Source organism: Microcebus murinus, chromosome 10 (assembly GCF_040939455.1).
Source record: "Microcebus murinus isolate Inina chromosome 10, M.murinus_Inina_mat1.0, whole genome shotgun sequence".
NCBI lineage: Eukaryota > Metazoa > Chordata > Mammalia > Primates > Cheirogaleidae > Microcebus > Microcebus murinus.
The window spans coordinates 27318030-27387923 of record NC_134113.1 but is presented as its reverse complement, the minus strand read 5'-3'; the positions used below and the strand labels follow the sequence as shown (position 1 = coordinate 27387923).

General features: G+C 38.6%; 1 long non-coding RNA gene across 2 annotated transcripts; it reads right to left on the bottom strand.

The window, feature by feature from the left end:
* Positions 1-17640: 17640 nt before the first annotated feature.
* Positions 17641-68967, bottom strand: LOC105877055 (uncharacterized). Of its 2 annotated transcripts, none has more exons than XR_012921415.1 (2): positions 59860-68967; positions 17641-42013 (listed from the first exon to the last, which is right to left on the bottom strand). It is a non-coding gene; the product is annotated as an uncharacterized LOC105877055 (long non-coding RNA). The 2 variants fall into 2 exon arrangements; XR_012921416.1 differs by having other exon boundaries at positions 17641-37803.
* Between the last annotated feature and the right edge of the window lie 927 nt (positions 68968-69894).

Here is a 69894-nt window from a genome sequence, read left to right as displayed (position 1 = left end):
ACAATGGAGAGAACCTGGGAAAACCGTATGCGAGCCACAGCTGTTCTTTATGGAAATTTTCTTGGATGACTCCAAGATGATATATGGCGTCAGATGTAGAACCACCCCGGTCAGCCTATTCAACCCAATTTAATTGTTCATTGAAAACACACCAGGTGCCAGGCACTGTGCTACACTCTAGGGTTAAATTGCAAACTAAACAGAAATGGTCCCTACCTCATAGAACTGATGCGAAGAGGGATAATCAAATAGTGACAGAAATATGTGATTGAGTATAAACTATGATATCCCTTTCAGAGAAAATAATCAATTAAAAAATCTTTATTGCATAATGTACTGATCTTGGTAAAGAGGTCTAAATGTAATTTTGGCTATGATAATCAAAAAGTTACCAATAATTCAAAAAATAAATAAATAAAGCTTGCTGGGTTGATGAAGAAAAAAATTATTTCTGAATGTAGGCTGTGTTCTGTAAGACAGAGCACTTCCTCATGCACTTGATGTATGAGAAGAAAAGGACAACAAATAAGAAAGGGACAACAAATCATCCTGACACTTATGGCCACTAAACAATATCTATTTATTTTGTGAGGATCAGTGAAGTAAGAATACTCATTTTCTTGCAGAGAATTATGAAACTTTAGAGTTGGAAAGGGGGTTTCAAATGCAATCTTATTCTCTCTCATCCTACAGATAAGGAAACCAAGACCCAGGGAAGGCAAATGACTTGCTTCACATCACACAAGTAGAAAGGTAAGAGCTGAAAGTAGAACTCAAGTTTCCGGATTCAGTGCTCTTTCTTCCAAATCAAGTTGCAATGAGCCCTTAATTTTTTAAGCATGCTAATTTACAAAAAAAGTCACCATTTGCTTTTAAACTAACACTCTCTCTCTCTCTCTCTCTTTCTGACACACACATACACACAAACATACACATACAAAAGCAATAAAAGAAAATAGGGCAAAAGTATCAACTATATAGTAATCTAGCTTTCCACTATAAATATTATATGGCAAACAGGAAAAAAATATCTGTTCTTTGTTAATTGAACCTCAAAGTCTTTTAAACAAAGCAAGATACTTTGCCATGCACTTGTGGGGTTGTTTGATTTTATCCAGAAAACAGTTTAATGTTTATACATAAAAGCCCAAGTTGAGCAGACTAGAACTCTTTCAAGGACTCAAAATGAATATTATATTATTATACCTAGTCTTTGGCAATAAACACTTTTTTCCAAGATGACATTCACATACGTACATTCCATACTGTGGTTATTCAAGGTTTACTTTAGCAACTTAATGCATTTTATATACTTAAATATCATAAGTTCAGCTTATAGTTGATTAAGAAAAAAAAAACAACGTGAAAAAAATGAAATTTAAGTGTAATTTTCTTCAAAAGTAAAGCAGAAATTTGATATATACTATCCATGTTTTAGAGCTAAGAATATTTTTAGATCTCCTGAAATTTGATATCATCTTAACTTGAATCATCTGCCATGAAGCAGAGACAAGCATGACAGATGCTGGAAAACCTACTCCACCTACCAACAATATACATCCCCCTATGGCTGCTGCATAGTGCTAGCCAGTTATCAAATTTTAACTAGGCATTTCTTCTTGTAGGCCTAGGTTTTCTCATGTGAACAATAAAAAACATGGGATAAGTTACCTTCCAAGTCTATTGCAGCATCAAACTACCCTGTGCCCTTTGGTTCCCATTTTTATTATTTGCCCCACAATCTAAATAAGACCCAACATAGTTCCAGGGACAGTCATGATGATAATATGCATAGCAAAGGGAGATCCAAGTATTAATAACCTCCAAAAGTATGCATGACTCACATGTGTATTAGTATGCAAATCAAGTGTATTAAGATAAGAGAGAAATGGTGTAGCTGAGAACCCAGAAATCAGATATTTCTTGAGAGCTTGGTATAATGATCCTCCCAATAAATACAGATTTCAAGTTGTTAAAAATATTAAACATGTAAAGATCTTTTTTGTTTGTTTGTTTACAAATTACTATTGTTTATATACTGATTGGTTTTCCTAAATTTACATGAGCAATGGCATTGGAATTGTTAATATGATTCCTTCCAGACAGGTTTGAAAGAAAGGAGTCATTCCTTCAATCTAAGAGCATTGCATTAATTCCAGTAAACCATACATTATGACATGCACTTATTGCATGCAATGTAATAATATAACCCCACCCTTAGCCCTAATGTGGAAAATTCCTAAAATAAAATTTTATAAACTAACTTATATTTTTAGATTTTACATTATAACTTAAGAGATGTAATTCATGGTGAAAGCAATAACTGGCATCAATAAATGAGAATAATTTACCTTAAAGAGCAAAGAAACACCTCTTTAAAAATCATATATTTTATAACAAACAACTTTCTAATAAAAATTTAATTATTCTTTGTACTGATTAAAGTATTAAAGAAGAAATTTTGTAATGCAGTTCCAGAAAACGGGGTGATTTTGTGCCAATAAAAAACGTGGGAAGAGAAAATATCCATATCCCTGAAGGAATATGCAGAGTCCTTTTAAGATAAGTACATTTAAAGAAAACTGTTACGGACAACACTACTTCCATTGTAGGTTTTTGGCTTTCTTTCATGTTACTATGTCTTTACAAATGCCTTTAGTGCCAGTGGGGGAATCTATACTGGAAATGCATTCTTTGCTGCTTGACAGAGTATACATAGTAAATGAATATCATAGTTAGGATTTTGTTGGTGGTGTTTTATCTTTGGCTGGCTAAAAAGACAGCCTTTAACCTTCAGTTTCAATTATACTAAACACAAAGAGCAATAGCAGATTTAACAACAACAACAAAAAGACAAGACCAAAGGAAGGAAAACCAAATCAAATTTTCATTTTGAAACAATAAACAACAGTAGACAAGTTGGTGAGCAGGGACATTATGTACTCTGTGTGTGTGTGTGTGTGTTTGAGTGTATGTGTGTGTATCCAGAAATAGGAGCAAAATGTCAGACTGAACGCACATTCTCTCCCACCCAGATTACTGCAATACGATCAAATAAACAAATACATTTGTAACAGCACTGGAAAACAAGAAAGGGTGATCTCATCATCAAAGATGTTGAGATAATCATAAAAGATATAGAAAAGATAGGACTGAATTCTTGGTGAAATAAGACCAGAGGAGAGAAGTAGTGTGGGATGAAGATGATTATGGGAACTCCAGGTAGAAGTACGTCAAGAAGCAATGGTCACAGGGATTAATCAGGGCAGAGCATTTAGGGGGACTTGGCTGGCCACACAGCCCCCCACCTTCTGACGAAGCTGAGCAAGAGAGCAGCGATTGCCCAGAGGCTAAAACAGATGAGTGTGGAATCCAAGCCCAGAGAGATGGGACAATTCATTGTCGGTAGGTAGTGATACCCAGGAAACCAGCTCAAACCTCCTAGGGGGATGTCTTGTCCTGTCCTGTCCTCACAATCACTGCAGAGAAGCTCCTATAATCTGAATCACCCTCTACTAAAATGTGAGCAAGTTATTCACATATGTATACCAAAGAAAGTAAGAAGCCAATATAAGGAAAGATATGGAATATAAGAAAGCATGGGAAGGAAAAAAAAAACTATGAAATGTATTATTAAGTTTAAATAATTTTTGCTACATAATATTAAAAAATATTTGTTTTATTATAATTTGGAGTTAAAATTTCAGATCATCCCAAATTGGGAGGTGGCAAAACTTAACGAAATGAAAAAACATTAATGCTCTCATGCTGTATTCTGGGAACATATAAATCCTGATGAACTTTAATTGTGATAAAAAACTAATTATATTTAAAGACACATCTTAAGAATTTAAAAGTAAAACTTCTAGTCAAACTTAATGGATTAAGTATGCATATTTATTTTATTTTATTTTCGAATGCTACTAAAAACTTAAAAAGAAATTAAACATGTACATAGACATGCACACACAGACATTTTAAACCAATAGAGCAAAGAGAATTGGAAAGAGAATGACAGCAAATAAAGTATATTTAAAAATATGGCTGGGTGTGGTGGCTCACGCCTGTAATTCTAGCACTCTGAGAGGCTGAGGCAAAAGGATCACTTGAGGTCAGGATTTAGAGACCAGCCTGAGCAAGAGCGAGACCCCGTCTCTACTAAAAACAGGAAAAATTAGCCAGGTGAGGTGGCATGAGCCTGCAGTCCCAGCTATTTGGGACGCTGAGGCAGGAGGATCTCTTGAGCCCAGGAGTTTGTGAATTTACTATAAGTTAGGCTGATGCCAGCACACTCTAGCCCAGGTGACAGAGTGAGACTCCATCTCAAAAAAAAGAAAAAATAACTTTTATAAAAAAATAAAAGAAAGAATAAAGAAAGCAGCTAGGTAAGTGGTAACTAATTTAATAAATCAGAAAAGGCTAAACTGTATGCTTGAAGAGAGGATGCCAACAGAAAGCAAGACTATTTGAGGAGAAGAAACCCAAAATGATTTAGGAATTAGAGGTTCCAAGTGTCTCTGAAAGTAAGGGTATAGAGTGGAACTGAAGAATGAACTCTGAGAAGGACATCTGAATAAGCAATCAGACTCCCAAAGGTCCTCTTCTATATCAATAGCTAGATGATTGTCCCTAACCTACTTGAGAAGATGGGAAAATAATGATTCTGAAAAAATTAAATCTGAGAAGCTCTGAGCTCCAGGGATATGAAGCATACCTGCTGGATTAAATGAAAGCCTATGTAAACAACTCCCAGATCCCTGCAACCTTGACAGCAGGATTATTAATTTTATCCCCATCTCACCTAAGACAGGAGACTAGAGACGTCCTCTCTCAGGAAACCATCCTGTCCAGGAGAAAGATCTACCAATGAGGTTGAATCAGTCCTGTGCACACAGTGTTCTTGAATGAGTTGTTCATGGCCAGTGCATTCTGAATGTCTGGGTACCTTCCCTGATTTATGATACCCAAGCCATATCCATTGTTAAATATTGTAAATATCACCGTTGCAGGCACCCATTCAAGAACTGTTTCTGATCTTAATTACTAGGAAGTTCCACAGTCGGTAAGACTCAGCCTTATGCATAGAGCATGCAATAAACATTTCCATCATCATCTTTAAATGTGAGCGAGCCACGGATCGCTAGATATTTAAAGGAAGGCTCCAACATAGAAAGCAAAGACAAAAAACAATAAGAAACAAACAAAACTTGGAAAGGAAACAGATAATTTGGAGAGCACAAGAAAACTTTTAAAAAGTTGTACTTTCAGAGAAACATGAAAAGATACTGTATCCATGCAAGAGATAAAACAAGAGTGGGATACTATTTTTTAACAGAAACCATTAGAAATATAAGAAAGATTTCTTTCTGCATGAACAGACATTTTTTAAGTAAATAGAATCAGAAACATAAAGTTGTAGAAGTTGCCCAGAAACTAGATCAAAATAATAGAGATGGAAAATAGGACAGAAAAGAAGGGAAAAAATAAAGAAAACAATTATAGGGTCAATGCAAGAGGTCAGAGATCTGAATTTTTGTTTCAGAAAAAATAAGTGAGGGGGGAAACTATCAATGAACCAATGCAAGAAAATTTAGCACATAACTGAAAGATTATACAGATTAAAACATTCTGTATTGGCCGGGCGCGGTGGCTCACGCCTGTAATCCTAGCTCTTGGGAGGCCGAGGCGGGCGCATTGCTCAAGGTCAGGAGTTCAAAACCAGCCTGAGCAAGAGCGAGACCCCGTCTCTACTATAAATAGAAAGAAATTAATTGGCCAACTCATATATATATATAAAAATTAGCCGGGCATGGTGGCGCATGCCTGTAGTCCCAGCTACTCGGGAGGCTGAGGCAGAAGGATCACTCGAGCCCAGGAGTTTGAGGTTGCTGTGAGCTAGGCTGACGCCACGGCACTCACTCTAGCCTGGACAACAAAGCGAGACTCTGTCTCAAAAAAAAAAAAAAAAAAAAAAAACATTCTGTATAATGAGAGCAAATATCCCAGAGTGACTTTAATGCAACACATTGAATCATGGGTTTTGCTGGTGAAGAATTATGCATTCTTACTGAACAGAGATAGTCACAAGCCCAAATGCTTTATGGTAAAACAATTAGCGATTAGATCTTTCTGCAGTTGAGAATTTATTCCGTCATGAGACCACATCATGCCAATTTTCATGAGAAGTTGAGTTGAGAAACTTTGTTTTCTTGTGGTTCACAGAAATATTACTTCTAGATAAAAGGGTCTATGTCTTTCACTTTGAGACTAGAGTCTCTTTAGAATTCCAAACATCAGATGCTTAAGTCTGAAAGCTCATGACTGCCCAAAAGGAGTAACCCACTAACTGACTTGAATAACGCCTAGAATTTATTTCGCTATCTGTTCATTTTTTTCATCAAGAATGAGAAACTTGAGTAATGGTAGAGAGACACCTTCAACAACAGCAGTGTGATTATTTCCAAACATTAACTGAGTACTTGCCATGTGAGCATTAAAATACATTGGAAAGTGAGACTATGAGGTTACAGGGAAAGAGATATGAGCAAAGTAATTGATTTATTTAAAAGTTTTTATATGGCAAATTTCAAATATATACAAAAAGAAAAAGAATAATAATACAATCAACTTTATGCACTCAGCTTCAATAATTATCAATTCATGTTCAATTTTGTTTTATTTATACCACCATCTAATTCCCCTCTCCTCTAACCACTGGATTATTCTGAAGCAAAACCAAAAGATCATATCATTTCATATTCATATGTATATATATATATAAAATAACTTTTTCTAAAATGTAACCACAATTAATTATCATAATTAAAGGCAATAAAAGTAAGTGCATAATATTGCCAACCATTCAGTTGGTGTTCACATTTCCTTAACTGTCTAATAATTTCATTTTAATTTTGATGATTTGAATAAGGAGCTATTTACTATTTGGTTACCCAGTGGTATAGTATGTGTAGAAAAGAGAGGATAAATGTTTGATTTTTTCCCTTCATTTACTGGTTTTGAAATCTTGAGTTGGCTCCCTACCATCCTCCAAAGATAACCAGTGGTCCCAGGGTTTTAAGGGGATATTTTTGGCTGTGTGTGCGCACGCGCGCATGTGCGTGTTTTAGCATCACAATAGGTTTAAACATAATTGATGTGTTTCAATTCATTGTAGTCATTATTTTATTGAGGCTCAAATTGTCCCACCTTTGCCTACCAAAAGGCTTCCTCATAACACCAAAAGTCATTGATAAATATCATACTCTTTGGTATGATAAATTATTCCAGTTCATTTTACAAAATTCCTAACCCAGATCTGTGATGGATTCTCTCCCAAGAAGCCCAGGTTTCTATTAATGGGGGATAGTACTAAGAGACCAGTTTGAGCACTAGGTTTTCAATCGAGTAAATGAACACTAGGGACAGGCATTCTACCTACCTGGTCATTATTTCTAAGTCTTTTCAGTGAATAAACCTAGGGAATCTTTGTTTTTATATTAAAATATATCACAACTTAAATTGATAATGACAATATAAATTTGAGTCCATAAGGTTTTTACTTAACCTCTTTGATATTAAATCTGAATTACCTTTCTTCTATGCCATAAAATCTAGTTCCCAATACCAACACAATTTCACACTTACTTTAATCCATAGTACACACAACAGTCCCCAAAAGAAAACAGAAAAAGTGTGAGGAAGGAAGGAAGGAAGGAAGGAAGAAAGGAAGGAAGGAAGGAAGGAAGGAAGGAAGGAAGGAAGGAAGGAAGGAAGGAAGGAAGGAAGGAAGGAAGGAAGGAAAGAAGGAAGGCTGGCTGGGAGGGAGGGAGGGAAGAGGGTAGGAGAGAAGAAAGAAAGGGAAACCAAGGCAGTAACAACACTATCACCAAACCATAAGATTAAGAAAAACAATTGTCTTTTTGTTTTTTGTTTTTTTGGCAATTCTTTTTTCTTAGGGTATGTCTACAGGCTGTTTCACTTGAAATAATTCCTCTCTGTGATTATGCCACTAACTTGAGACTTAAGTTCATTTATGTCATTTTGCTTTCAATTTCTAGAGATGGCTTTGTTTCATAACTAATTTTTCATAATCGTGTTAAACATTATATGCTTTTGAATTCAAAACAAAAACAAAATAGATTCAGAGACATTTAGCACCTAATCCTACCTCCTCCAACCCGTTTCTTCACCCTCCCATAAATAATATTTTCCTGCATGTTTTAATATAAGCAAATTTATATTCAGATTACCTTCTTCTTAGTAGCATACTATATGCATTTCTTATCATAATTTTTTTTACTTAACAATAAACCCTATAGATCATTCCATAAACTTTTAAATTCTTAAAAAGTATGTTACTTTCTATCCCAGGTGAAAAATTTTGGCTATAAAATGTGACCATTAGTAGGCAGCTGCTGGGAAAAGGAAGATTTAATCCAAATGTAATATAAAAAAAATATGCAGATTGGGGCTTTGTAGTAAACCTTCATAAAATGACTCACCAAATTCACAGCATCGTGCTGGGAAAAATTAGAGTAGGTGGCTTTGCTTCTGAAAGGCATACACAGTGTACAATTTTACCATGCAAAATGCTTTTGCTACTACAATTTTCCTTTGCTTTGCCTTTTTGAAAAGTAATGTTCCTTCCTATTTTAGTAGCACCATTTGCATTCCTATTATTCACACTGAACTGTGATTTCCATTTTTATCTCCCCTTTGTTACTTGTTTTCATTCCAGCATTTCTCCTCTTGGTCTTTGCCTTGCCTTTATCTTGCCCTTAAATGGAGGCCTCGTGCTATGGGGAGAGTGCCATGAATTTTCTAGCCATCATGCCAGGCCTTGTCCTAATTTAATGATATAAGTTCCCTTGAACCACTGCCAACAATGCTAGGACATCCCACACACATTTGCTATGGAAACACCTTCATGACTAATGGTCTCTCAAATTAAGGCATTTTAAAATTGAAGCTAGAAGTGGTTTTCATTTTTTTCAAAACATATTCTGCAGTTAAGGAGAAAATATAGCAATGCTCTAAAACTTATGAGTTGCTATATTATTATGCCCAGCTTATCTGAGAAGTAGACTTCTACAAGCCTGATCCCAAGGTATGTGCATAATAAAAGCAAGAGCTTGTTTGTACTCAACTGTGTCTTTACCTGAGCAGCCTCTGTTCTCTTCTACTGCGTGTTTATGAGTTCAGGTGTTTGGGTTATGCCAAGTTCTTTTCCTTAGAAGCAGAGACATTCAAGACCCTGCATGATTTGGATCCCGCCAAATCCCCAGATCACACCCCACCAGGTTTCCTTCTCATGCTGTAATAGCAGATTACACAGACTTCCCCTGACCCACCAAGCCGTTCTGTGACTTTGTTCAAACTATTGCCTCTAAGAAGACTGTGTCTGTTTTCCAAATGAATCTTCCTTTCATTCTTAAACACCTGGTTCAGGCATCACCTTCTCTAGGAAGATCTCCTGGTCCACCTTCTCCTGCCTAGAGAGAAATGATCATTTCTTCTTCTACCTGAGTTCTTACATGCTCATGGAACTGTGACCATCTACAGGGCAAAGGTCGTGTTTTGTTTATTTGTTCCCCACCACCTGGCACCATGCCTCATTAGTGTTGGTTTTGCTCAATAAATGATTGTACATTAAATGACGGAATGAGTAAATGGGCATGTGATGTGTTCTCCTAGGTGTAAAAGGAAACTGCACTATGATCTACATGTAGGTCCTGTTGAAGTGTCTGCATTTAGATTTCTTGTGTTTCATGTCTCTGTTTGGAAGGAATTGGTTTTAATACATATCTCTGATTTTTGGCCATGTTGAATAAAATAAAAATGGTAGGCACTATAGCAAGAAAGAAATAAGATTTTTTGTTTACTTTGAAGGAGGAAGTATGGGCTTTGCCACTCTCTGTTCTTTTAACAATCCAATCTTCAAAACTCCTGCAGACAACTGTTCCAGGACTCCTCTTCACCCTCTGTTGGACCTTACTACAGATGCCTCAATACTGCCTGCATCGGACAACCCTTGTTTCTGCCAGATCCCGCTAATCCTCACCTTCCATTCCCTACTCCCGACCCTAATTGAAGACTGACTGCCATGGGGTCATGTCTACAGATCCCAGTGGATGAGTGGCAAGAGTTGCCAATCTGATTAATTAATCCAACTGAGGGCAAACTGCAGTGGTAGCTGCCTGATTGACCATAAGAATCAACTATGTAAAATTATAGATGGCTAAGGCTTGTTCTGATGTATTCCTGTTCAGTAGGTTTGGCAAATGATCTCTATTATCCTTTTAGAGCCTTTTTGTGATCCTAGTGATAAGGCAAGTTTTGGAACTACTTGATGAGAAGCACAATTACAGGACACCCATTATACTGTCTAACAAAAGCCATCCAAACAACACACCCTACTGTTGTCCATCTTCTGAATTGGGCAAGGCAGTGACTTTGCAACTTGGTGTAGAAGACAGAAGGGAAACATCTTCCTTCGTAGGAAAGCAGAAGTCATCCCTATTCCACTTATGCCTTTAGAATCTCCAAATGCAATAAATTCATTTGGGGTTGGCTCTTTGATGGCAGAAGTAAGATTTTATTCCTTATTATATTACATTTATATCTTTGCAATAGATGTGATTTCTAGACACAAGTTCATTTGAAAGCTAATAAACACATTGTACAAAAAGCTATTTCTCACTCCTCCAGCTCCTACTGAAGGGATAGATAAGAAGTCAGAAATCCTTATGCCTAGGAAAGCAGATGATTCCATTTACACTGTTTTTTCTCAGTATTAGATTTTTATTACACTTTTCCCTAACAGCCACTGTTCCTTTCCTGACTCCCTCACTGCAGAGTCCAACAGAGCAGCTTTCTCTTATGCTGAACAAGTGATTTTTTTTTCCTGAGACTTTGTTTCCATTCACTAAATACTTGGTGGGCTCCAATAAAATCTAAGTTGGCAAAATATCTCAAAGAAATTAAGGACCTAAGTTTAGAGAAGATGGAAAGTGCATTCTCAGAGCAACTGGGACTACCTGTCCTTAACCATAAGAGCGACAAAGGAGGAGGCAGCAGTGGCCCCTTTCCTCAGTCCCACTGAGCAGCATCTATGTGAAAAAAAACGAGCTCAGCTGCTAACAGCCTGGGGAGGAAGCACTATCTACCACATCGCAGCCAGCTGAGAAGAACAGGATGTTATGAGTACAACGCGAACCTCAAAGCTAGAGTCAAAACCATATTTCCCAAGAAGTGTTTACCTTTTTCTTCAGTCTTCAAGAGAGAACTCTGCTGTTCTATAAAGTGTAAGCAAACCCTACCTGAGAGAAGACCAGTGCAGAATGGATAAACCTCCTCATTATTTCCATTTTATTAATGAAAAGAAAGCTCACTCTGGGTTTTTAACAACATACCACCAAAGCAGCCTGGTCACTCTTCCCTGATTCTTAAAGGACCCGAACTTTACCTCCAAGTTCGCTTGTTTGCAACCAAAGTGAGCCACAGAGAAGTTGTAGGGTGTGCATCAGATAAATTAGAGGTTTTGCTAGACTCTTAGACTATAAAATGAAGGCACAGACATCATTTGGGATTCTTCTGTTAAGCATTGTCTGGTACTGAAAGCAAAACAAAATAATGAAAGGAGGCACTGACAAGGAAACAGGAGGTGACAAGAGTTAACCCTAAAGTTGGCCATGCTTAGTAAATACTCATTTGTTAACTTCAGTGTGTCCCTTTGTAAATTGCTATGAAAAAAAATGAATGTTTGATAGGTGCAGTCCACTAGCTGTCATGCCTTTCATCAAGTGTCACTGCTTAGTTGATAGCATGCTGGTTGAGCATGGAGTTTTAGAATCAGACATATCTGGATTTGAATCTGGATCTACTACTACTTGGCGAGGGATCTTACAGAAGTTACTTAATCTTTCTGAACCTGTTCCCTTTCTTAAAAAGAACTATTGTGAGAATTAAATAAGAGAATGCATATAAAGGATTTGTACAGGGTCTGTCACTTAAGAAGTGCTCAATAAGTATCATTATTATTAAATCACTGTATTAATAAGGACTCAATTGGTTATAAGTAAAACAGATCTAATTCAAACTGGCTTTTAACGAAAAGTAAATTATTGCCACATGTAATTGAAAACTTCAGTGGCAAGTTTGTTTCAGGGACATAGGGAACTGGGAGCTCAAATGAAGCCCCAGGATGTGATAATCAACTTCCCATTTCCCATCTTCTTCTATCCTGTGGCTCTACTTTGTTCTTTTTGCCATCATTCTCTATGGGCTTTTTCCAGAACAATCCCAAGCTTATATTCTGCCAGCTGGGGAACCTTGGCTCTATCTCATTGATTGGATCACATGCCCATCCCTACACTTGTCTCTGCGGCAGAAAGGGAGAGACAGAGAGAGACTTAAATTGACCAAGATTGAGTCATGTGGTCAACCTGGAGCTGGAGGGTGGGGCCAGCTTCACTAAAGACACAGCAGCTGAGAGTAGGAGAAGGGAGTTCCCCAAAAGAAGATGTGGGTATGCTGTTTCTCAAGAAAGGGGGCATGGATGTTGAGCAGATATCCGCAGAGTCTGAAAATTAACTTCACTTTTCTTAAAGACACTTGCCAGGAAATAGAAGAAATGCAAACATCACCTTCAAATTGCGAGAACAAGGTCTGCAAAGATAGACAACTTCCCCCAGACCCCTTCTTAGGTGAGAGAAATAGGAATGTCAGACTCATAATCCTTCAAGACTTTGAGTTGCCAGAGGACATTCCAAGAATGGTAATACTATTCTTGATGTCAAGCTAAAGGTCACAGGTAGACTGGCTTTTCCTGGTTGCCACGAATGGTTTGGGCATTAGTGGATTTATTCTGATTCATTTGGAATTGTTTTAACATGTTTCATCTGTATTTCATGTTGAAAATAAGTCCATCAAACTATTTGCTTTTCATATGGCTCTAATTACCTCTCACTCAGAAATAATATCCCTTCATCCTAATTATTGCTTCTTCCAGTATTTCATCAGAGGGGTGCTAGAAATGTCCCCAGGTGTTCTAACATACCTGCCAAAACTGATTACAGCTCTTTTTTTAAAAAAAATTAAAACAAACTTGTGTGATATATTTCTTCTTATAAAAGCAATTTATGTTTAGTTGTAGAAAAGTCAGAAGATACAAATAGGCCACAAAAAAGAAGGGAGGGGGAGAGAGAGAGAAGAATGAAGAAAGGAAGAAAGAAGAGAGGGAGGGAGGAAGGAAAGGCAAAAGGAAGACTTGAAGAGAAACCAAATCACCCGCCAGAGAAGCCATGTTAGCGCCTTCTTGTTCCTCGTTTCAAAGCCTTTTCTTTACATATATAGTGGATATTTTGCTTTGTTTTCTTTTTTTTACAAAAATGGGATTTTACTGTTCTCTAACCTGCTTGTTCCACTACTCCCTACATCTGAATTATTAATTATTTCTAGTACATTTAGATTATTCCTAAACATTAAGTGAGAGACAAGTTTTTATTGAAATCTTTTGATATTAACATGATAATGTTGAACGAATGTTGAACAAGTTTTCTCCTGGTTTATAAGTTTTATTAAGCTCTCCAAGGTGTTTCTAACTTAAATTTTAAAAAGACCATTTACACCCTCATTTTAAATGGCAGAAATAGGTATATTTGGAAGAGAGAGATGGACAGACAGACAGGTAGATAGCATAAGTTATTTAATCAAATTCTTCTTGTTGGACATTTAAGTCCATTTCAATTTTGAGCTATTACAAATATGCAATTAACTTAACTATTGATTTAAAGCTTTAACCACATAACTATTTCCCTATTATACTGGCAGAAATGACATTGCTGGGAATGTTTAAAGTGTGGTGTAACACAGATTGACAATTTGTCATAGCTCTTAACAGGTAGCTTTTTATTCCACAGAACCCTCATATTTCAGACACCATTAGCACTGTATAATGAGACAGCCCATCCTCCTGCACCGATTGGGGGAAGAAGCAGCATTTCCTGCATTGTTTGTTTGGGTCTGTGACTGATTTGAGGTCCTTCCCTCCTACCTGAGGCAGAGTTGGGTGTCTCTGTTTACATTTTTGGAGGACACACAGGCAAGCCCAGGCAAAGCTGAACAGCACAGGGCACATTGATCACCTACTGAGCATCTGGCGATTCCCCTGGGGGAAAGAGAATGATTCTGAGAGTTGGGGCACAGCCAATGGGAAATTCACACAGATGAAAGCAACAAGTCTCATGCTTGCAGTTTCAAGAAGGGGGAGGGGGGGAGGGAGTGGGCGTGCAAGAAGGTGACGTGAAATAAAAGGCTCCACTGAGTTTCACTTGTACATATGAAAAAGTTTATACCAGTCTTTTAAAATATAGCAATTGGAAGTCATGGAAGCAAAACTGTTCTCTGATTTGAGATGTATTTCATCCAGGGTTTTTACTAAAGAATTTACTGGAACCGTTTTAGTAACCCCAAAATAAACACTGATTGGTTGTGTGTATATTTATAAAAAAACATATCTGGTCTGGGAGATCTGGGGCAATCTGGATCATAACAGGAGACAAGGAAATCAGAGTGTGCTAACCTCCACAACTTCAAAGACTAACAGCATAGTCAAGGCTTGCAGTTGTTTACAAACTGTGTGTGAAAAGCAGCCGCAAGACTGCTTTCAGCAGCAAAGTCCCTCCACAGCAAAACAACAAAACCACAAGATGTTATTGGTAATTTATAATTTGAAGCTGAGCACATACGAATTCGTCTTTTTAAATTGTGGGCACATTTAATTTGGACTGCCAAACAGTGGTCTTACGGTTTCAATTTTTCCCTTGGAGAAACTTCGGTCCGAAAAACCCTTGTCAGAAGTTACCTCCAGATGGATTGAAATAGCAGGAATGATCCCTCCCTTCCCTCAGATCTGATGTTTGCTTGGCAAGCACTTTTTATCAGACTATCTTGCCATAAAAGGTGACACTCCCTCTAACAAAAAGTGAAGCAAGTTTCTGTTGCAAAAGCCCCTCAAGTTAACACACCTTATATATTCTTCCTAATTGCTCTTTCCTTCGAAGTCCTATATGTGTAACCATACTTTCACAGGTGGAAAAGCTAAAACACAGAAAGATTAAATGGCCTCTCTAAGATGACCTAGCAAATCATCCACCAAGGGCATGATGTCTGATGACGTATGCCATACAAATGTTTACACTGACAACTCGACCTCATCCTTGTTTCTGTGCAGAAAAATAAGGGAAATCATTTACTGGCCCCAAAGACCTCACAATGTTATAAAGATGGCAAATTCAATCAGATCCTCATTAACTAGATCCAAATGAGGCCTGACAGGGTCTTCATTAGATCTAGCAATCCTGCCTGTTTTAGCTCTGAGTCCCTTGACTTGTTCATGTCACCATAAATTGGTTGTTCTGAAGTCAGAGGGGACTCTCAACAAACAACTTGCAGATGATGGTCACCCTGCATGAGAGATAAAGACAAGGTTCTATTAGGAAAAAAAAAAAAAAAAATCAAAAACAGAGTAGCAGGAGCAAGGCCTGGCCACAGAAATGAGCTTGCTAACAGGCTGGAAATAGACCAAAGAAAAACCCAGTTATTTAAATAAACTGAACAAAAAGTAATCATAATAATAATAATAATAATGAAGACATTGTCCCAATTCCATCATGGAGATTGATGTAAACCTCTTTTCTGAAGCTTAATTCCAAGTCACTTAAGTTCCATTTCATCAATTTTATGTTCCTGGTCCAAAAATGGCATCCTTTAGATCTGTAAAAAAATATTCATCTAACCCTATTTTTTCACAATGGAATCAAACTGTGTCACTTTTTTCAGAGGTGGTGCCAGCAAGACAGCAAGACCAGCAGTTGAGATGAGCAGAGTCCATGGCCAATGAGCTAATGAGACTTGAGAGGGGCCCAAAAGCTGGCTTGCCAAGGTGCCAAAGGCTCCACCATTAAAGTCACTCCGATGAATGGGGCATTGCATTTCCAAAATGCTCCTGTCACAGATGCTAATGCAGACCTAGCACAGTGCCCAGGCCATCATAGTCACTCAATGTTTATTGAACAAATAAAAGAATGATTGTTGCCTGTGAAGGATAATAAGCTGTGATTGTATTGGTTAGATTCTATGCCAAAAATATGTGAGTATCTGGAACATATTAACTTATTTGCTCCCACTATATGTGGTTGTAAAGTAGGTTCTCAGATTGGACCTCTGCCAACAAGGCCAAGCCAGCTCTGAAAGAAATGGAACACTAGAAAGGGAAGTATGGATGGAGGCAATGTGATATGAGAAAAGAGACTAGAAAGATCCTGAGGTTTGGCAGAGGGAGAAGACATCCAATAGGTTTGTTCGTGTCCTTGGCAGTCAGCACAGCACGGAGACACCCGCCATTCTCCCCGGGACCTGGAGGAAGAGTTTTGCCATCTAGAGGCACCACTGATTAATCACACAATTTCAGGAGTTCAAATCCCTGCTCTCCTGCTTCTTAGATGTATGACTTAGGCAAAGTATTTAAATCCCATCGGGTTTAGATAATGTCAGCCTGAAATGAGCATCATCATAACTCTTTCTTTGGGCTATTGTGAGGATGAAACAAGACAATATGCATAAAGCCTGTTTAAGAATGCTAGCCTGGCCTAGGAAGCACCCAATTAATGCTAATTATTATTATTATCCTTAATAGCTCCTTGACATGGTATCTATATAGTAAGACAGAAGGGATGGGCAATTTATCTCCTACTATCACAACTTCTACAAATACACAATAAGGAAGTTGGTTAACCGCCTCAGCAATGGTTGCCTCCAGTTCGTACACACATCTGCAGGAAAGAGACAGACGTGTGCATTTCATATCTGCACTCCTACCACAGGCAAATTACTGAACCTCTCCCTACCTCAGTTGCTCAACAGGAAAATTGGATAATAATAGCATGTGTCTCATCGTACTGTTGGAGAAGAGAATTATATGAGTTAATTCCCAGGTAGAATCTTGATCAGTGCCAAGCAGATAACAAGCATGATTATTGTGATTTCATATATGTGTGTGTGTATGTGGGGGGGGGGACGGTGTGTTCCTCACAGTTTTTCTAAAGATGAGTATGATATTGATAACCAATTTTCAATTTAAAAAAAATCTGGGACTACATGGGTGTTTAAGCGATTCTTTCACAGTATGGAAGTGCAGCTGTCGCTAGTATGACAAGGTTATGGAGACTCTGTTTCCTCAGCTTTGAGTTCCTCCTGACCTGGTCTGAATAATAAATCCATGGCCAAATCATGGCTCTGTGGTGAAACTGCTGTTTAATGCTGCAGTGGCGATTAAGGTCACCTAAAAAGATTATTAGGAGCATGATGCTAGGGCTCATTAAAGAGGACTAGCGATGATTTCTAAGCTAGCAGTCATGACTTCCTGGGCTGCCCTGGGCATCACTCTAGAATCACATAACTTTGCATTCAACCTCCATTCCCTCAGTGGCCCTTGAGGGAGAGACTAATATGCCATTTATTTCTAAGTCGATGAAGTAGAAGGGCTATTTCCAACCCAGAAAATGCATTGGCGAGAATGAGGTAATAAGCAGAGAAAACAATTTTTTTTTTTTATTTTTCCTCTGAATTTTAAAGTCAGAGTTTCCTGTGTAAGCAATGCTGTGTTTTGGGGTGTTTGTTTGATTGTTTTTCCTTATTTAAGCCTACTTCATCTGATGCACTCAACTTTGGAAACCCAGAATGATTGTTCATGGCATACTTCTGTAAAAGAAATAGGCACACATATGTCCATAAAATTCTAGGGGTAGGCAATTTATTTCTAACCCTTCCAACTTCTACAAATAAACAATAGACAAGTTGTATAACTGCCTTAGCAGCTGTTGCAGAGGCTTGGGATATGCGTGTCTGTATGAAAGATTTGTTCATTTCACATATAAACTCAGCACAGTCCCCAAGTTAGGGAAGAGGCAGTGCTATGTGACAGCAACTAGCAGAGAGATGTCTGCTCATTGATATGTAAATGACAATAGCAGGCATTCTGCTATGTTTAAGGAACCCCATGACTAGTGTGACCACAAGCAGGTTATTAAAGTGAAACAAGGCTATTTTGTCCATTATGAAAAGCACTGTCCTTTCCCAGTGAGTGGCACATTCAGGGCTATTTACATTTCAACAACCAACAATAAATCAATATAAATCTTCCTTTAAATCCATTCTCATTTTTGGAGAACAATAGCTGTTCAAAATCACGGGGTTACACAAGAATCTGAATCAAGCAGAAATAATCAAAAATCCAACATTTGGTCCATTCTATCTATGTTAAATCATTCATAAGTAACGCCCCTCAAAGCCCTGGAGTAGAGTTAAGAGAAATCTCATTTTCCAGTCCTAGAGTTTGGAAACCCTAGAGGTCCAACTACTATAATGATAACTAGTAGCTACATATAGTGAGTATTATCATGTAATATATTTATTATTTACTATGCAATAGAAAATACTGTATGTGAGTACATACTATTGAGATAGGTGCATTACATGCATTGCATCATTTAATCGTCACAGCCATCCTGTGAAGCAGATACCATTATAATCTGAATTTTAAAGATAAAAAATATTGAGGCTTGAAGTTCAGTAATTTGGCTGAAACCAGAAACCCAGTAGATGGAAGATTTGGGTTGTGTTTAGTCCAGGATTCTGACCTGCACTGGAGTGGGGCTCTTAACTGTCACTCACACATCCTCCCCAGAGAGTCAGTGATAGAAATTGAATTTCAGCTGGTGAAATATCCTGGGCAGTTGGGATATTTTGCCTGAGTTAGACTAAAGATTAAAAAAAAAAAAAATAGTTCAATCTATGGGAACACTGCTAACATTCGCTTAAAAATCATTGTGAAAGATTAATGTATCCATAATAAATTCTATCATTTATTCACTTTTGCATCCAATAAATATTTATTGAGCAATTCGTAAGTGTGAGGTACATGCCAGAAACCTGGGGCTAGAGCAGTGAACCGGATAGGCATGGCCCCAACTTCACTTAATTTATAGGCCACTAGGGGAGAGGAACATTAAAAATAATCATTCATTACTGTTGTGACAAGTATGGAGGGAGGTGGGAAAAGTCTCAATGCAAGGAAAACAGAGGAAAGAAAGACCCGACCTAGTCTGGGAAAGTCAGAGAAAGCCTCTCTAAGGAATTAATATTTTAGAGGCCTGGGGCTGACTAAGAGTTAGCCAGATACAAGAAAGGAGGGATGTATTAGGATGCCTTAATTTGTCTGCAAGTCCTAGAAAATTCAAAGCAAATTTGCTTAAAACACTAAAAGTTATTTAGGTAACTGACAGTGTCAGGCACAGTTTGATCAAGGCTCTGGCTTTATTTCTCAGACACTAATTGCCCTTCCAAATTATATGTTGGTTTCAGTCCCTTGGTTTCTATCATGATAATGTCTATCAATGACAACCAGAACTTGCATGTTTACATTCAGTGAGAGAAAAAGAGAATCTCCTTCTTATGCTGATTAAGCCACCCCAAACCAATCATTCTAATCAATGGATGCCTGAACCAATCACTGTGGTAAGGAGAATGAAATCTGTGTACCCTTGAGCCCTAGGGTGGGTCCATTCCATCTAAACATATGGCCGCTAAGCATAGATGGGATGGATATTGAAGAGGCAGCCACAGTTTCCATGCCAAAGAGAAAAACATGTACAAAGAATCTTAGGTGCTAAGATTAGAAGTTTCAGGACCTGATATAAACGCAGTGTGGAAGAAAATAAAGATAAGAATGGCATGAGACAAATTTGCACAGTTGGACAGGAGCCGGATCATGCAAGATGTTGAAGATCGTGTTAAAAATTCTGGACATTAACTTCAGGTTAATGGGGAGCTGCTGTTGTTATATGTCATGATCAAATTTATATATTAAAATCATTCATGTATAGAAAAAAATGAAAAGTATGTATGTATATATCTGATAAATATGTGTATACATAAACTATTTCTGAAAAATATACAATCAACTGGTAAATGTGGTTGCTTATAGGAAGAGATCCTCGGGGAATACAGAGTTGACTTAGTAGAGAGACTGATTTTTCATTGCATTCACTTTTGAACTTTTCTTTTTTAAAAAGGAAAACTATATTCATACATTGTTCTTAAATTTAAAACATAGTAAAATAATTGTTTTAGGTGATTATTCTGTCCACTATATGGAGAGAAGAATTAGAGCCTGGAACAAGTGCAGAAAGACCAATTAGGAGGCTACTTCAGAGGGCCAGGCAGGAGATGGTGGTGGCTTGGCTTTGGTTGGTACAAAACAGGATTGAGCCTGGGTCACCTGAGGCTGAAGCTCCCTTCCTTCACCACCACAATAACTAATAAGCCTTGTACTCTTCTGGAAGGTACACAGAGGTGGCATGGGAAATGACTACAGAGCCAAAGTTATTTCTGAGCATGAGACGCAATGTGGCGAGGAAGTCTAAAAAGGAGCCAGGGCTAAGGAATGGTTATAACAGGATGATGGGGGCCTGGGGAAAAGGAGCAAATTTTCATTTGTGCAGAGGTGCAAATGCATTTGATTTACCTGAGCTACTGATATCCCCAGCTGTCAAATTATGCAAATGTAACACCTCTGAAAATGAGACTTTGCATCTGAGTTGAACTCTTGAGATCCAACATGGTCGACTGGAATGGGAGCGTTGAAATCCCTCTAGCAGAAAATGGGAAGTTGCAGCCTCCTTTGATCCTGCAGGCTGACTTCATGAGCTTTGCTCCATCTGTGCGAGGCAAAGGTGAACTGAATAGTATGCAATGTGTCCACATCGCTGGCACTAGTATAATAAATAAAGAAAGGATTGCCAAAGGAATGAAGGATTGCCAGTGGCAATTTTAGTAATAACCATATACAATTAGCAAAATATAAGATGGAAGGTTCTGGAAAATTCTAGTAATTATATTAGTTGGTCAATACATGAGTATAGCTAGTATAGCTCCATCAAGTGAAGTATACCTTTGTAGAATCATTGAATGACCATTTAGGAAGTTCCCAACTGTTTAAAATATGAGAAATGACTACTTTGATGGGGCATCAGAAGAGTACTAATATATCCAGATCTCACATTTTATACTATATTTGAAATCCTGGGTATTTTTCTATTTTATTTGGTGCCATCCAAGGGCTGTAAGAATAGAAACATTAGATGAGGAGGTGGGTCTCACCTCAAAGAAAGAATAGAATGACTATCAGGTAGAATTCAAAGGCAGAGAACAGAAGGTATGAAATCAAGATTTAGGAGAATAAGTGAGGAATAGGTGAAGACAAGTCAGATAATAACTCCACCTAAATACTGCTCTACCACTGGTAAGACTTTCCTGACTAACTGTGCCCCAGAAAAATTAAACCATTCTGTAACCCATTCTTCCTGGGCCTGGCTACTAATGGCCTCATGAGAAACAGACTGCATTACAGAACTGTTTCAGTTTCAATCACATGCTTGTCTTTCCTTCCTTTGGGTTCTTTCTGTGATTCCTTCAACAGGGAACTTTATTTGGGATGCCCTGTTTCCATCTCACTAAGGTAATGCTGTCCATCTACAAGTCACCTCCTCCATAAAACCTTATTCTTATCCCTCAGACTGGATGAAATCACTCCTCTTGAACCTCTTGTCATTTCATGATACTTCCCTTGTCTCATTTATAGGTACAGTGCAGCTTGGTGGTAACAAACAAGCCATCTGGAAATTGGGTTTAAACTTTTAATCAACCATTTATTACCACCTTTACTGGCTGTGTGGCCTTGAGCAACTGACTTACCCTTTCTATGACTCTGTTTCTTCATCTGTAAAATGGAATGGTCATATTATGCACCTCAATATTGTTGTAAAGAATAAGTGGGTTGATATGTGTGTGTGTTTGTGTGTGTTAGTTTGGAGCATGTTGTCAACTCTCTATAGGAATTAGTTATTATTACTATTACAACTCTACATAATAGTAATTGGTATATTTGTTGTATCTCTTATTTAGATTATATGAATCTCTAATTCAGTTAGAGAATTTTGAATTTTCTAATTCAGTTTCTTTTTGTACATAGCATAATTCATCATTTATTTCTGTGTAGCAAATTACCCCAAAATTTATCAGTTTAAAATGACAAACATTTATTAGCTCAGTTTCTGTGGGTCAGAAATCTGGGCATGGCTTAGAGTCTCTGGCGAGGCTACAGTTGAGGTGTCCAGCAAGGCTGCAGTCATCTCAAGGATCAACTGAGGAAGGTCTCACTTCCAAGCTCCCTCATGTGACTCTTGGCTGTCCTCAGGTCCTTCCTGGATGTTGTCTGGGGACATCAGTTCTCTGTTGCAAGGGTCTCTCCATAGGACAGCTGCCACATGGCAGCTGGCTTTCCTCAGGGCAAAGGTTGAGAGAGAGAGAGAAAGAGAGAACAAATCAGAAGTCACAGTCTTTTTGTAACCTAATCTCAGAAATGACAACCCATCACTTCTGTTGTACTCTGTTAGAAGTAAGTCAGTATATCCAGCCTACCTTCAAGAGGAAGGGATTACACAAGAGCACGAACACCAGGAGGTGGTGGTCATTGGGGCCCATCTTAAAGGCTGTCTTCCATACACAGTAAGAAATCAGTGAACAGGTATTTACTAAATGTGTTATCCTTACTGGGTAATCCTTGTAATTCTGAAAGACCATCAGTCTAACAGACTGAACTTGGGACCTGTGCAGACACTTGTTTGTTTATTCATTTAATAAACATTGGCTATTCCCCAGTTTTATGCCAAACACTGTGTGGAAATTTAAGGATTCTAAGATATTTTAAAATGAACTTAAAAAAAAATGAATTTTAGAGCTGGATAGGATCTGGCCCAATGGTTTCATGTAACAAATAAGTAAATTGAGTCTCGGAGCAGACAAAGTTGTCCCAAGTCACACAGTAGTGCAGTAGTCCTGGTACCAGGACTCGTATCTCCTGAGTTGGGGTTCTCTCGTCCTCTGGTGGAAATGTGGGTGTTCTCTGCCACATTGTGCCATGCAACCAGTCCCCTCACTTCTATTCCTATTCATTAAACTAAAAAGAAGGACTAACTGAACCAATGGTACCTGTATTCTTTTTAGATGCTTGTGGTTTTATTACATTAAGCCATTCATATTAGAAAATTCTCTAAATGAAGACAAATTATAATCCCTGAAGTTCCTCTATTACTAACATAGATTTTCATGACTTTATTTTGTCTAACTCCTTAGTGCCTTGTACCGATATTTCATTTAAGCTTTAAGACATCACCTGACAGAGATACCATGTTAGACATTACCTGAGTCAAACAACCTCAGGGAGGGGATCAAGTGCCACTCTGCTGGAGATGCAAGCACTATTTGCCCCTGAACTATCCGAGCTTCCATTCTCTTCTTTTGCTGGCCAATTAAGGTTGATGTTTATTAGTTGTTTTGCTTTGCTTCTCTTCCACCAGAAATCAATGTGTACATATATCAAATTCAATAATGCCACTTTCTCGTCCTGGAAAAATAAAATAACCCCTGCCCTATTCATGCCTGGGACTAGAATACACTTCAAGAAGCAAATACAAGAATTTCACATGATATAAATAGACTCCATCAATTCAAGAAGTGGGTGTTAAAACTGAAACATTGACAGGTAATTATCAAAAGTACCTTAGAAAAGCAAGTTTCTGTGGACAATAGCTGCAATTTATTATTATTATTGTTGCTAGCCTCCCTGATGTTCTCCATTTATGATTCAAGTAATCTTGTCTCTTTTGATGAATCTACCTTTTGTTTTTTATTAAGGTGTCAATGCATTAGACAAAAGGCCTGCTGAGTACAACAAAACCCACAGTCACTTGACAGAGGAAAAACAGAACTTCATTCCTATAAGGCAAAATACCACTGTCCTTGTGCGATGAAAATATATATGTAAGAAAACACGTGCATACACACACACACACACACACACACATGTGCACACAGACACACACACACACAAATTGTTCTGGACAATTCTGGAAATTATGCTAAAAATTGTTTAGCCAGGTTAAAGTAGAACATGTCAGGGTTGACAGTTCTAGACCACGTATAACTGAATCCAGCAACCTTATGCTCCTACTGACGTATTTATGTCTCCTTGGTACTAACCCTGCTGAATCCTTAGACTGATCTGAAAGAAGTGAAAATCTCTCTCCTTCAGAAAATTGCAAGCCCCTTCTCCCAATTAGAAATTCTAAGATGCACTTGGTGTGCCTGAAAGCATTATTTATTCCTGGACTATCTGCTTTGATGCTTGAGCAGATACTTTAAAAACATTCCCAGCTCCTACAGGGTGGAGAGAGGTGAGGTTCATTAGTCAGAGTCAACAGGGGTATGAGACAGGCAGACCATATAAGCAAACCAGACCCAGCAATGAGTGTTTAGGTAAGCATTTCAATAGGTTCTTAAGAACCAACCCACTCCTTCTGAGATGTGTGGGTTTTTATCAGCCTAACATCCCAGGCTAGTGACACAATCTTGGAGAGTTGTCAAGACTAATAACTTTTCACCATAATATCTGCAATGGGGAAAGGGGAATGGAATTTTCCCAGTGTTTAAGGCTGAATGTCTATAAAACAAAACAAAACAAAATAAAACACAATGAAAAACCTAATAACAATTCAAAAAACCATTCAAAATTAGAAGAAAAGATCAATATAAATTAAACTCCCTCTATCCCCAATGTAGGAAAAATGTGAATTCTATGTGTCCCAGAAAAGAAAGGAATTTTTAGAAGAAAAGCTCAAATTTACAAATATATCCAGAACATTAATTTTCATGTAATTAGGGAAAGCTATTTATTTGTCAAAAATCAAAAGTATGTGCATTTTGGGTCTAAGGTTTTGCTACCAAATCATAAATAGCCATGAACTATGAAATATGTTGTTCATATTATGCAGCATTTTGAAACCTCGCCAGTCCTAAGAGAAAATGTAAAATTGAAAAACAAATTTATGAAAAAAGCTATTTTTTCCCTTTTTAACCTCAAGTCCCAGTGCATATGTACTTACTCAAGAAAAGAAAATATTCTGGCCCCAGTGGTGTGCTCCTGTAGTCTTTGCTATTCGGGAGACTAAGGTGAGAAAATTGCTTGAGCCCAGGAGTTCAAGGCTGCAGGTACTATGATCATGCCTGTGAATAGAAGCCACTGTACTCCAGCCTGAGGAACATAGCAAGACCCCATAGCTCAAAAAAACAAAAACAAAAACAAAAACAAAAACACTTAAAACAAAAAGCAAACCTAGAAGTTGCATCCATTATAATACTCCAGCTTTATTTCTGTGAAGGCCATTTACTTATTCACTCATTCATTCACTCAACAAGCACTCATAAAGTTCTTTTAGCTAAACACTGTAACAGGCAGTAAAAGATGAGTAGGTTACACACAGCCCCTACCTGAAGGAGCTCAGGTCTCAGTGAGAGCGACACATGCATAAACAAATAATCATGTTCTAAGTGCTCCCTAAGGACCACAGACAGAGCATTATTGGAGCCCATAATGCTGACTGCCTAACACTGAGGACTTGAAACAGTCTTTACAGAGGGAGTGACATTAAGCTGAGTCTCAAAATACAAGTAAGAGTTGGCTAGGTGGGCAAGTTGGGAGGAAGCATCATATATATTTCAGAGAGGATGAGGCATTTGCTTTGACTGGAGCAGAACCTACATGGGATGGAAGAAGAAGGTGGTAGAAGATGAGGAAAATTAGAGACCAACCTTTAATTGACACATTCTTCATGCTAAGGTATTTGAATTTTACCCTACATGCAATAGAAAGCCATGAAGGATTCTCAAGGAGGAAAGATTTCATTCTCATTCAAATAATTCAGGTGGCTACACAGAGCATAGATGAGAAGGTCTAAGTCACAATCAGTATTTCACATGGCTCCCCAAGATGCCCTCAACCTAGGCCAACCATGGCTAATGCACAAGCTGGATCCTATATGTTATGATAGTTTCCCTTTTTTGTAGTCTCTGTTCCATTTGTCTTTGTTTATCTCCTGCTAATAGTTCATTCATTTAATCAATCATTCCATCATTCAACAAATGTTTATTGAGCCATTGCTAAGTGTAGGTAGGAGGCTGGCAGTCCAGTGGCACACAAGGAGGACAGTGCCTAGACCCTGGCAAAGCTGACAGTCTGGCAGGACATACAGATTTGTTGAAATCCAATAGCAATGATGAGTCATGAGCAAGATATAAGAAGCTATGGAAGGGAGTGGTTACTGGGGCTTCCCTGAGGAAGGGATCGTTCGGTTGTGACCTAAAGGATGACTAAGATTTAGCCAAAGTGCATGTGTTAGAAGGAGAAGGAGGAAGAAGGGTTTTTCCCCACTTGCCCACTTGCTGGGGAATAACCAAAGGCAGGAGAAAAGAGACCTTGGAGGAAGTGAAAGTGCACATGTTTAAGGGAATCAAAGAAGCTAGAAAGGTAGGCTGCAGTTAGAGCCTGCAAGGCTGTGCCAGCCATGTGCATTAATCAAGTAGGCTAGGCTCTGCTGCAGAAACGAAACCCCAACTCTTGGTGGCTCAACCAACAAAGACGTGTTTCTCTATCAAATAAATTCTAACGCAGGTCAAGTGACATTCCAGGGTGAATCTGCTGGATGGGGTAACTGAGACACCCAGGATTCCACTATCTTTTGATGTTGACATCTCAACATGTGGTGGCTTTCCAGGTCCCCACAGCAGGTGGAGAGAGAGTGTGGAAGAGGCACACCACCTCTTATGTGTTTTGGTCCAAAAGGGACACATTCATCTCCTGCTGGCCAGAACTAGTCACAAAGAACCAACTAACTATGCAAAAGGCTAGAAAACATAGGGAGCACGTGGACCATTTGGGGATTGCTAATGTCTCTGCCAAGACATGCAAGGCGTAGCAGGCTTTATCCTACGGGCAATGGAGAACAATCAGCAGGAGACCTGTCAGGATCAAGTTTATGTTGTAAATTACCCCGGCTATATTATGGAGAATTAACTGGCTGGACAAAAAAAAAAAGATCATTTAAGAGGTTTTCAAAAGTTCAAGAAAGAAAAGATGGTGGCTTGGAACATGGAGATGTCAGAGTGCCAGCTTAACTGACACCTGAATCCTGATATACAAGTACCTGATACTGGTACTTGTAACAAAGGAAGAAGTTTTTTTAGGAATAATAATCACAGAATATAAAAACTATTACCTGACTTTACAAAGTAGTCTATCAGGTTATAAATATTAATAGCTGCATTCTTGTCCCATAGGTTGAGGGGGAGGGTTGCGGGATGGCAAAGGTTCTTTGGGGCTGGGTCTATGGAGTGGTGAAATAGGATAAGAAACACCTGGTGGTATCTGATGAAGTGCCCTGAATCGGAGGCCAATGCTGAGATCAAAGAAGTATGCAGACCTGAGATCCAGATGGGAAGCTGGGCAATAAATCATAAAAAGGAGAAATAACTTTGAGAACTAGGCAGGTGGTTCAGAAGCCAGAGTATGAAACCAGGGAGCAGAAGGTTGAGTAAATGATCACCAGAAACAGTGGATGAGGTCATGAAGTGGATATTCCAAATGGTTCTTCCATGTGCTCAGTAGCCTGGAGACTTGAAGGTGCAATTGCAATTAGCGAGTTAGAGATAGGGTCGGCAATAAAGACGTTTTTCCAAGTTATTTCTCCATCAATCATTCCCTTGCCATGTCTAAAGTAGAACTCTTGATTTATTCATACCCCCCGTTCTTCCTCATCAATGAAATAATCTCCCATCCACTCGAGTCCTCCAGCAATGAGCCCTTCTTGATTCCTCTCTTCCCTCAGATGCCACATCTCTACACCTAGCCCAACATGGTGTCCTCTGACTCCACTCCGAAATATGGCCTGACCTCCCATCATCTCCACCCTAGTCCAAGCCACACCCCCACTTGTTTTGACTACAGCAATAACTTCTTAACTGGCCCCCATATGCTGCTCCTGCCTCCTGCAGTATAGTCTCACAGCAGCCAGAATGATCCTTTCGAAACATAAATATAATCATATAACTCCCTTTTGATGGCTTCTAATCCCGTTTACAATAAAACCATGGTCTACAAAGTCCTTGAAGATTGGGCTTCTCCCTTCCCTTCTGACCTCATCTCCAACTCTTCCCCTAATCCATTACCCTCACCTTCCTTTCGTTTCCCAGATGTGCCAAGCTCATCCTGGAGCCATTGCACTATCCCTTCTCTCTACTTGGAATCTCTTCCTACTGATCTTTGTGTGACCATCTCCTTCTTGTCAGCTAGTCCTCGGTTTAAATACCAGCTCCTCCAACAGGCCATCCCTGAATACCCATTCTGAAGGAGCCACCACTTACAAAACAACGAATCTGTGTTGAGGCTCTGCATACAATTTGTATCCTCTGATGACTTTTCCCTAAGTTACTTTCCCAGTGTTGTTATGGTGTTGTCACTGTTGTTGTTAGTCTGTTTTCTCCTGCTAGAATAGACCCTCCAGTGAAAGCAGCACCCTAACCTGCCTTTGCTATTGCAGTATCCACAGTGCCTACAGGGATTCTTAGCACACAGTGGGCATGTTGCTCTGGTTTGTTGAGTAAATAAATGAATAAATAAATAAACAAATGAGTGAATTCCCCCACTCCTCCTTCCTTCCTGCATCTGTAACCTCTCCCTCTTCACTGTCTTCTTTCCCTCTGCCAAAAACCTTGTTCCAATCTCTTAACATCATTTAAAGAGAAAAATCCTCCTTCAGTCCCCTCAAGTTTCTCTCTATAGTTTCTCCTTCCTTGTTTATACAACCATGTTTAAAGCACGCCGTATGGTTATAGTACTTCCTTCTCTAGCTTTTGACCCTCTGTCCTCCAGAAACTGTTGCAGCTAATAAAACAAAAGGCCTCTTAATTCCTGAATCAAATGTCTGCATTTAGTTCTCGCCTTCCTGCAAGAATCAGACAGTGTTTCCCTGTCCTCCAATCTTGACCCCAAATATCTCTTCTTCCGTGTATCTCACTGACTCTTCCCTCTCTGTTCTCTTCTTGAAACAATTCCCTTGACTTCTTCACACCATTTTCACGATTTTCCTTACTCTTCCTTTCTCTGACCCGCTGAAAGTTGGTGTGCCCAGGGCACTTTGAATACTGGCCCTCTGCCCTTCCTACTCTACCCTCTCCTCCCACCTGATTTCATCCTCTCTTAGGACTTCAAATGTCCTTTGAAATTAGATTTTTTAAAAACCTATCCCTCCAGTCTAGAACTCTTGCCCCAATCTGTATGCTCTTGGATATCCCACAATCACCTCAAGCACAGCGTGTCCAAACGCATAAGGTGCATATTAGCACCCCAGACTCAGAGGTGAGACATTTTATCTAAGAGCATTTAACCAGGGAGTGGTAGAGCAGAAATTTAAATATGATTCTCTCGGGAATCAAAGCCCATTTTGTTCCACCATGTCACCTTGTCATCGTGTTACAGCAGCAGAGAGCCGACAACAGTCAAAATGTGTTTCCAGAGAGTTGTTCCATAGATGATGAAACAGCAAAAACATGAAATTGTATCTTGCTATAAGAAAGGATGCTTTTGATGCATGTTGAATGGGGAAATGCTCATGATATATCTGTTAAATTTTTAGAAGGTGAGATAGAAAACTATGTATAGTAAGATCCTAATCTGGTTCTTTGAGTTATGATTAGAATAAAGTCTGAAAAGAAAACAAAAAATACCAAATGTTATCATTACATGGTGGCATGATTATAGTTTAAATAATTGTCATTTTTCCCCCCACCAGCATCCATCCCCACTGTCCATTAGAGCCCCTAGTTGCCTTTTGGAGAACCCCCTCTTCCTCAGGCATGCATCTTGGTGGGATAATAATTGAGGATCTTTCCTTTCCATTAGGGAAGCTGAAGAGGGTCTCTGATAGTTCCTAGGCCAGATCCCTTTGCTCACTAGCCCAGTATAAGCCAAGGAGCTTTCGGCATCCTAACATGAGCTAATAAGATTCTTGAGCTGAGCTACGCTGGAATAGAAAAGTGCTAGATTTCATCCAATCCTATGGTGGCACCTGAACTAGGCAGTCAAGTTCCTACTACATTAATGCCCAGAGGTGGCCTTCTTCACATCCTATTTCTAAACTAATTCTCTGCCCATCCTGGATAGGAGACATTCTTGTATCCTTTCAATCAATTTTCTTTGTGGGTTAAAGTTACTTTTATTGATTTCTGTTACTTATAGCCAAAAAGCCCTAACTGACGCATCTGACACAGGTCTATATTTTCTATTTTTCTATGACAATAAAGTAACATGTTTTGCTTTTATATTCAAAAAAAATTAGAGAAATGAAATCTTTTAGAGATCTAGTCCTGAAGCAGTAAAAGGTACTGGTCAGAGATACATGTGAGTATTAGAAACCTGGGTTCAATGTGTGGCTTGATCTTTACTGGTCCGTGTCTGCTCCTGGTAAATCACCCCACCTCCATGCTTGCCATTCCATACTGACAGCACATCTACAGCATTACCTTCACATACAAACAGAAAATGTTTTCATTTATGTTTCTAATACGTTTGTGGCTAACAAGAGCCTGCCAAAGCAGGACTTGGCTTATATTGGAAAGAAAATACATTCATTTAGGCATTTGATACCTTTATTAAATGCTTTCTCCATGCCATTCTGTGAGTATATAAAAACAAATAGTACCCAGTTTCTGCTCCTTAGGTGCTTCTTACTGTATAGCGAAGCAAATATAAATGCAATAAAACATGCTAAGTTCTGTTACAGAGATATGAACAAGGTGCCAAGGAACCTAGAGGTGGAAAGAAATGAATTATCAATCTGAAGATTATAAATGCTAGAAAGAAAATAACAAAGACCCCATACTTACTGTTTTAAATAAAAAATACGTTATAGCCAAGTGTGAACACAGACTTATTTGCAAAAAGAAAGCTCATTTCAATGAAAAGGTATACAAGGCACGTTATTATCCTTTTAGTGGAAAGCCATATTAAAGGCTGGGACTTCCATTTCTTTTATTTTTTTAGACCTAGTCCTGAATCCAGAGATTTCCATTTCTCTTTATAATGCATTTAATAAGTTACAGATAAAAATATAATTTTCATGTTAAATTCCTTTAAAACAGATGGTAATGGCCTTACCATCAACTTATTTTAATAACATAAAAGAAATTCACCTCTGGCACCTCCTTCTAATCAACCTCTTTAATGTTTACTTGAACTTTTTCAAAATTCAATCTCCATTTTCTTTACCAAAGTTACTAAAATATTACTTAGAATTTCCCACTGAAGGATCCACCCTGATCTGCCTCTTTACCATACTTTGGGAAAGATGAGTAGACTTCTTCCAAAGGTATCTTCCATCGATTCATGCCTATTTAGGTTTCTTTCTCATGAGATATGATTTGATGCCTGCCCACACCAGTATGTTGGCAGACGCAGTGACTCACTGGGTTAGCACTTCCAGGTAACATGTTTGCATTGGGACTGAAACCTTCTAGAGAAAATAGTAGCTTAGCTGAAAAAAGAATAATGACGCTATTGGTGGAAATTTTGGATATTTATAGACCAAAAAAACAAAACAAAATGAAAGCCTTATACTCAGAGAGTCCATCTCAGTAGTTTTAAAGTAAGCCCTTAGAAAAATAAATGCATCTATATAAAAAATATTTTTTAAAAACATCCTTCTTCCTTAGAAGATACTAATATTGGGGAAGAAGTCTGGATACTTAAGGAATGATTAAACAGATAGATATTACATCTTACTCTTATATAGCCAAATAAACTTCAAGCAAAAGTCAATCCTAAGAACATACACACACCTAGGTGTTTGGGGAGAGGCCATGTGAGCAGTTGTTTTGTCTGGCAACCTCTATCTTCCCTGTCTCTGCCGTTCCAGGGTCACCTCCAATCCCTACAGGAGCAATTAAAAGTAATAACACATGAACTTTGGAATTAAACAATCCTGAGTTGATAAGTGGACTTTGCCACTCATTAACAGTGTGATCTTGGGCAAATTACCAAATGTCTCTGAGTATCAGTCCTTTCTGAAAAATGGGAAAAATAATTTCTTCCTTGCAGGGCTCCATGAGATTTAAGTGATGTCACACAAGCATCTCGTCAGACACAGAGAAGATGTCCAATGCTCAGTAGCTGTGAGTACACTTGGAGCCATGCCTTTGCCATCAGTGGTAACACACCCAGCCTCCTCCTACCCCCAAAATAACATATGGTTTAAAAAGATTTCTTTTTTGTCCTTTCCAAACCCCACAACAAGCAAACAATAAAACATGTCTACACCCTCTTTGATAGTGCCCTGTAAACCAATCCATACAAACCGGAAAATGCCAGATGATGGATTTGTGTTACAAAGTGCCTCTGCCTAAATGAAGATGCTTGGAAGAGTTGACACTTGAATGGAAAGGAGTATTGGTTGTATCCTGGTGTTCTTTCACACCAAGTGTTCCAGAATAACTGGCGCTGCGACATGTCTACAGAATTACTCACACCAGGTGTCAGTGGGCTCACAGGCTTCAAAGGAAGGAAAAAAGGAACTGGCCTCAGGTCTTAGAACATGCACACTGGCCACTCTCTGTGGACCGGGAGAGTAGAGGTATATGTGTGTGTGAGAGTCTAAGATTACCATTTCTTGTTTCCATATTCATCCTGTGTTCAGGTGGGAACTCCACATTTTCAGAATTGGAATATGGAACGGCCGAGAAGGGTAGCATTTCTCAAGATGTGGACTCTGTACCATCTATTGAATCCTTAAAGATAGGGCCCATAACCTGCAATTTTTAGTGAGCATCCCAGGGCATTTTTAAGCACTCTCAAAACTGAAAGCCACTGAGCTGGCCCAAATGTCCCCATTTTAAAGTGAAGATACAAAGTCTGAGGAAAATGAGTGATTCGCCTAAAGCAAAGTATTCAACCTCAGTGCTATTGAGAGTTTGGACTGAGCAATCCTTTGTGGTAGGGGTTGTCCTGTGTACTGTTAAAATGTTTAGCAGCATCCCTGGCCTCTACTAAGTAGATGCCACTAGCAGTCCTCCAAGAGTGACAATCAAAAATGCCTCCAGGCATGGCCAAATAGCTGCAGAAAAGTGAAGTTGCACCTGGTTGAGAATCACTGTCTGAAATCACGGAGACTGTTAGAAGTGGAGACTGGCCAGCATGCAAGGGTAGTGATGTCCAGCCCAGCTATCTCGCTGCATCTGCTCCTCTTCTCTTGCTATGGAAAGTAAAACAAGAGTGGGGAGCACACAGTCCATAAAGGCCATGGAGTCAGAGAGCAGAGGCCAGAGCAGGTGACAGTGCTGCTATTTCCCAGGGACCTGGAACATTCTTCCTGGCTTTTTCCACGACCTACTGTGCATTGAGCCATTCCTACTTCCATTTCTCCTGTTTAAATCTTGCTCTTCCAGGAGAACTGGCAGGATTTGGATTGCAACATCCTGGAAACCCACATAGAGAGGAGCCATACAAAAAGCTTTTTAAATTGAGATTGATTTAAGGGCGCCCATGTGTGTCATAGTCTAAATGCAGTCCCTTGCCAGGAAGAGAAGGGTGGTGGGGAGAAATGCAAAGGGACTCAGGAAATGTGGTTCCTGGTCCCAGCTCTTTCCAAACTACCTTTGTGGCCTTTAGCAAATCACTTCAGCTTTCTGGTCTGGGAGAGGTTTCCCATGAAATGGAGGGATTAAAATAGGCCACTACATCTGTGCTCACGCTGTGTCCCGCACCCAAGGGGCACTTAAGCTGTTATCAAAAATCCAAACCTTACCATTCTTCCAAAATCCAATGCCAGTCATGATGCTTCAATTTTCTTTGGTGATAATGACAGCAATGTTATGGTTTTGTAGGAGAAAGTCTTTGTTCATAAGAGATACACTCTGAAGTATTTAGAAATGGGGTGTCATAACATCTGCAACTTACTCTCAAATGATCCTGAAGATTAGAAAATGTGTATATTATATGTACATACAAATATATATGTATGCATGTATTTTTATAGAGGAAATGTGAGAAAATATGCCAAGAGATGACTAAACATTAAATCTCATTGACGGGTATATAGGTGTTCATTTTATGATTCCTTTCTTTTTTTTGTATGTTTTAAATTTTTTAAAGTCAAATGTTGGAGACGAAAACAGCTCCAGTTCTGTCTCCTTCACAAAAACCTTTCCTGAATTAGCTGAAACAATTCCTCCAAATTCCCACAGCACTTATGTACTCTGTGTTTATCACTTTCTACTTTGTATTATAGTTATTTAAGTACTCGCATAGTGAGGTCATAAAATTGCTAAGGCACTACTCAGCTATGCAGAGAACATTTGTTCTAAAACTGCTCTTTATTTAGTCTATAACTTCTCCGTTCCTCCTCACAAAACCTGCCGGAAGCAGGAAAAAAATTTGAAATAAATTTTAGTCTGATCTCGTAATCGCAGGTTGATTATGTAATTTAAACAGTCACTTCAGGTAACTCAGTCATATTTGGATGAAGGCTAGGCCCTAGATACCTCTATGCCTGTGTTTATCCTGAGAATGGCATCTGGGTGCAGGAGAGAAACTGACTGGGCAGGGGGTGTCATAGGAAAGAGTCCCTAAGATCAATTTGCAGAACTGGCTCTTAATATTATGGCCATTATACAGATCTTAAGTCTGTATCTGGCAATAAGGTCCTTGAGGGACATCTCAGGATTATGAGAAGCAGCTGGAGGAAGTTACATTTCTGTCTCCCCAGGGGGCCTGAACAGTGCTAAATACCTGCACGTTCTCCATGGTTGTTGACATCCACTGTCTCTCTAGTTTGTTGCTCCTACATCCACTATGTGGCTTCTGCTATCCTTACGCACTGAAATGTCCCAAAGTGTGAATAATAATTTGATATTAGTAATAATTAATTTGCTAAGTGCCTACTACGTGTCAGGCACTGTGCCAAGCTCTTTACATGTAATATTTCATTTAATCCCCAAAGCAACCAGAAGAGTTAGTACTGTAATTATCTCATAAGAAGGACAGCCACTGGCCTTTTCGTCACCTGATCACTAAATTAGCCTTTCTTTGCACTCTCATTAGTTACTGCTGACAGCTGTGCTGTGTTTGAAACTCTCTATTTCTGTGATCTCCCAGTTTACTTATCTAACCACATCTTTCCTCCATCCATATTATTTGGCTTTCTGTCTCCTATAAATGCTATGTGTTGTGACCACTCTACCTTTTTAAGTCACATTTTGTATTCCCTCTGGTCTTCTTTATGCCCCTTCAAAATCCATCCTTTAAGGACAAACTTTCATTCATTCAATCATCACACTTTCACTAAACACCAACTCTGTGCTTGCTACCCATTGTCCTAGGTCCTAGAAAGACGATGCTAAGAAAAAGAAACACAGGTCCAGTCCCTACCCCAGTGGACAGTCTAGCGACTAGGCTTCAGTCTGGTCCCAGCTGCTCTAGCAAGAAATAATCTCCCCGTTGTACCTCCTTTGAAATATGCATGATATTTGTTTCACCCACTGAACACTTAACAAGTACAGCTCTGTAGAGTTCATCATCCTATCCACGGATTAATTTATTGTGGACGACAATGATAATAATATCAGTAACTTCCATTAATTGAATGTCTCTCCTATGCCAGGCACTCTACATACATTGTCTTTAGTTCTCACAATGACGTTGCCTGAAAGAGGTGATTTTTCTCTTTTTACTAATGAAGTACTTGAGGCTCAGAGATGATAAGTAACCTGCCCAAGGCCACATAATTAGCAAATGACATTATCAGAGCGAGAACCCAGGTCCCCTGGCTCCAGAGGCTCTCCCCACAACACAGCAAGCTGCCAGACTCCTTTGTTGCATCATGCAGTGAGGTAGTGAATAGTCAGTAAACAGTGAGGCCGGGAAAACATCAGGCAAAGAACATGGTTTGGGAATTAAACAGACCTGCATTCAATTGTCAGCTGTGCCACTTTTTGGGTATGTGACCTTGGGCAAATCCCTAACACTTATTTGTACCTTATTATCCTCATTTTAAAATCACCACTGCAAAAATAAATAAATAGAGTCATTTATCTCACACGGTTGCTGTGAAGATTAAATGAAATGATAAACATCCGGAAAAGCACCAGGTATATCACAGGCATCATCCGGCCAGTGCTCCTTCTCTCCTCCCTTTGTTGATGCAGATCATTTAAAAATGTGTCATCTACCTTTCTGTTGCTCATATAAATTCCTAAGTTTGATTCTAAGAAACACCTGCAGAAAGGTCTTTCAAGCACCTGCAAGTATATTAAAGAGGCAGATACAGGCACAGGCACAGAGAGATAAAGGCAGTGTGGTTAAGAGGAGATGGAAAACCAATCTAGAAGCCAGGAAATGGGAGGCCATGTGGTTCCTTTTGTTAAGGAAGCTTTTTCCAGGGCAGAGTCCTTGAAGCTTTTGTGTAACAAAAGCATTTGAAATGCTTTCCTCTGGTGTACTCACATAGTATTGCTTCAGTGGTAAAGAAAGTATAATCTTGTCAAAATGCTATTGATTTTTTTCAGAAGGAATCTAGAGACCTCATTCATTGACAAAGCCCTGCAAACAAGCCCAAAAGCCCACCTTTTTTTTCCCTATAAGCTGGTCACCCACTCCAGGACAAAACATGGCTAATAAACTAAAGGTTCACGTTTATTCAATCTTTGCTAAGCATTTTGATCAAACTTATACGTCTACCATTTAATTAATCCTTTAAAAAAAAGCTCTTTGAAGTAGAGATTATTATGTTAAGATTTGGTAAATTACAACTGAGGTATCTGAAGCTCAGAGAGGTAAAATATCTTGCATATGATCACACAGCTAGAAATTGTTGGTGAGATTTGAGCTGATTCATTCAGCTATTCAACAAATATTTATTGAGCGACTACTATGTGCCAGGTCTGTCTGATTCTAAATCTAATGCCCTTTCCACGGTATTATTCTTCCTAGTAAAATAAATAACAGCATTCCCTGTCATGTATAATGTTCTTCAGAATGTGAAAGCAGTTTGGCCAGAACATGATATGCTTATGGTTCAGAAAAGATAACTGCTTCCAACTGGAAAGCACTGTAAAAAAGAAAAAAAAAAAAAGAAAATTATATTAAATAAGAAAAAGAAAGAAATAAAAGATAACTGGGCTGATTGGCCTGGCCAAGGGAGTGTCCACATGTCTCAGCACCACTCCATGTGGGTCCATCTCAAAGCCGATGCTTAAAAAGAATGGTCCTCCCAAGTCAGAAGTGACATCCTCAGGCAAGTATGAGTAATGTGCTTGACTGCTTATAAAACTTTGTAATGAGGATACACTTCAGAACATTTTTTTATTTCAGAATATTATGGGGTACAAATGTTTAAGTTATATATATTGCCTTTGCCCCACCCAAGTGAAAGCTACAAGCGTGTCCATCCCCCAGACAGTGTGCACCACACCCATTGGGTGTGAGCATACCCATCCCCTCCTCCCAGAACATTTAAGTTGAAAAGAGGCAAAGATCAGTGTATGCAACTCACTAAAAGAGGAAAACTCCAATTTTAATTATAGTGCCTTACCTTTATAGGGCATGGTCCTTTTCAGTGTACTGTGACATATAAATGATGCCATTTTAGCCTCATACCATCCCGTGAGATCAGGAAGGTGATGGTTATTACAACAACGTTTCACAAAAGGAAATTGAGGTTCAAGTTGTAAAGATCATTGGTAGTTTCCAATGGCTTTGTCCACATGCAATATGGCGGGAGTATATTATCCTTCCATAGAGAGGGGCTGCAAATGGGAGTAAAAAATGTTTCCGTTTATATCAGCATAGTATCGTATAAAGGGCTTGTCAGCCTCTTTTGCTTGCACCATGAAGCTATCCTCTAACAAACACGGTACTGATTAAAAAATAACTCAGGTATAATCAGTCTAGTAGTCATCTTAAATAATGTAAAAATTAAATAATTAAATAAATTTAATATTTAAAAAGGATTAAATCCAAATTATGACTGTTGAGCACTAAACCCTCTGCATTAGCAAAGAAAGCAATTTTGCTCCGGGAATAAACTTTCTGTTTCTGGCAAGAGAATTGGATAGCAACCCTGAAGTTCTCCCGTGAATGGGTGTCAGGGTGTCATATTTGAATGTGTAATGAGTAAACATTGGCAGAAACCCCCTTTTCCACGTGACTTCAAAACAAACACCGGTCAGTAGGGAACTACCAGTTGTGCCCAGTAGAAAAAAATGGACTCATACACCCTCCATCCATGAGCAAAAAAATCCCCTGCCAAAATCACCTCCCTCAAAAATGTGGGGTGCCAACAGGTTCTCACACTGTTCAAGCACAAAACCACACCCCCGGAAAGTCCTCTTGGCAGAGACATTTAAACAAAGTTCAGAGGAAGACAAAAGAAGCACATGAAACAGAGGTCAGGCATTCACAGAATTTTGCCATCCCTTAATCAACTGGCAACTTAAAACAAAAAATGAAGCATTTAGCAGTTTAAAGTAATTGATTTCTAATGTTGTCTGCCTTATGACTCTTATAATTCTAATATCTTATGATTCTATAAGTTTATATGATGAAAAAACCAAAACTACTTTCTTAAAGTGCAGAAAAGAAAGAGAAAATAGATATATTTTTCTTTTTTTTTTCTTTTCTTTTCTCATACAAATACACAGAGGAAGAGAAAATGTATACTTTTCATGTAATGAAATTTCACAGTGAACAGCACCGTGTTCCTTCCCCCCAAAAAACTTTATAGCTCCTGGACACTATAAATTTGTGTTGGGCTAGACAATCTGCACATAGAATTTGGTTCCTTAAAACTTTTTGGCACTGAGTTAGGACTTGATTTGTAGAAATGACACTTCCTTGATAATTCTTTTAGAGCAGTGAGGGGGAGGCAGTAGGATTTGCGATAGAGCTTTGCCATAGACTTTTTGTAAAGGTCACCAAAGGGAAAACCCATAATCGCTGCCCTTTAGACACAAGTATGAGACATGTTGTCCTAAGATGAAGGAGAATCATTATTGCATGTCACATTTCAGATTAAATAATTAAATTTTGGTGTCTTGCTCTTTATTTTTTCATGCTTTAAATAGAAGTCAAGTTAAAATGGACCTGGACTCATAGGAGATGTTTCTAAGTATGTCAGTTTGCTTTTCTTCTATGCATAGATGTAACTCTGTCATTTTGCTGGCATAATTGCTGGCAAATTCCCAAATGCGGGGATTTGACATTCAAATTTTGGTGTAAATATAAGTAAAATTGAGTCTCAATTACCAAGATACCAAAACAGGATATTTGAGCAAAAGAAATTAGGGGGGAAAAGGATGAATATATTAACTTTTTCCTCTCAGATAACCAACATGGTACCCTGCTGCTTTCTCTAGCTACTTATGCACTACTATAGAAAGAGTACATGATCAGGAGATGTATGGAACCTTTAGAGTGTAACTGAACACAAAGAAACTTCTCTACTTGCTAATAATGGTAAATAGTACAAGAGATACATGCACTTGGAAAGATTGTAGTTCATTTTGAGAAGAGGGTGTTGGTTATGGTGTCATAAGATCAAAATGGTTGAAAGGGAGGATTTGGAATCTATAGTTGATTTGGAATCTATAATTGCACATGACTTTTATTTCCCTTCTCAACAATTCAAACCTCTCTTTGACTCCTTAATCAAATGGCTAATGAAGCTGATAGGTAGTAGTAGAAGTCAGTAGTTGAATATACACATTCATGTATGCATATATGTATGTGCATGCATATATACACACACATACATATATGTTTGTGGAGGTGTATCTATATGGATATCTATTTATACATATATACTGAATATAAATACATATATATGAAGATTAAAGATACACATATATAGATATACTATACATATCCATAAATATATGGATATATGCATGTACATTTGGATAGATACATGTACATATATGAAAATACATACACATACACATTCATATATGTATTTAACTAGTTATGGCACAGCTAGTCAACTGGATTAAAAAAGTGAACCCACATGTTACACCATTCACAGAAGTAAGTACCTTTTGGATTAAAGACAACTGTAGGGGGGGCGGGGCTGGGAAAAAAAAGACAACTGTACAAAATAATACTTTCAAGAAAATCTTGCATATTATATTTACATATATGTACAATCTACAAGTGAAAAGAGACGTTCTTGACCAAATTCAGAAAGTATAAACGAAAAGGTAGAAATATTTGAAGACATAAGAATTTTTTGACAAAAGAAAGATTCCATAACAAGGTCAATAGACAAACGATAAGCTTGGAAATATTTGTAGCATAGATGACAGCAGGGTTTTTATTTTGTTTTGTTTCTGATTTTTATAAATGGACAAAAACAAAGACAACAAATTAATGGAAAAATGAGTAAAAAATTAGAACAGAAAATTTACAGAGGAGCAAACCCAAATGAGGCCAACAAGCAACTAAAAAGATGCTCACATTCAACCGTAGTCAGGGAAATGTAAATTAAAGTAACAATGATGTATATTTTTAAATCTAACAGACTGGCAAAAATTGAAATGATCAATAACCTCTATGGGTATTAGGTATGTGGAAACATGGGTACTCATACATTGCTGAGAAAAATTTAACTCTCAAAACTATTTTTGAAAGCATTTAGCAGCATACATAAAAAGTTAAAGAGGTGTGTGTGCCATTCAATCCCGAACTCTCTCTCCTTGCCACCTCTCACCGATCAGCAGTACACAGAGTGTATTTAAAAGGATATCTAATGTCAGAGAGTTTACAATAACAAGAAAAGGAGAAGGGACAGGGATCAGAGTAAATGCCAATCAATGAGGAACGTCTGAATGGGTAACAGCTCACCAACACTGTGGATTATTATGCAGCTGTTCCAAAGAAAGAGTTAGACTCATTAGAGCTAAATAGCCACTTACAAGAGATTTCTATACAGTTACACCTTAAGTGGAAAAAAAACAGAGACACAGAAAGTATATATTATTCAATACTCTTAAAACAAACAATAACCAAACCTCCCCCATATATATGTGCAAGTGTAAAATGTATATATATGGCTTATAAGCAAGGAGAAAAATGGAGAAGTACATATGAGGTCACTAACAAGAGGTGCCTGGCAGGGAAGGGTGGAGAGGGGTGCAAGGAGGAAAGAGAAGGAAGTAGAAGCTAAGCAAAAAATTAAAAAACACTTCTCTAAGTAACAGATGAATATGTGCGTGAGATAGCATGTAGACATTTATGCAAAACTATATATGCGCTTGTGTATGTGAAAAATTACAAAGAGATTGAAAAGCTATGCAAAAATCAAGCTCAAAGCATGGCAACATTAATATTAATAAAAATATCTAATATTTATTGAGCCCTTACTGTTGGCAGGCACCGTTTTAAACACATTCCAACTCATTAATACTTGCAACAACCCTACATCAGGGATATTATTAATAATATCCTTATTTTTAATAAGGGGAGAATCCAGCTTACTCCCCCATATCTTAAGAGCAGAACAGTTGAAAAACCAAAATGAAATCAGTCATGTTATTTGCTTCTTTAGGAATCTTGGTTTGTTTTCCTTGGTATCTGGATGTAGAAGGCAGAATTCAACAAGGTACCATAAAGAGAGCTATATCCACTCAACTAGCCAAGCTTAGTGAGAGTCATTGAAATCAAGGGTTACTGTCAGATCAGAATTAGGCTATTCCATCACTCATTTGTTCAACCAGGAATCATTGAACACCTCCTGCACAGTTCTAGGTCCTGGTGATTTGTTGGTGGCCATGAGAGCCTCTGAACATTTGATAACTTGGGAGATAACAATTGATATCGCCCTGGTGCATTTCAACCTCTCATTCTGAAACTGGGTGAGAAAAATTACCCGGCCTTTTTGACGTCATGGGACAGGACTCTGATCCTTCCTGAGAAAGGAACCGCTTCCAACTTGGCACAGCAACTCTGTGGATTATTATGCAGCTGTTCCAAAGAAAGAGTTAGACTCATTAGAGCTAAATAGCCACTTACAAGGGATTTCTATACAGTTACACCTTAAGTGGAAAAAAAACAGAAACACAGAAAGTATATATTATTTATATACTTATTTATATATAGTATATATAAATATATATAGTATATATAAATATATAGTATATATTATTTATATACTATCAGATATACAGTATATCTGATCCAAACTTATCCATGGAAATGAACAGTGAAAGGGCCACAAAAGCAGTGGTCACTAGCTGCCCACAATTGGCACTTAGCAAACAATCTCTTCACTGCTGTTTTAGAAAAAGTTGGGAGTGGCTAGCTTTCCTTCTATTTTCATATCTAATTTAAGCACTTTGATCTTCCACCTTTATGAAGAGACGCCAAGCTCCAGAGCATCAACAAGGAAGTGCTTTATGCTCTAACACCAGGACTTGCCTCTCCCTCTCTCTCCATTCTTTCCCAAAACCCACCGATGGGAGACCCCCCCAGGGAGGTTATCTGCTAAAATGAAGATTGTGATTCAAGTAAGGCTGCAGAAAGTCACTAACGCATTTAGTAAGTAAATGCCATTAAGAAAAAAACCCAGAGCACTGGTCCACCGCTCTGAATTTGGAAGCTGACAAGATCCTGGATCTGTAAACACACAAATAAGGAAGGCACTTGGGTGCCTTTCAGCTCTGTCTGTCCAGGAGCCAAGGCGTTCGATCGCACATGTGTGTTTTGCAGGCTGCTGGCTTCCCCCTCTCTCCCTTGTTCTGGCGGCCTCGCATGCCATTCCTGGCAAGGCACGCTCTAGAGAGGCCTGAAAAACTTTCCATCCAGTCACTCCCTTTGGTTAATCATTAGCAGCTCTGGTAAAAGTTGTTGGTGGAGACGTTGGAAACAATGAACTGAAAAGATGTTTTTAGTTTAACTGTGGAGCCCATTCATTTGGGGATTTCAGGAATCCTACGCACACCAAGATAATAGTGGTCAGAGGTGAGACACTGAACTAAGAATGATGTATCGTCCCTTCTCTGTGACTAATTAGCTGAGTAACCCTGGTCAAGGGAGGGAAGGAAACTCACAGAGAGACAAGTTAGGGACTCTGTGCTCTCTCCTTTAATCCTCATCAGAACTTATATACTATGTATTTTTATCTCCATTTCACAAAGTTAGAGACTTGAACCCAAAGCCTCTAAACTTTGCATTAAACCATCCTGTGTCGTGTCATTTCATTCACCCAAGTTTCAGCATCCTTACCTAAGAAAACAAGGAGTCTAAATTAGTTGCTCTCCAAAAGGTCTTTCTAACCCTGTAAGCCCATGAATCATCTGATCTAGCAGGAAATAAACAAGTTTTCTCTAATAATTCCACATAGCTTTTCTCTTCTTGGCCTTTATTTCCCCCTAAACCTTGGGGGCAAATAAATAAAGTTGTATTCCGCACATAAAGATGATAAAATTGTCGTTCACTTATTAGTTGTTAATATAATATGGCTCTCTCTCCCTCTGGGCTATTGCTTCACCCTTGTTTATATTGCTCAGTTCCTTCAGTTTAGAAGGCATTAAAAAGCAGAACTGGGTTGGCTGTTTTACGTTGGTGGTGAACTTTGTGCCTCAACTGTGTTGCAACCTCACAGTTTACTCAACTCCACCTGGCAAGTCAGCACTTTGAGATAAAGTAGGTTTTCTCTGAGGGAAACCAGTAGTAGTTTATCTTCCTCTTGTTTTACTACTAGTGTACAGCTGGTTGGGTATTTAATAAATAGTCAGCTGCCAGTGGGAAGTAACAAGAATTTTTTTTTAATTAAAAACAAGTGGAACATGCAGGAGGTTACTGTCATATAAGAAGAATTAAAGCCAATGTGCAGGTAGTCTTACCTGGAACCAATGTAGGAACTTCTTTTTTGGACGCTACACTCTTTGTGTGTGCTTCTGCATATGTGTGCATGTGTATTTTTCAGCGTTGTGTGGATATGTGCATGGTAGGGAGTAGGAAAACTGATCCTGGAAAAAGGCCAGTGAGGGCTGAAAAGCAACTCCTATTTTCCATACTCATAAGTACCATAAGATTTCAATCAATTTCTTTTTTATTTTTAGTATATATTTTTTCTTTCTTTTTTCCCCCCATATCTTGAGAACAACAAGGATCGATTTCTTATTCTTGAAATTGAACATTTTATTATGTTGATCTTTTCCAAGTCCCATATGTAGTCATTCTCTTGAAGGAAATTACACTGATCACAACAAACTAATTTTTAAAAACTTATATGAGAAAACAATGCAATTGTTTCTACATGTAAGACATGTAGAAAAGAGCAGGGTGTGCGCTGGGAGAATGACAGGAATGCTAAGCAACAAAGAACATTCGTGCTGCAATCTATACAACTAACCAACCTGAAACCTCCTCCATGTTCAAGTCTGAATGCAGAAAGAGGCTATTTCCAGCTCCAACCAACCCTAGTGTTATGGGTTCAACTATTTCTCCCTAAAAGATGTTGATGTCCTAACCACCAATACCTGTGAAGGTAGCCTTATTTGGAAATAGGGTCTTTGCAGATGATAGAGTTAAGATGAAGTCATTAGGGTGGGCTCTAATCTACCCTAGGACTGTATCCTTATACAATGGGGAAATTTGGACACAGAAGAAGACACACACACACAGGAAGAATGCCATGTAAACATGAAGACAGAAGTTGGGGTGATGCATCTAAAGTCAAAGAATGCCAAAGATTGACAGAAAATCCCCAGGCACTGGGAGAGAGACATGGAACAGATTTTCCCTCATAGGCTTCAGAAGGAGCCAAATCTGCCAACACCTTGATCTTTGACTTTTGCTCCAGAACCATGAGTCAATACATTTCTGTTGTCTAAGCCACCCAGTTGGTGGTAAAGATGCTCCTCAATTTACAACAGGGTTGCATCACAATATTTTCAATTTACGATGGATTTATCAGGATACGGGTATTGAATGCCTATTGCTTTTGCATCATTTTAAAGTTGAAAAATAGTAAATGGGATCATTGTACGTCAGAGACCATCTGTGCTATGTTACAGCAGCCCCAGGTAACTAATGCACTTAGGTTTCCTCCTTGTCACCTCCTACAATGACACACATTTCTTCACACACATTGATCTGCTCAGTGTCTCCAAAAGAGATAGAAGAAATATTCAAATAGAATATTGTTTTCTCTCCTTCAATCCTGTCTTCTCTAATTTTGAAAGAGATATTCATAAGAAGCATCCAACATAACCATAAGTGGCTAATTCTACCCAAGGGCCAAATGAAAAAAAGGGAATGGGTCTCCCCAAAGGGCTTGAGCTGAGCACTCTTGGGCCTGGCTGGTCCAACAGCAGTTGAAGGAAAGAATAGAAAAAGGATTTGCCTCTGGAGGGTCCTTCAGATATGATATCTGATATCAAATAACCTAATTAGATTCTGATATTCTGCTTGTGAGGCACACTTCAAGACTGAAGCACTGTGTGTGTGTGTGTGTGTGTGTGTGTGTGTGTGTGTGTGTGTTTGAGACAGAGTCTCACTCTGTTGCCCAGGCTAGAGTGCCATGTGTTAGCCTAGCTCACAGCAACCTCAAACTCCTGGGCTCAAGCGATCCTTCTGCCTCAGCCTCCCTGGTGGCTGGGGCTACAGGCATGAGCCACCATGCCCGGCTAATTTTTTCTATATGTATTTTTAGTTGTCCAGCTAATTTCTTTCTATTTTTTTAGTAGAGACAGCGTTTCGCTCTTTCTCAGGCTGGTCTTGAACTCCTGACCTCAAGCGATCCACCTGCCTCGGCCTCTCAAGCACTAGAATTACAGGCGTGAGCCACCATGCCTGGCCTTCAGCATTGTTTTTAAGCTGCTGATTTGGGCCATACATTTAGACAGGTTTTGTTTCCTGGCTGTGTTGCTGTTGTTTCTTCCTAGAGAATAGCGGATGGATCCTAATACTTGGAATTAGGTTGGAGTTAGCGGTTGCCTAAAGGACTAGCCAAAAAGACTGGCATTTGGAAGATGCATTTTAGCATCAATTTAGGAAGAAAGGTGGGTTCAAACAGCTGAGAGGTGAACAGATGGCAGTGCATGCTGGGAGTCCCTGGCAAAAAATCAGTCACTGGAAGGGGTAGTTGAATGAAATGGTTCTGTGTCCAGGTTGGGGGAGGAACAGGAAGCTGAAACTAGATTTGGCAGCTTCTAATATAAAATTTATTAAAGAGGAATGAATTTGATTATAAATAAATAACAATTTATTTCTCATATCTCTGCTCAATTTCCTCAGAGACTTTTCCTATATGAGCTGAGCCTCTTAAATCACTATTCTCAGGGAGTAGGAAATTCAAATATGACAGTGGGGTTTCAACTGTTCCATGTCAATAAGCTTTGAAAAGATGGCAGGAATCTAAGAAAAATATCCAAACATAGGAAAGATTCATTCCTTTCCAGTTATGACAAAAAATCACAGAAAACAATGTTGCATAAGCATGGCGTTAATGAAAGGTTAAGATCTTGGTCTGTCAATTAAGAAAACCTGAGCCTCTGGACAGATCTAGAAAGAGCTACTGGAAGCTGTTGCCCCTGTGATAAAGGCTTCTTCTGCCAGATAACACGTGCTATTGAAAGGCAATCTTTGCCACTTGACTGGTCACGCTAATCACACCTCTGACAAGGACACTTTAGAGGTAGCCACTGCTTCTGAACCAAGCCAGTTTCAAATACCCTTCCTTGCCCAGCAACAGACTGCACTTCCTTACTCACTTTGGGGCTCGTCCCCAAAAGCTGTCTAGTAAGCCTTCTAGCAGATACCAGAGATGATTCAAATTCAGTTTGCACCATGCTTCGGGAATCAGCTGAAGCAAACAGTTTAACGATGACACATGCACATTTCAACTAGCCAAGATCCTCTACCGAGGTTTTAAAACAGCAGCTCTATTTTCAAGCAAAAGACAAATGTGTCTACTGCTTTTCTCTGGGGTCAAAAGGTTGATGTGCCCAAGGAGAAAACTACCATATTTGTCACCCATCTCCCTATCCCAAGCAGGACACCTGACAGCTAATTGACAAAGGAGGGAAACTGAATTTGTGGGACAGGATATGCTAATGGAAGTGACCTCCAACCAAATCTTCTGTTATTTACCAATCACACTTCCCGAAAGCAGGCCACTGCACCAGAAAAAAATAATAATCATATTTAACATTTATGGAATGATCATTGTATGTCAGGCCTTGTTAATAACCAAATGCATCACTTCACATTTTCCTCAAAATAACTTTATGAGGTAGGGACAATTATTATCTCTATTTTACAGATAAGGATAATGGAGACAGAATGTTAAGTACCTTGCTCAGGGTCACACACACACATCCAGAAACACATCTACTAAGTCAGAGAGCTGGATTTGAACACCAAGAATGGATCCAGAAGATTAGCAATCTCAAGAAACACCAAACTTACTCTACTCTGACAACATTGGAGACTGCTATGGTGGATCAAATTCATGCTGGTGAGAAGTACATGATCTTTGAGTCAAAATTAAATGCAAGACTGGCTAATTCTCTGTTTTGGGGGACTGTCCTGTGCACTGTCACATGCTTACCGGCATATCTGGCCTTATTCACTAGATGCCTCATGCCTTGGGTTGTAACCATCACAAATTTCTCCAGACATTGCCAAATGCCTTCTGGGGAGCACTGAGGTAGGGGGCAAAATCACCCTCAGTTGAGAATCACTGGCTTAATGTACTAAAACTCATCATCCCATAGCATAGCATAGTTTTTCTAAGTCCAGTGTAATTTTGGTATCATTTCTCAAAGTTATTTGCAGAGGTTGCTCAAATACTTTTATTCAGCATTTCCATGGGACTGTGGATGCAGATGCCCCTAACAATGAGATCATTCTAGAAGCAAGTAGACATTGGGAAGGGACATAAAATAGCAAAGATGACAAAAGAAGACACAATGTAAATTATGATTCTGCATAATCGACCTCTTTCTCCTTAGGTTGGGACCATGCTGCCTAGGAGCCTTTGTACTTTCCTAGATTTGAAACACCTAGCTGACTGGAGGGCCCTCTTGGTGACGTCAGATCTTTGGTCATGATTCCTAGAAGCTTTTGAGGCTAAGGAGGAAAGGATGGAAGCCGTCCTCATCTGCTACTTACATTTTTGCACGTGGTGTTCCCTCCATTTGGAATGCTCCACCTCTACCTTCCCTTCATTTCTTTCAGTCATAAACCCCAGGTCTAATTCCTTGGTAAAACATTACCATCAGAAATCATCACATTTGTTTATTGGTTTATCTACTGTATGTCTGTCTTCACCACTCCCCACCCACCACTAGACTGTAAGCTCCATGGAGCAGAGACCTATACCCCTATCCCTAATGCCTAGAAAAAAAACATGCCTGATACATAGTGGGCAGTTTTCAACAAATATGTGTTGAATTAATTCACTAATTCTGCAAGCTACCTTATTCTATTCAAATGTTTTGCCTGTCTCTTTATGAACTACAGACAAACCATTCATGAAATGATCTTTATGGGGCAGTCAGGACATGAGTCAAAAGGAAGAATCTTAAGAGTTGAGTCGCCGACGTCATGTTATTGTATGTCTGGAGGGAGTGGTTTAGGCATTCCAGTGACACCAGAAAATACTTTCAGACAAATCCTTGTCTGTCTGCCAAGATCTCCTTATCCTAGTGTGGGAACACTAGTCTCTACGTGACTCAGCAACTCCTTGCTCCTACTGTGCACTCCGCCCTTGTTATTCCTTCTCGTGAGTAGATCCTTGGGACTTCTCCCAATTGATTCTGTGCTCACACTCCATTGCTTTTTCCTCTCTTCTTTCTCATTCGTGAGCTCTCTTAGGGAATAGAAGCTTTTATGTGGGATGAGGAAAAACACAAATGTAATAGAAAAAGAAACTGTGAAAATAAAAAAAAAATGTTTTTCACGAAACTATGAAATGACTATAGGTTGATTCATCAGTAGAAACACATGGAAACAATCATCCCCAAATTCAACAGTTATGAAACCTGAAACCTCTTGAATATTTTATTCAGAATTGCATATTTGGTCTTCAGCAACTCCACATTAATTATCTGCTCAAAGACCAAGGAAACAGCTAATTTATTGATCAAAAGGTTCATAAATAGATCTTATGCTTTTTTCCTGAATTCATATTGGAGAAACAAGAAATAATCCACCTAAAAAGAGCCTTAAATACATGTTTCTGCTGCCAGAAAAATTCCAAATTAGGCTTGATGTATGTCCAAGGGCTGGAATAGAAGTGATAGCAGGAAGCAGGTTGCTGTTCTACCTTGGTCCTCTCAGCCTGCTCTAGATACGGCCATCACTGTGCAGAAGGTCTAGTCACATCTGGTAGGCAGAAACTAGACATTAACTTCGAGTTTTCTTTCCAGTTTTTATTTCTAGTGTGCTATTCCTCTCCTGGCATAATAGCCATAACAATGCCACATAGATGGACTTTACCTGGTTAATCAAAGATTCCAAAAACTACCTCCAAAGTCAGATAGTGACCATAACCAAACTCTTTTCACCTTGGTAGTACATCACTAGGACAAGAAAATTACAAGTGTCTTTGACAACTCCTTGCTCTGCAGTTTCCTGGTCAGGTTCCTAACATACTCATTCTACTTTGTCTGCCTGTCTGTCTGTCTCTGATCAAGTGAATTACTCTTGCCTCTAAGGCCTTTGGATTCCTTTGCAATCATGAGAAAACAAGCGTTGTATTCTCTGCTTCAATACCTCCATCTGAATAACTAGACTGAGAAAATAATAGAGTCTTATGGACTTAGACAAAACCATATATATTTGGTAGCTCTAATATGTTAAATATTTTTAATAGTATGCTGTTAAATTTAAACCTATATAGTCAACCAAAAGCCAAAGGTCTTACCAATTAAGCAAAAAGAAGAAAGTGTATCATTAAATTTTGGTGTAACAAACAATATGACACAGGAATGTACCACAGGGATGAGTTTTAAAGGACTGACTGAAGTATAATGGAAAGTGTCTTGGCATATGGGGAAAGATCTCTATTTCACAAAATAAACCCACCAAATTCAAAAAGATCTAGAAACAAATTTCTTTGAAGGAAAAAAATTAAAAGGAGAATGTCATTAAAGAAAAAATATTGCATCAAATACTTGTTAATTGTAGCAAAAAAGGTATTTTTCAAAACTATTGCAATAGAGGACAAACTATTGCAATGGGGAGAGAGACTGAACTCAACTCCAAATTACAGCAGAAACAGCTGGAGGTTTATAGTCAAGGAAGACAGTGTGTGGGGGGGGGTCAATACCTGAAAAATTACTAAGGATCGGAGACTCATGATAAATGACTTGGCAGGATCTTTTGCAAAAACTAAGCTCAACAGCCCAAATGAGAAGCCTAGTTGAGAAGAAAGTTCAAAGGAGCCTGACTAAAGTCTTCTCCAGGCAAGAGTCTTCGTCAGTGCTCATGTGATTGATAGAAACTAAAACTAAGATCCACTGCCCCATACAAAGTGGGAGAAAATTCTGTATGTGTGGTTTATAGAGTTTAGGGAGATAAAAAGCACTCAGTGACTGCCCACCACACAGCCTGGGGCTCCCAGAGCATCTGGAATGGGACATGACTTATTACTAGGAAGGGCATTGGGAAGCTGCCATCGAGAGCACCTGGAGGAAAGTATGTCTGAGTCACATGGGACAGCAACCATGAAGTCATGAATTCGTGGAGATTTTAATCCATCCACTCAACATTCACTCACCGAGTATTTATGGAGAGCCCACCACGTCATAAACACTGGCCTGGGTGCTTAAAATATAGCAGTGGACAGAACAGAAAAAAAATTTTTTGTTGTTCTCATGGAGCATATATTCTAGAGGGAAGGAACAAGCAATAAAAAACAATAAATAAACAAAATATGTAGCTATAAGGATGTCATAGAGAGAAATTGGTAGTATAGGGGGTGTGGTGTAACCTTAAATAGGGTGGTTTGGAAAGAAGGTGATATCTGAGTCAGGCCCTAAATGAAGTTAAGGAGTGAACCAAATGGATTATCTGTGGGAAGGGTTAATAAAGGCAATCGGCTGATTTCTGAACCAATCCTGAGTGAAGGGTACAAGCCGTGATTTTGTTGACTAATTTCGTAGGCTCCTTTCTTCCTCACCTAGCTATCTTCTACTCATCCCTCAGATTTTGACTTTAAAGATCCTCACTTTGGGAAGCATTCTCTGCTTTTTTCTTGTCTAGGTTGGAAACACTTTCCTGTATCCTCACAGCATTCTATCTCCCCTGTCAAAATAGTTATCACACTTCATGGTATAACCTGTTGAATTTTTTCCTTTCCGTGTTATTCTGTAGGGACTGAAAAGACCTCCTTGTGCCACTCAACATTCTATCTCTGACATCCAGCACGGTGCTCAGGAGGCAGCACTGTGTTAGGAATCAGACAATCTGGACTCATATCATGGCTCTTCCATTTTCTTAAATTGCCCTTGGGCAAGTTATTCAGACTCTCTGTGCCTCAGTTTCCTCATTTTTTAAATGGGAGAATAGACCTAGCAAGTGCCCGGCACTGCGTGGATGCTTGATAAGTGAATCTCACAAGCACTACTTCCTCTAGAAACAGTTCGGTCTACAGGGAGTGCTTCCTTCTGTAATTGCAAGTCCAATGAAATGAGCATGAATTTTAGACTCAGATAAAGCTGATTCATTTTGAATACTGAGTTCAATATTTTGTAATTAATAGATGGGGATAAAAATCTTCCTTTCAAAAGTTTGTGGAGGGTTAAAATAGAACATACTCAGGGGTCTGACATATAGTAGGTACTCAATGATGCTTATTCCAACATCACCATTACCCATACTCATCTATTGTTATCCTTCCTTTGTTTTGTTTTGATTTTGGTTTTGCTTTGTTTTTGTTTTTGTTTGAGACACAGTCTACCTTTGTCACCCCCACTAGAGTGCAGTGGCGTCATCATAGCTCACTGCAACCTCAAACCTCTAGGCTCGAGTGATCCTCCTGCCTCAGCCTCCCAATTATGTGGGACTATAGGCATGTGCCAACATGCCCGACTAATTTTTTCTATTTTTTTGTAGAGACAGGCTCTCACTCTTACTCAGACTAGTGTCGAACTCCTAAACTCAAGCCATCCTCCTGCCTTGGCCTCCCAGAGTGCTATGCTATCCTTCATTTGCACTTCACCCTCAAGTCTTATAAATATTCCTTGCATAGTCATTCAACCTTTCCTTCGACTCACACCCTGGCTTCCCCAGTAGATTGTAAGTTATTTGGGGTAGGACTATGTACTTTATTTCTCAGAGATTCTCGTACTGCCTTGCAAAGGACCATTCCCAGAGTAGACACTCAATATGAATTGAATGAATAATAAATAAGGGAAAGAGAGAAAGAATGAGAAGGAGAGGGGTTTTGTTAAGTCAAGGGTTATATGAATAATAGACCTAGGAATGGCTCATGAAAATCAATGTAAATGGCTCATGCAAATGAGCCAACTGAAATATATTTAGGGCTCCCTTAGGGGGAAAAAATTTTCATTTCCATCCCTAGGATAGATATTTATCTGTTCAGAATCCCTTAGATAGAGTCCTGCCTGAAGAAAGAGGTAACCTCTCAAAATCCATTCGTGATCCATTATATATATTCTCTCTTTCTCTCTCTCTCTCTCTTTTCTTTAATCTATTTATCAGTAAATTTAGACAGAGAGAAGACAGCAGTATTGCCTGAATGGTGTGCATATTTTTCCACATGGTACAAATGAAATATTCCAGGAGATAACACAGTTAGAGTTCAAAGTATTACTAAGAAAAACCAGCTACATTTTTATTAGATGAAAGACTCTCACTGCAGATAAACCAATCTGCTATTTTAATACTAAACAGGAAAACTTTGAATTATGCAAAAAAAATGCACAGCTTCTTGTTATTATAAAATGCATTACTAAAGGCCATGATGCATCATTTATAGGCTACTATTGGTAATCTGAGTGCTGAGAGATGAGGAGTTTAAATAACTATAAGGAAAAGTGGCTTGGCATATGGGGAAAGATATCTATTTCACAAAATAAGCCCATCAAATTCAAAGCAATGAATTAAGGAATTTACACAGCTACCCAACAAAAGCACAGATAAAAAAAATCTGTGGCATCTCCCATCTATTTCTTCTTAAATATTTAAATACGGTCATTTTTCTCACTCTTGGACCCAAGGACCCTTGGAGGATTTATAGACATTTTCTGAGGGGTCATAATTATGTAAAATTTTTAAATTTTTGCATATTAATGTTAATGATATATTTTTTAAAGCCTTTTACAATTTTAACAACAGAAGTGTATTAGTTCTCTATTGCTACTATAACAAATTACTATAAACTTACTGGGTTAAAACAACAAAATTTATCATCTTATAGTTCTGGAGGTCAGAAATCTGACACAGGGCTCACTAGGCTAAAATCAAGCCCCTTTCCCATTAAATTAACCCAAAATAGAAAGGAAAAACAACATAATACCACTCTGAGATACTTTTTTTACAGCTTGTTTTTAATGATGCAGTTTACCACTAGCACTAGAAGCAGCCCCCCCCCCAAAAAAAGAAGTGCATTACCAGAAAAGTGTAGTGGAACTCTCTACCCCAGAAATAGAAAGGGTGTGAGACCAGTGTTCTGGAAATATTTACTCACATTAACCGATGTTTAATGTGTCGAATGCCAAATTCTACAACTGAGTCAACATACTCTGATCTCTCATTGTGTCCTTTTATCACTTGTTCTCACATAAATAGTTGGGGTTTGCAAATCTCTGCCATTCCATTATAAATACAGCTCATTCACGTTTTGTTAAAACACTCCATGTTACTTCTTGGATTCCAATTACCCAACAGAAGGTGCATTGAATGTGTCTGGGAAATAGAGGCAATGTCTGATTGTAAAAATTTATGGCATTCCCTCCCTCCCCTCAGAGTATTTTAGACATCTAAGAAAGTTAAACCCTGGGGGGAAATATAAACAAGCTGCTTGGAATATACAATCACATATCCCATTTGTAAAAAATTATTGCCATCATCTTGCCAGGCAGTACAAAAAGCAAATATTTATCCCCATGTAAGTTGCACAAACATTCTTTTCTTCATCTCCACCAATGCCTAAATGGCTTAAATGAGAAATACATCATTTGGCATAAATATACCTAGATTCCATGTGTAAATGGTGAGATTGAATCCTGCTTTTATTAATAAATGAGGCAATAAATATTAGATGAATCAATAAGCCTCACAGAAAATGACTACACCAAAATTCTAAATATAGCACAGCAAAAAAAAAAAAAAATATATATATATATATATATATATATTTAAACAATCTTTTTTGGTGGTTGGAAAATACATTTAATTCTCTAGAAAGTAAGGGACTTCATACATACACATATACCATATACATACCTATACACATATGTACATACATACATTCATACACACAGACATAGTTCACACTGTATCTTGCATCTATAAGCACCTCATATGTTCAACAAAATTGACTATATAATACGGGCCAGATGAAACAATTAAGGATTTGAGATTGAACAGACCCATAACCTGGATTAGGATTCCAAATTTGCTCCTCACTAGCTGTTTGATTTGGGACAAAAGAGTTACCTCTCTGAGCCTCAGTTGTTTACTTCAAGTATAAATGGAGGAAACGACGCTTTCTTGTAAAATAGTTGAGAAGACTGGCTTTGTACCTGGAACATGGTAAGCGTTGGATAAATGAAAGCTGTTCGCATTAATTGTATAATTGATTAATCCATTTATTAGACATCATGCTTCTACTCTCTGCTCTGCACTGTGCCATCATGGGACCCTGGACATACCCTGATTTAATGTAGTTGGTACATATTTCGGCTCATATAATTTTTTGTTGTTGTTGCTGAATTTAATTTGTATTTGGAAGCCTCATTCTACCTGTTAGAGATACCTAAGTTCAGGTAAATCAGAACCTTTCATCTTTTCTCTGGGGCTATGCCATGATTTAGAGAATAATAAAAGTAAAATGTAAGCTCACAGTCTAGTAAAGGAGAAAAATAAATGATCTATTTTAAAGCAATATGTAAAGTACTATTGCAGTGGTATGATATTTTGAAATAATAACATCATTTCTTATTCAGAACTCCATGTTTTTGCCCCATTTCAGTATTATGGGTTCCTTTGCCAAGAGGGTATTCTAGCAAAAAGCAGAGTAAAAACTTTTGAGTTTCAAAAACCAAGCTCCAAGGGAACTCAGAGATGACAAAATGAGTTAGATGGAGGCTTCTCATATGCCTCCTCCCACCCGCCACCCATCCCACGGTCTACTAGATGATGCTTCCTTAGAGTGTGGGAAGGAGGAAGAGTAGGAATAAACAGAGAGGAAATTAGATGCAGCCAGGTCTATAAGAAGGGTCTGCGTGCAGCAGAAGGGAGAATGCCGGGACCTTTGAATAAAATGAAGAGCTCCCAGGGCAGACGAATTTATGCATTCATCCTTTGTGGATCCCTGGAGAAGCATTCAGAACCCAGCAAAGAAATAATAGCATGCTGCATCTAGGAGGATGGGGCCTTCCATGGCCTCTGTGGGTTAACAGAATGGTCTCGTGTTTCTGAAAGCAGTCCAGAAAGAGACAGGTCTTAGCACCCTGAACATTCCCATCTTCCAGCACAGCCTAGGAATATAAATTCTGTATGCCCAGGAAGGGCATCAAAGCAGGGAGTTTTGCTGAATATGAGGGCCCTTCAAAGATGGGAATGAGAGTGATATTATAGTCACCTGTCTGGACCAACAACCAAAGGACCAGGGAAGACAATGGCCTGGAGGAGACATCAAGTGGAGGCCAGCAAGGCCAGCAAAGACAGATGACGACCAAGAGCACATACCCTTTATGCCCTGCCCCATATGCTTTGGGGCTAGAGAATCCCAGAGAAATGATAGGAAGGAAAAGTATTCTGATTTACTTGAGCTTAGGTAATAAGAGGTAGAATGAGAGTTTCAAATGTAAATTAAATTAGGCAACAGAAAAACCTGTGAGCTGAAATATGTACCTATTGCACCAAGATCGAGGTATGTCCAGAGTACCATAGTTCCACAGAAGAGAGGCTGGAGGAATCAGAATGGGGAGCTTGGCTTTAGGACTGAAGGATGAACGGAGTTCTGCCGGGGAGCAGGTGTGCTCTGGACAGAGGGAAAGCCACATAATGGTACAAATGTGGGAATGGCAATTTTGGGGGCTAGCAAGTAACTTGGTATGATTGGCCTCAGGGGACAAGAGGGGAGTAGCAGGAGATGCAGGTGGTAAGGAAAACTTGGATCAGACCATGGAGACTATTATATAGAATGCCCTGGTGCTTAAGGAGGAATATTCTGGCAATTATGTATAGAGTGGTTTGGGTGGAAGGGATGAGAGATTTATACTAAAATTAGAGACCATGAGTCCAATCTAGCTCCAATAGAGAAGGAAAACAGAACAGAATAAAAGGGAAAGCAAATAAGAATGAAGCAGGGGCAGGCACAGTAATTCATGCCTGTAATCCTATCACTTTGGGAGGCCAAGACTGGAGGATTGCTTGAGGCCAGGAGTTAGAGAATGGCCTAGGCAACATAATGAGACCCCCATCTCTACAAAAAAAGTTTTTAATTAGCTGTGCATGGTGGTGCATGTCTTTAGCCTCAGTTACTTGGGAGGCGGAGGCAGGAGGACCACTTGAGTACAGGAGTTGAAGGCTACAGTGAGCTATTATTGCACCACTGCACTCCAGCCTGGGCAACAGAGAGAAACTCTGTCTCTGGAAAAAAAAAAAAAAAAAAAAAAAATGAAGCAGAAGAAAGCACTTAATACATCTAAGGAAGTAAAAAAGAACAGGCAGAAATGGATTTAAATGACATTTATTTCACTTATGGGACTTCTAGTTGTATGTCTAATTTTCATTTTTTCTCCAAACAGTAAAATTCCACAATCAGAAGTCTTATTAGAAACTCTTTTATGAAAGATATCAAATTCTAAGACAATAAAATATCTGCATTCTGATTTGGTATTTCTAGTTAGATAGTAAAATGTCCTCATTTCCAAACATTTTTAAAGAAGAGGAGCTATGTAGTCTAAGACACCAATGTGGTTAGCTTTGAAACAGTGTTTACTTTTTCCATCAAAGGCAGATTTTCAGTGAGATATAGCTCAGAAAGTAACGTACTTTGGGGCAAGTAGAAAATTTCTGAGGATTTCCTTTGTTATTACCAGAGATATTTCTTGTCTAGTTATGACTTTTCTTCTCCATTCTTGTTTAAAACTATTGCAATTTACTCTTCTTATTGCACGAGGTCATGTGGTAACAAGAGGAATTCAGTGTTTCCAAAGCAGCTGGTGAAACATGCAGAAAGATGGATCACAGAAAAACACCTTATTTGCTAATTTTAATTCCTTACCATTCCCCTAGTTACATATTGTGACTTCTCAGGTGCCTTTTAGTTTCCTGCTGTGGGAGATAGTTAAATTGCTGGAATATAAAAAGCTTTCACTTGGACAGAGAAATAAATACTTAAAAAAAATAAATACTTAAAAAACGAAATACTTAGTTCTTCAATGCCAGAAAACAAACTTTAAGAATTTTCTTGCATACTACTATGTCCAAATGCACAATCAGTAAGTAGTTCTTCCTTACATAAATACTAGGTTTAAACATTACATATTTCTTAATCATTATGTCAATGCTAAACCAACGTAGAAAGAAGTGATGGGATAGGCTGACCATCCTGCTTCTAAAGCATAGAAATCTCAAGCAGTATTTTCCCTAATGTTTTTCTTTATCATAACTGGTTTTTTTTTCTGTTACAAAAACAGTATAATCACGTGACCCAAAATAAACTGAAAAAGAGGAAAAAATGACACTTACAGGATGAGAATGGAGAGAGGCTGCCCCAGCACAGCAAGACCAGAGTGTAGCATTGAGAAGCATTTTGGTACACAGGAAAGGAGATGTTGTACAGAAGGGACATGGAACAGTGGTATACACATAGAAAAAAGGAAGTCAGAGAGATTATAGTAATCCTACGCTGCGTATGGCCAAAACTCTTCCCATGTCCTGCAAACAAGGGCAGACAGTGGAAGAGTTCACATGAGACTCAGTGGAACTGCATTATAGGGAGGCGAACTCACAGGAAGATCAGCGGTAGCAGCTTGTGTGATATTCTTTTGCTTGCCATATTATGGGATGTCATATAGCAAATTGAAAGGACTGGCTATCAGACTCCAGGAGGGAGACTCCAATTCTTGGGTGGGGTGGCTCTTTAACTAATTAGAATTAAACCCTTTCCTTACTTGATCAGGGGCATGGGAAAAAAATAGCAATATGGAATGGAAGAAGCTGGACTCCAGGACTGTCCTCTCCGCTCAGCTTTAGTGGCTTGAGGATCACTCCCAAGCCTTGCAGTTGTACTGCTCGGATGTGGCAAGATAGCAGCAGGATTGGCTACATCTATGTCCATGGATGGGGAAGCATTCACCTCCGCCTGGCATGATGACAGCTGGGGTCTAAGCCTTGGGACTTCAGTCCCAGACAATGGACCCTTACCTCTCATGCCAATATCCACTGTCTCTCCTGTCCACGCTGATGAAGACTCTGATTTTTGGCAGAGCATTTGGCTATGCAGGATAGAGACTTCATTTTCCAGATCTCCTTGCATGTAGGTGGGTCATGAGATTAAATTCTGGACCATGGAATATAGGCCAAAGTGTCACGTGGTGGCTTCCAGGAGCTTGCCTTAAAGAAGCATGTGTATGTGCTTTGCTCTCTCTTTCTTCAGCCTCCTTCAAAAACATGAACACCACTGTCTCAGACACTAAGATTGAGGCCATGCAGGGCAAAATCACAAGATGTAAAGGGAACATGGTCTCTGACACAATGGAATATTATGCCAGACTTTTCCATGAATTAAAAATAAACATGTACTTTGTTTGGGATTTTTCTCTTGCTTACATCTTAATAATTCATAGGAGCAAGTTCTATCCAGGGAAGAGAATACACCGGCCACTTTTTTGACTCAATTTCAAAGATTCAAGCTAGCTGCTCCTGGGTGGGACATTTTCCCTGCAAAGAAGTTGAACGTCTCCAGCTACTGTAACCTTTGAATATTTGCATCATAGACCAAACTTCCTTGGTCTGATCCCATATTCACGCTGCAGCTTAATTTTAATTGTAATTTGACTTTCTGTAGATCCTGTCTACCAGGAAAGCCTGTTATGACCCAAAGATGAGAGAGCCCAGGTCCCCTGACAGTTATAATTCTTACCGCATATTGGTAAATTGGTGTTCTGGTTTTTACTATAGTTTCTAGGAGCCCGTTCCAGAGAAGCTACGTCTTCCAGTAGGCTGACCAAATCAGATTTCTGCAGGTGTGTAAGCCAGTTCCTCAACTAGGAAAACTCTCTAGGATTATGGCAACCTGTAAAGTCTCTTTGGATAGCCTCCCCACCCTCCCCACTGCTCCCGCCAATTCTCCAACCTGGACTTGAGCTTTCTGTTCTAAACTTTAACAATCACAATCACAATACAATCACCTAGATTAATTAAGAATGTAAGGTACAGTCTATTGTGCTAGCGCTCATTAGCCAAGAACACATGGTACACTAAGAACATGGGGCATAAACAAGTATTCAGTGTCCTGTAATGATTTTTACATACATTTTATTTTTAGAAAATATTTTAGAGATACACAAAATTATAATGCATCAACTACACAGCAATGATTAAAAGACTATTCTAGAGTCATGTTATCCTTTAATTTAATTACTGACTACACATACCTCTTAGCAGCTATGTGACATCGGGCAAGTTCTTCAGTTTGTCTAAGCCTCAGTTTCTTCATCTGTAAAACAGGAAAAATAGTGGGAGGCTCTCCTTAGCTTCTCTTCATGATTAAATTAGTATGACATATCTAAAGCTCTGAGACCAGTGCCCGACATATAGTAAGCACTAGTAGCTGCTATTCTTTTGAGGATTGAGATGATCCATGTAAAACACTTAGTGTTCTGCCTCGCACAAATCATTAGATGTTAGCCATTACCATAATTATGAGCCAAAGTCACTCAGTACACCCTTCTCCTTGTTCAGCCAGCAAGGGGCAGGGCCGGTGGCAGCAGGGAGTAGATTCTTGCGGCTGCGGCAGCTGTGCTGGTAAACACGGCTTCAGCTGCTCCTGAGCGTCCTCCCTCAGAGCTGGCCCCTCTCTGCTAAGGGAAGGGGATTATCTTCAATGAAAGCCTTTTAGAGACTCAGGTGAGAAGCATCCCTCTCCACTTTCCTTCTCTAGTCTTCGAGAAGCAGACGCAGGGAACAGGCAGGAAAACTTGCTTGCTAACTGAAAAGCTCTGCGCAGGCTGGTACCACACAGCACAGCCCTTGCAGAGAGCCATTAGCAAGGGCTCCTTATGGTCCCCGGAAGCCTTGCCAGTGTGGTTCCTTTCCTCTCCCTTCCGTGGAGCTGAATGTTAGTCTTTTCAAGGCTCTGGCAATGAAGCCCTTTATAATATCAAAAAACTTCCACATGCAGGCACCTCTGAAAACCATAAAGCTTGCATTTTTAAAATAGGCTTTATTTTGACAGCATGTTTAGGATCCCAGCATAATTAAGTGGAAAGCACAGAGAGTTCTCCTAATCCACCTGCTCCCAAACATGCACAGCTTTCCCCACTACCAACATCCTACACCAGAGTGGTACATTTGGTATAATTGATGAAACTACATTGACACATCTTCACCCAATGTCCATAATTTACAGTTCACTCTCAGTGTCATACTTTCTGTGGATTTGGACAGATGTGCTATGTGTATCCACCTTCATGGTATCATATGGAGTAATTTTACTGCCCTAAAAATCCTCTGTGCTCTACTTATCCTTCCTTCTCACCTAACCTCTGGCAATCCACTAATCTTTTTATTGTCTCCATTGTTTTGCCTTTTCCAGATGCCATACATGTGGAACCACACAGTATGTAGCCTTTTCAAATTGGCCTCTTTCACTTGGTAGTATGTATCTAAGATTTCCTCCCTGTCTTTTCATGGCTTGATAGTTCATATGTTTTTAGCACTGAATAATAGTGCATTGTCTGGATATTCCACAGTTTATTTATTCATTCACCTACTGAAAAACATATTGGTTGCTTTCAAATTTTGGCAATTATGCATAAAGCTTCTATAAACATTTGTCTGCAGGTTTTTGTGTGGACATCAGTTTTCAATTCTGTTGGGTAAACATTAAGGAGTATGATTGTTGGATCATACAAATCATATGGTAAGAGTGTGTTTAGTTTTGTAAAAACTGCCCAACCTGTCTTCTAAAGTGGCTGTATTATTTTTCATTCCCACTAGCAATGAGTTCCTATTGCTCCACATCTACACCAGCATTTGATGTTGCTAGTGTTTTAAATTTTGTCCATTCTAATAGCCGTATAGTGTTATGCCATTGTTATTCTAATTTGAAATTCCCTAATGACATAAGATGTTGAGTATATGCTTATTTGCTATGTGTATCTTCTTTGGTGCAGTGTCTGTTCAGGTATTTTGCCTATTTTTTTCCTTGTATTGTTTGTTTTCTTATTGTTGAGTTTTAAGCATTCTTTGTATATTGTGGATAGCAGTCCTTTATCAGATATGTCTTTTGTAAATCTTTCTCCCAGCTTTCTAATTCTCTTGACAAAATTTACATTATTTACATCTATTGTAAATTTCTTTCTTTCTTTCTTTGCAGCAAGTCTATTGCTATTTTGTGAGCCATGAAAAGAACATACATTGATGGCAGAGAGACTGCAGTGGAATAAACAACACATATTGCAGACACACTCAACTCAGGAAGTCCAGAATAGTTCTCATTGGCTGGGTCTGTGCTTATTGGCTAAGAGCATATGATAACAGAGTATGGTAATAATATGTGATCATAGTATACTATAAGAGATTATGAAATATGAATTATTTTAGGAAACATTTCAAAGACAACTATCACTCTGGTAAGTCAAGTCAGCCATGTAAAATCTATGGTAAGGAGAATATTTTGGATGGGTAGGGGAGGGAGTTTCAAGGAACCCCACCTCCTCCTGGAGGACTATAATATTGCCCTTCCAAGTTGAAACAAAGGCTTCCTGGAGAAAAACAAATGGTCTTCATGGCACCCTGAAGACCTCCTAAGACTGGATATAAATTTACCTTGATTTTGTTATGAAGTCCAAGAGTGTATAAATCTCTGAATCTGTCATAGAAGAAGAATAATCTGATGTGGAAGAATAATCTTTGTGCATTGTGCTGAAGGCACAGACATTTCTGAGAGATTATGTACAGAAGTAGGTCTTGGGCTACCTAACTGCACTGTTCCTGACACATGGACATTGTACGTGGAGGTATCTTAGATGTTGCCCACATGGCGAAGTTTGAAGGAGATACCCTTTTCTCAGATATAATGCCAAGTGTCAGACATACACATCTACAAATTTAATATAAAATTCTGAGCTCTGATATGAAACATAGGGAATATATTTGTTTGTAAATGTCATTTGTTGTTGTTGGAAATAACAGCTCTCAGGAGAGCCTGAAGCTCAAGATGCTGCATGTGGGAGTGGCCATTCACTTTGGCCACTTTTCATCCGATCCACCACTAAGGAAGGGCTGTGCAATACTGAAAGTCCAAGAAATGAATCCTAAGAGGTTTCTAACTTCAAGATATCCTATGCTTGTATTTTTACAATGTCACAGAGGCCAATACAAAAGAGTGTGAAGCCTCCACTCTCCGATCCAGACATAGAAAGCATTGTAAAATATGCTCCTCAAGAAAGTCTTACAACTATGTCTCCTGGTTGGACATTGACCCAGCAGAGCTCCTGATACATAGCCTTCTTTGCCTCTCTCTTCCTATAGTTTATCAAGTAGAGGAAACAGTAAATGAGTTCAGAGCCATCTGGGATTAATCACAACAGCTTTTAAGACACTTGCAATTTAAGTCTACACTCAGTGGTTCAGGCTAGCCCTTATGCCACATATCAACCATAATAAAAACAAAATATTTCATTTTTCTTCCCTTCAACAGACTGTATTTGTAATTCTGATTTTTTTGATTTACTATTTTTAAAAATACTCTAAAATAACACACTGAGTCATAGAGTGTAAATTAGGATGCAATCTTAAAGATCATGAGTTCATCCTCTTCATTTTAGAGAAAAATAAACTGGATTCAATTGAGATGCAGTGCTTTTCCCAGCAAGTTTGTGATAGATCCAGCTCTGTCAAGAATCATATTTAAGCTAAAATAAACATGGTGTGATAGACTCTTGCTGTTTTTGCTATCCAAAAGTCCATTTACCCTTCTCTTGGTGCCTCAGTTTTCCTCGGGGGAACCCCTGCCTCCTGTCCTTCCACCAAAACAGACATGCACATGCTCTCTCAGTCTATGCCTTTCTGATAAAGTAAGTGACAAAAACATAAAACAATCAGCACATGGCATTTGCTCTGACCACAGTGATTGGTTCAGAAATAAGCCATGACTCAAACAGAGCAAAAAGAAAAGAAAAGAAGATTTTTACTGGTACTGCCGACACAAAGACCTTCATTTTAAACACAGAGTTGAAGTGTAAAATGTAAGAACCAGAGACATTATAGCTTTTCTACAGCCACAAAAGGACCTGGGTAGGAATGAAACCCACACACAAGGGAAAGCAGAGAAGAGAATGTTTTCTTAATCCCTTTATCAGCCCATGTCTGAAGCCAAACTCGAGCACTTGAGTTTTTAGATAAATTGAACAAATAAATTCCTTTTCTAACCTAGTCTCAGAAAGTCACTTTTGAACTTGCTATTCCTCTGCCTGGAACGCTCTTCCCCCCAAATAACCACAGTTAGCTCTATGCCTTCTTTAAGATCTTGATTTAAGTGAAACAGTTAAATGAAATGCTTATCAATGAAGCATTTCCTGACCATTATATTTATAATTACAACCCTCACCTTCAATATTTTCTACCCTCCTTCCTTTTCTTTCCCCCTCTGTTCAGCATCTTTCCCCCTCTTATCAGCATCCAAAACTCTATATTTTATTTACTTCCTTTCTCATCTGTCTCCCACTAGAATGTCAGGTCAATGAACTCACAGATCTTTGCCCACGTTCACTGCCATATTCCCAGTCTCTGGAAGAATCCGTGGCATAGAGTAGTCACTCAATAAAAATTGGTTGAGCAGATAAATTAATTTACCATATCTATCCACAAATGATTCTCATTTAAAGCATTTTGCTTGTATTTATGATGAGGATAGACAGTGACCACAATAACAAATATAGACAAGTACAGAAGTCCCAGAACCTGACAATGATCTCATTATCTTTCTTTCTGATCTATAGATCCTAACTCCCCACTAACAGGGTTCCCTGAAATCCCAAATACCTCAGCTTTTTCTTCTACAGCACTGGAGATTGACTTTTCCTTCTTCAAACTCTTACTGTTAGGCAGAGGAGAAGTATACTTCTACCTTTAGGAAGTCCCCCATTTTTCAACAAAACAATTAAGAAACATCCTAAGTGCTGTTTTATCAAATTCAGTAATTTGCACCTGAGCACCCACAGAGATCAGGAAAGCACCTTGTCTGACTCAAGATAGATGATCCCTCTTAGGAGTTTTCGTGCATTCTGCAACAGCAAGAAAGATAAATGGGTATATTTTCTGTTATTAAAACCTATCCCCAGTTCCTTTCTAATGGTTGAGATAAGAAAATAACCTGTAATACAGCCTGTAAGATCCCATTAATAACAACTTCCTTGGCAGTTCCAGGGTAGAGCATAACCATAGCTTTTCCTTTTCCTCCTCAAGTTCTTCCCTGTGACTTTAAATCAACACATAGTTCCCAAGAAATTCTCCAGACCCTCTTTGACAGTCCAAAGCTAATGGTGTTATATCACTTTTTGAACACTGCTTTTTGAAATAGCCCATCTATTAGTCCAAATGGAAACTTGGCAAAACAAGGCTGAAGGACAACTCATTTTGTATTGAGTAGAATTAAAAGCAATAAACCTGCAGCCTTGGTAAAACTTATGCATTTCCTTTCCTTTGTGAGAGCAAATTTAAATAAACAAAGGCCACATTTTTCCTTGAGGATTTATGTTCCCAGGCAGAGTGCAGTTGACAGGATAAACATAGATTAGTTAATCATTATTTCCTGCCATTTCCTGGTTATTATCTGCTAGAATTTATTAACAAGATTATCAAGTTAGGTGATATCATCTTCCTACACCAGCACCTGAGCATGGATTTCTACTGGTAGGTGTGGATTCCCATTGCATGCATCACACATTCCATCCCAGTCTCCCTGATTAACACCCTCACACGTTTGTGAATTGACTGGCAAAGATTAAGCTATAATCATAAGACATTTCAAATATAACCAAGATTTCAACTTTTACAAACCATTATTACTCACTCTTGTGAACAAAGACTCACATTAGTGCTTATACTTACACATAAATCTGACCATTCTCCTGATATAACTACTCTCTAGGAGCTACCACTTACTGAGGAAGAGGTAAGTGCTATGAGATTGGAGGAAAGAGAGAGGAATTCAAAATTCGGGATCTTGGACAGTTTCTGAGAGGAGATGGGGAAAGCTTTATGACCAAGGCTTTTATAAACATCGATGCATTCATCCATTAGGTATTTAGTGTGTACTCCTGTGCTGGGTACAGGGCATACAAGGGTAGACAAAGTGGTCCAAGTCTCTTTATTCACAGAGTTTGAATAAAGTGAGGGAGAGAGCCCTTAATCAAATGATCTCACAAATATGTGTGTAATTATGAGCCAGAGATATGATGGTGACCTAGTATCTGACCTAGCACAGAGATAGGAAACAGGAGTGATGGATCATGGAAGGCTTCCCTGAGAAGTGATTTAGGAGTGAGAGCTGGAGAATGAGTGACAATTATACAGTCAAGTGCAGGTGGAAGATAAGCTGGGGAGGGCACTGCTGGAAAACTGTGGTGGAAGAGGTTGTGGATGACAATCCATTTGAGAGCAGGTGCCTGTGGCTGAAGCACAGAGAGATGGAACAAAGAACAGCAGCACAAAGACTGCAGATGTGCCCAGGGATGGACAGCACACTGTCCGGGCTGGGGAATGACATGCATGGCAGGTAGGATGCAGATTAAACTGGGAATGATGACTGGGCCTTGCACATTCTGGAACAGGCAAGGAGAAATCATAGCAGGCACATCGTGACAGGGGTCAGACCTATTTAAGGACTATTGTTCTGGAAGCAACCTCTGTGGAAAGCAATATGGAGATACCTCAAAGCGATACAAGTAGATCTACCATTTGATCCAGCAATTCCACTACTGGGCATCTACCCAAAAGATCAAAAGTCACTTTATGAAAAAGACACCTGCACTCGAATGTTTATAGCAGCACAATTCACAATTGCAAAGTTGTGGAAACAACCCAAGTGCCCATCAATTCATGAGTGGATTAATAAAATGTGGTATATGTATACCATGGAGTACTATTCAGCTTTAAGAAACAACGGTGATATAGCACCTCTTGTATATTCCTGGATAGAGCTGGGACCCATTCTACTAAGTGAAGTATCTCAAGAATGGAAAAACAAGCGCCACATGTACTCACCAGCAAATTAGTATTAATGGATCAACACCTAAGTGGATATATAGGAGTAACATTTATCGGGTGTCAGGCAGGTGGGAGTGGGGAGGAGGGGATGGGTATATACAACCATAGCAAGTAAGATGTGCAACGTTTGGGGACGCGCTTGAAGCTCTTACTCGAGGGGGGAGGGAGGACATGGGCAATATATGTAACTTTAACACTTGTACCCCCATAATATGCTAAAATAAAAAATAAAAAAAGAAAAAGAAAACCCATTCCTGAAATCCCCCCCAAAAAAAGAAAAAAAAAACAAAAAACAAGCATTGGCACAGTGGGGGAGTAGCGACAGCCCTGGAAGGAAGGGATAATAATTAGAGGCAATTGTAATAGACAAGAGAGAGCAAGACTCTGAACTAGGGCAGTGGGAACTGAGAGAACTGAACGGGCATAGAAACACTGTAAAGCAGAATCAGCAAATCTGATGGCTAAATGGATATGGATGTGATGTGAGGGAGGGGAAGAGAGAGACAGAAAAGAAGAAGCTCACAGATGAATGAAAAGGTTTGAGCCTTACCATTATGAAGAGGAGTACACCAATACCAGAGTTTGGGAATAAGAAGAGTGAGAGGTTTTGTGTCACATTTGTGTCAGATCTCTGGTAATGGCATCTGGGCAAATAGCTAATTTGGATAACCTGGCATTCTTCAAAAGTTGTGTTTGGAAACAAAGATACACAAGTTCATCAATCAAAAGTATTCACCGGGTACCTACTCTGTGTCAGGCATTCTTTTATACACTGAAGATAGAATTATAAATTAGAGCAAATTTCTGCTTTTATAACATATGAATAGTATATAAAAGGTAGTCTGAAAAAAAACAAAACAAAACCCATAGGAAACCAAAGATGATGTGATTAATCCAAAAATAAACCATAAACAAGTGACATGTAAGCAAGAGATAGTTCAAAGAATTGGTCGTTATCTCGTATCAAATTCATAAAGTAAAACTTTGTGAAGGTTAAGGCTCTCCCCTTAGGAAATGCATTAAAATGCAAATTCAAATCATCGACTATCATCAAAGGGGGAGGTAGACTCTAAAAGCTCCTTGTGAATTTCATCCAAGAATTTAGAGGACACGGCAAAGGACAAGATAAATAATAGATTCTTATTCTTTGGAGAAAGAAGACATGGGGAAATCCCGCTAGTAAGGCCATTTAAACTTCTTGGCCCTTCATCAACACTCAGAGTATATAATGAATTTTAGGGGAAAAAAATAAACCATCTTTGCCATTTTTACTTCCAAATGGGTGCCAAAATTATATCATATTAGAGCAGCAGGCGTGCTTGGGCTTTCAGGATTAATCATTTTTGGAAACAAACAGATAATAGCCAACTATACTAACTAAAATTATCTTCAAAAGGATGAACAACAAAGGATCATAAAGGGCTCAAAATAAGAACAGGATCTGAAACCAAAACTAAAATAGATAAATTTGATTAATTTAAAAGCTAAAAACCAAACATGGGGAATATATACACATATCTATATATCTATACATACCAAATCAAACCAAGATGTCAAAAAAAATTAAAGGTAGGATATTAAAACTAAAATGTCTACATTATGCATTTTGTCAATGATTTATTACAAATCTGTTCTATTTAGCCAACTATGCTAAAGTTCCATGGAAGAATGAATGTGAGAGAACAGCTAACAAAATGTTGGAAAATATTTCTAATGGAGGAGAATGGAGCTTACTCAACTAGTTATCAATGCTACTTTAAATCTTCAATAATTAAAAACAGTGCATATTAGTCAAGCAGATCACAGAAATAAAACAGAGTCCAGACATAGACCCAACTATGTGAACTCAGTAAATTAAAAAGGTTCATTTCAACTCAGTTGAGAAAGGATTGATTAATGCCTACATAAATGGTGTCAGAATAATAAACAACTCATTTAGAAAAATAAAGTATGATCTCCACAGAAAAGGAACAAATTGACTCCATAGATTTGGCCCAAGACTATTTTGGTCTGGTTTTACCAGTACAAGCACATTTTTTTTCACTTTTTTTTTTTTTTTTTTTTTTTAGAGATGAAGTCTCATGCTGTTGCCCAGACTGGTCCCAAATTCCTAACTGATCTTCCTGCCTCAGCCTCTCAAGAGTCTTAACTTCCCAAAATTTCTTAAAGCAAATCCATCAGTGTTGGTAAATTATAATTTAAAAAAAATTGTTTGAGCTGGCATAGTGGGATTACATATATGTAATTACTATGTAACTATGCTCAGCTCAAACAATTTTTTTTAAATTATAATTTACCAACACTGATGGATTTGCTTTAAGAAATTTTGGGAAGTTAAGTCAATTTTATTTTAACTTGACCAATCTTCTATACAGCATAATTAAAACATTTCTAATTATCACTATTTCCATTTTATCTTCCTGAAATTATTTTCATTAAGACCAAGATTTTTTTCCATGTAAATCTTATTATGGTTTACAGCAAATTATTTTATCTTTATTAAATCTTATCAGTTAAAGCTTCTGCCACTCTTAGTTTCCTTCTATGACTGTTGTTTTTTATCAAGTCAAATACTGTAGATATAAATTTCTCAAAAAACTGCTCTTCTTTTGGAAGCAACTAGTTAATTACTTATTTTACTATGTGTAGTTGTAACTGCAGCTTTAATATATGTTGATTACAAAATGGTAGGGTCAAATATTCTATATCAGAATACTACCTCACAATTTATATACAAATAAATTCCAAGTGGATTAGAAATTGTACAATATTATAAACACAAATAACAAAATATTAGGAAAAAAATAGCATATTTTTTTTTTACAGTCTTGGAGTAGAAAAAGCCTTTTTATGCATAGCCCAATAAGTCTGAAGCCATAAAGGAAGTTTAACTGCCTTTACCCATCCCAGATGAGCTATGTCACTAGCATTTTCCAAATGTTTCATGGTGAGAGAAACAGAGGCTGAGAGTAGGGTTTCTTGCTGAGGGAGGAGTAGGAGTAGAGGCTGATTAATAACAGATATAGGTGGGACCAAGGGATACTCAAAGGTCTGTGGAAATATATGTGAGATTGGAATTTATAAATTATTTCCAAATATTTTTATCATTACAAATGTAATACATAATCACAATTAAAATCTAACACAAACCAACAAGCTTAATATAAAGTAAAATTACCCATTACCCCCAAATCTAC